Source organism: Nymphaea colorata, chromosome 12 (assembly GCF_008831285.2).
Source record: "Nymphaea colorata isolate Beijing-Zhang1983 chromosome 12, ASM883128v2, whole genome shotgun sequence".
In the NCBI taxonomy this organism is placed as follows: Eukaryota; Viridiplantae; Streptophyta; class Magnoliopsida; order Nymphaeales; family Nymphaeaceae; genus Nymphaea; species Nymphaea colorata.
The window spans coordinates 11,177,972-11,250,060 of NC_045149.1; the positions used below are offsets into that span (position 1 = coordinate 11,177,972).

Consider the following 72,089-nt stretch of genomic DNA (forward strand, 5'->3'; position numbering starts at 1 on the left):
AGACGGTGCAGCATCTCCATCACCAGCATATGAATTTGAGCTGCCATGTTCATCATCTCCTTGGTTTATCACGCCATCAGAGAGTTTTGGTTTTCTTTTCGAAGAAAATTCTTCAGAGGATTGTTTTCCTTCCAAATCCATTTTATAGTCCCGCAACGTGCCTTTCTGAATCAATGAGAGGTCACTTTCCGACCTTGTTCCCCGCTATAATTTCCAAATTCTTGTCTTCAAAACGCCGTCTTTTCTTCTTCAAAGTTGTTTAGTCATGCCACCTCTCCGCATCTCTTCTTTCTTCTCTTATTCGTCGATTTCATAAGCCGCATTTGAAATAACAAAAATTAATAGGCAAATATCAGTACAGCAGACCAACAATGATGTACATATATAAGTATCCCAGAATAGAAACTTATAACTAAAGGCCACTTTAAAACTAAAAACCCCTGCGTTGGCTTATTTAGCAGATTCGTATTGGCTTGGCGACTCAGTCAAGTTTGACCACCTTTACCAGAAACCTTTAGTGACTCAACCACATGAAGCTAACAAAATTTATACTGAAACACCTTGAGGGCTAGATTGGTTCATATCATCTGAAAATTAACCAGAGATTTACCACGTTAAAAGAAAAAGAACTGAATAAAACAAGAAAAAGACTTGTGTCGCGTGCCCTTGCTATACCCTTCTATTGAAAGGCTCAATTTACAAAGTAATACGCCTACGGTTGCATGTGGGTCGGATGCTTGGGACTTGGGAGTTATCAACTCTTTGGCCGTGCCAGACTCTGCTGGACGTCACCCAAATCTTAGCAAATTCAGAACAGATCTTATGAGGGAAGTTAGCCATAGCAACGATTCAGGTGGAAAATTTTAAAGGATAGACTAAATTACAACTTGCTGACCTTCACAAGCTTTTTCAGACTCTATTTTAGATGGTCCTGCAACCTAATAACCCATCCACTGCACCAGAGTCCATTGAATAAATAGTGTACATCTAGAGAATTCATTCACCTATGGACAACTAAAACTTGCAGCATTAATGCATTAGTCAAACTATCAACAGCTACCCCTATATAAAGATATAGATGCAGAAGAAATTAATACTTCGATTGTTTGTGAATATTTTATGGCTCCTTCGTAACCATTCATGCCTTCTGCCTTTCATTCTGGTGGTATCTGCGGGCATGCATGCACTAGTACGGCGTTCGGCTACTGACAGAAGTCAAGTAGCTGGAACAACAGCCATACCATTGAAATTCTCTTGAAAGAGCGCAGAACGGTTCACTTTCTTCATTTTATCTAAGACATGAAACACCACTAGCTGAGTCATGCATTTGTTTGTTAGTACTCCAATATTAGTTCGGTAACAGAGGTGGCAGAACAGGAACTTGTGGTTTATATCGCAGTGTGTTACAGAAAGAGTGGCCTAATCTCTTGAAACGCATTGATGGCTTTGGACTGTGAAAATAAAAGGGATTTAAATGAGCTGCTGCCCTGAATCCAATATTTTCAAACCAGACTGCATGTAGAAGATGCCTGCGTCTACGTAGATTGAGGCCACAAGGCAGAACCTGCTCCCCAGCACAAAGTCCCAAGCACAGATTGTAGTTCCTACTTATATTGACCAAATTCTCCAAAAGGTAAACTGTATCGAAAATAAAAGCTGCCACATAACATTCCTTATTTCCTTTACCAGTCGCTCCACAAAATCCCGGAAGAAAGGGTTATTGATGAATGATATAATACTTAAATATCATATATCAATATATGTTATCCAAGTGAAGATGCATGCCATGTCCGTCCAAAATTTAACAACCAAGTCAGATGCAGTCCAAATTACAGATAAACCAAAACATTGAGAAATTGGCAACCGAACACAATCATCAAGAACATAAGTAGCGTGGAAAAGAACCACATTGTTAGAAGTTCGTTCACCTGAAAGCAGAAATTGGAAACGAAAGACCATCTAGGGATACGAATCCAATGTCCTGAAAAGAGACCCCAAATTCTCCTTTATGGAATCAAAGAAAGTGACGTAACAAGATTGCCAATCAAATAAAGAAAGGAAGTGGTAGCAAGAATCCAGAAAAAAGCGCATCAGGGAAGGCAAGATGACGAATGAATATTTGTAAATTGAATTCAACATGAAGCTCCTTAAGTTTCAAGGCTAAATATTAAAGAACGGCAAGAACGCGAGTTTAATTTGGAGACAGGAGACAAGAGGTGGGGGATGAGGTCGGACCTTTCTTTGGCAGAACAAACAAGCTGAATCCTGGAAGAAGTTGATGCAGGAAAATCGAGAGTCGGCACCAAATGATTTATTTGTCAGTCTTCAAAAGGAAGAGGAAACAAAGAAGCGAAAGACCACTGGAGCTGTTTTCCCGCTGATTGCCATGCGAATCTTGTTGCGGACCCGAGACCCTCCCAAAACATTAATAAGGGATCGATCCGGACCAATCAAATAAACAAGAGTCAAATCCATACCATGTACAGGGCTGGGTTCTGGCTGCCGTGGCTGGCACACTCTAACAATAAATGGGAGCTCGGGAAATTTTGGACCCTTCGGCTCGAAAGAATAAAAAAATATAAATAAATAAATAAATATATATATATATATATATATGTTAAATAAAATAACATTAAAAACTAAGTTAGCGAACCGGGTCAGGCAGGCCCAGTGCTCAAGTTTAAGGTCCAGTATCCGTCGGGTAATTATCCTAGTTCCAACCCAGCTTGCATCACTACCATACCAGTGGAGCTTTGCAAGATTGTTCAGATCCGAAGTCAGTTTAGGGAAAACGATAACTTATCACTTAAGTCTAAACTACTTCCCCCAAAAAGTTCGATGGCAAACATATCAGAACAAATTGACTTCAGAAACTGAAGAAATTTTTAAAATCTGTCATATAAAAGGAAGTTAATCTTTAACTTTTCTATTATGTTGGCTGAGCTTTCCATGATATTATTCCCCTAAACCTTAATGGTTGGGCTCACTCTCTGAGGAAGAGGTTAATAAAGCACCGCCACCTCAAGAAGATCAGAAAGTTTCCTATTTCTCTTGCCTCCAGGGTCATGCACTGCATCAGGACTTAGGTGGATTATGGTGCACCCTTCAATTTGAGTATTATGATCCTACCTTTTACAGTCCAAAAGAGTAACACCTACGAGAATCAAACAGCCGACATGCCTTTTACAAGTCTGCCAGCCTTACCAGAAATACTACATCCCTTGAAGCATGGTTGGGCTCACTCTCAAATAAGAAAGAGAACATTGTGTTAGGATGACACATTTCAAAACTTCTGTTTGACGAAACTTAGTTTCGTGAGTTGTGAATACTCGTGTTTTTAACCAGTTTTATGTAAAAGTATTTGTGGTATGTTACAAGGTTACAACGTGTGGTGTAAAGATGGAAACATTACAAGGTTACAACGTGTGGTGTAAAGATGGAAACATTACAAGGTTACAACGTGTGGTTTAAAGATGGAAATAATACAATGTTATAAGTTGGTACAACAAAGGTAAGAATCCAACGTTACAATGGCATCAATACAGCCAAGGAGTTACGTATATAATTTGGAATTTGAAAATTCTTTCCTTGGCTGAGTTGATCCTCCACCTGATAATCTTTTCTTGCCTTGTTCATCCATTGATTTCTCCTTGACATTTGGATAATCTTTCACACGCTCCCTCAAGCTGAGTGTGGTAGGGACAATGCTCAGCTTGTCTCTAAATTCTTTGAACTTAATGGATCCAAGAGGTTTGGTCAGTCCATCTACTATTTGCTCGGATGATTGAATAAATTTGATTGAAATATCTCCCTTTGACACATGATCTCGCACAAAGTGGAAATCAACTTCAATGTACTTTGTGCGAGTATGAAAGACAAGATCTGCAGGTAAGTATAATGCCCCTATATTGTCGCACCACAAGATTGGAGCTCCAGGGCATGATATTCGCAATCCGGTTAATAGGGATTTCAGCCATAAGAGTTCAGTAGCAGCATAAGCGAGAGATTTATATTCAGCTTATGTACTTGACTGGGCTACGGTTCGTTGCTTCTTGGATTCCCATGAAATAAGATTATCACCCAAGAATGTTATACATCCACCTGTTGATTCTCTGTCTTCAATACTTCTAGCCCAATCGGTATCGGCGAATGTGTTCAAGTGGAGATGATCTGATTTTTGAATGCATAATCCAAACTGACTCCTCCCTTTTAAATATCTGAGAATTCTCTTTATAAGGCTCCAATGGCATTCCAATTGTTGATGCATGTATTGACATGCTCAATTTACTGCAAACGCGACATCCAGACGTGTAAGGGTGATATATTGTAATGCCCCCACCACGCTCTGATAGAGAGTAGGGTCTGAGAATAGAGCGGTAGATCCCAAAACATGGCCGGCTGACATAGGCGTTAGAATGGGCTTGGCATTGGTCATGTTAACATTCGATAAAACAGTGTTAAGATAGGCGTGTTGCCGGAGGACCAAACAGTTAGGTTGCCAAGTCACCTCTATGCCAAGAAAATAAGATAAATCGCCCAAGTCCTTGATTGAAAATGATGCCCGAAGTTTGGCGAGAGTTTGATTTATGAGTGCAGGGGACGATCCGGTGATAATAACATCATCAACATAGACTAATCTATACATCTTGTCACATCCTCTTTGAAGAATAAAGAGAGATGCATTTGATTGAGATACCTGAAATCCAATGCTGCTGAGAAAAGTGCTAAGACATTGATGCCATGCTCGAGAGGCCTGCTTTAGCCCATAGAGTGCCTTGTTTAGTTTGCATACATGAGATGAAAAATTTGGATTTGCAAACCCTTTTGGTTGAGCGATGTAAGCGTCTTCATTAAGAAAACCATTTAGAAACGCATTATCAAAGTCGAGTTGGCGAAGAAACCATGTGTGTTGCACAGCGAGGGTGAGAATGACGCGAATGGTAGTGGGCTTAACAGTGGGACTGAAAGTCTCCAAATAGTCTCCCCCAGCTTCTTGTAAGAATCCTTGAGCAACCAGCCGCACTTTGTTCGGAATGGAACCATCAGCATTTTGTTTGATCTTGTATATCCATTTTGTATCAATAATGTTATACTATGGCCGTTGTGGAACTAGATTCCACGTTTGATTCTTATGCAGCGCATGTTTTTCTTGTTGCATAGCGTTAATCGAGTGCGTAGCTCTGCTTGCCTCCTCGAATGTGGCTGGTTCAAGATCGACACCCATTTTATTTGAGCAAAAAACATCTTCGGTTTGAGAGAACCTGTCATAGAACGAGTGACCACTTGATGTGAGTGAATTGATGAACCTATCACAGAACAAGTGATCATTGAATGTGGGGGAATTGATGACCGATGAGCAACTGTGATGGTGTCCTGGTTTGTTACTACGCTTGTGGACGGCACATGAAGATCTGATCCAGCAGTTACATATGGTTCAATTGCTTCAATTTCAATTTCTAGCTGAGTTTGGACTGCCTCGGTTTGAACCTCACTCGGATGGATAATGATGCTCTCTAGACGTGAGTCACTCACTACATCTTGTCCAAGATCGGATGTATTGCACGCACTATTAGTAGAAGAATGAAGCTGTAATTGATTTACTCATTGTTGTAGATCAGCCTCTTGAAAGGAGATGTCTCTAGAGTTGCGGGAGCCTCTAGAGTGCTAATAAAAAATGACATGATAAGAGATTATCACGTGCCTTGATTTGGGATCTAGACACATATATCCCTTGTGCCGACTTCCATATCCAATAAAAAAACAAGGAGTCGTCTTTGGTTGAAACTTGGTGTCATTGCTCAACGTCAATAAAGGATAGTCTTTGGATCCGAAGAGTCAAAGAAAACTACAATCGGGAACTTGATTGAATATCATTTGAAACAGGGATTTTCGATCTAGTTTGAGAGTGGGCAGTCGATTGATTATATAAATAGCTATTTGAAAAGCTTTGACCAAAAAAGGATGGTGAAGTTGGGCATCATGAAGCATACTTAATCTGGTTTTGACTACATGTTGGTTTTTCCTTTCTACAATTCTGTTTTGTTCGGGTGTATATGGACATGAAAAGCGGTGCATAATTCCCTGATTTTCCAGCTCATTCTCAAAAATTTTATTGCAAAATTCCCCTCCATTGTCTGATTGAATAGTTTTGATGGTTGTTCCTAACTATTTTTTCCACGATAGTTTTAAAATTGACAAAACATTAATATACTTATCCTTTATTTTTCAATGAAAACAGCCCTGTAAAACGGGAATAATTATCAATAATCAATAAAAAATACTTAAAAACCATCTCTCGATTCCATCGGGGCTGGTCCCCAAACATCCATGTGAAGAAGCTCTAGAGGTTTAACAACATGAAAAGAAGACACAGAAACATAAATCTATGTGCCTTTCCGATTAGGCAGTGTTCACACACCTAAATAGGGCGGTTTATTGATATGAGATTGAAAGAATTAAGCAAAGATACTATGCTCCTATTGGCATGTTCGAGTCACCGATGTCATTCCTCATACGACCCTCGAACCTTCTTTATTTGTCAAGCCACACGTCTTCTTGATGTCCCCATTATATCTAGTCTTTACTTGAACCGGGTAAAGACCATCACTAGTTCAGTCCTCGAAGAAGCACCAATCCTATCTTGTGGTCCTTGATTACAAATTTAGATGGAGTAAATTCAAAATTGTAGTTGTTGTCAGATGTAAACCGATCCACAGAAATCAGATTATGTGCTATCTTGGAAACATGCATGTTATTTTTCAAAATAAAATCAGTTCCTTGAATGTCCTGTAAGTCCCCTACGTGAGAAATGGGGAGGAACTTACTGTTTCCAACCATTACGGATTCTGAGCCCAAGTAAGCCTGTTTGATCTCCATATGCTCGTCACTAGCAACAATATTATTGGTTGCTCCTGTATCTGGATACCAATATTCATTACCTGATTCCTGTAATGCTAAGGCTGAGAATGCACGGGGATTAATATCCCAGCACGTCTTGGCTGTGTGACCCTTACGACCACAATATTGACACTCAATGAGTTTCTTAGGCGGTTGAGGAGCTGATGGTTGTTGAGGATTCTGCTAAGAACCAGTTATTTGATGATGCTGGTTACTACTCTGCCATGTCCACCTCGTCCTTGATAAAAACCTCGACCATGCCCATGTCCACGACCTCATATGGTATTGAACACTGTTATAGTGACTTGTTTCTCCATGGGTGATTCAGCAACATCATGTTTCATAAGTTGAAGACATGTTTCTTGATTTAGTAGAAGATCATAGAGTTCACCAAAGCTAGGCATTTTTGCAGTAGACGTGACTAAAGAGGTGACCAGAATCTCATACTTTGATGGAAGTCCATTGAGTACGGTTTGAACCAAATCTTCATTTGGCATATGACAACCAGCAGCATCAAGAGAATCAACTAGCATTTTAACTTTCTGCAAATAAGAGACCATATCCGAGTTAGCTTTCTTGATGAACATTAGCTCCTTCTTTAATAACATGACTCGCAGTGGAGACGGTGAACCATACGATTCTTCCTGTACCATCCAGGCTTCTCACGTTGAGTGAGTCCTAATTATTTGACTGAGAACGGCTTCAGAGACAGTTGCTTTAATCCAACTTGAAACCAGTTGGTCTAATTTCCTCCATATGGTGAACTCAGGATTGGGTTCATCTTTGCCATTTCTTATAATGGTTTATAGTGGAGCTTCACCTGATCCATCAACAAACTTCATCAGATCTTGAGATATCATCACCGATTCAAGTTGACTCCTCCATAGCAAATAGTTATCTCCGTTTAGCTTCATAGAAACGAGAGTTGCAATTGATGAAGACGACGCCATATGCTGGATGGCTTGTAGCTCTGATACCACGAAAGAAATGAGAAACAAAAGAGATAGAAAGTGACGACTCAAGAGGATGAGTATGAGTAACTCTCTTGCATTATCAGCTGCATGAGTATTCCTTGATTTATGTAAAAGTATTTGTGATACGTTACAAGGTTACAACGTGTGGTGTAAAGATAGAAAGAATACAATGTTACAAGGTTGGTACAACAAAGGTAAGAATCCAACATTACAATGGCATCAATACAGCCAAGGAGTTACGCATATAATTTGGAATTTGAAAATTCTTTCCTTGGCTGAGTCGATACTCCACCTGATAATCTTTTCTTGCCTTGTTCATTTGTTGATTTCTCCTTGACATTTAGAGAATCTTTCACACAAATCTGAATCCAAGGGTCAAAATAAGTTAAATCATGGATCCAAAGTTAAACCAAGATGTGAACGCATCTTCATTGAAGATTTTATAGCTACAGTATGGCTTAAAATGATGCCAATACATTGTACAACCATATATAGTCTCAATTTTGTGAATTTTATGATGTATTTTAAAGTAAGGAAAATTCCATTCCGAATTTTCTCTTTCACCGAGTGGTTATCCATGGGATACCCTATCCTTGGCTTCCATGGCGTAAGAGCAATCCATTTTCACACTCAAGTGCCCCTGAGAGCTTCCAGTGTACTGCTCGACCCTCCAAAAAGTTGGGGATTTCCCTGGCCAGGAGATTTCTTTTCCATGTGGTTTTGCTGGTTTTTTCAGGTTCGCATCGAAGCTTTGGGAGAAATCACAAGGGCATATGGATTCCCAAACATTTTTGCACTTGATGCGACTGAGGCCTATTGTGGTCGGTCTGCTCTTCACCTCTTCATATTTTCCTTCTTCCTGGGATAGGGTGTGGATTTTCAACGTCTGATACAACAACAAGGGACATGGGAGATGCTCTCCATGCATGGAGCCTTTGGATCGTAGCAGGGTCATCACATCATCTCAGAGCACCAGCCAGCCATGCCGCGGGCAGTGTTCTAATATCACAAGTTGTAGGGGTGGAGATAGAAATTTTTCATAGGGGGACCGAATTAAAGTTTCTAAACCTTGACTAGAGCCGAAATGTCATTTTTTTGAAAATTTTTATATAGAACAAATGAATTTTATTACATGTAATTTGTTTTTTAAACAAAAAATTGAGGTGGGGTCAGGCCCATGTGGGCCTTACCTTAGCTCTGCTCCTTACCAGTTGGATCCCTGAAACAACTCGAGCTTGAAGAATAGTTCAGTTAAGATTTTGTTTTAGTGTTTTTGTGTGATTGACTGAGTGAATTGAATATCAATATGTTAATTATTTACTCTTCTGTGAACATTCATTTGCTTGATTAATAAAGTATCATTTTAGTATTTGTGGATCTAAAACATTCCTTTAACATGTTCCCTATGGATTTGACCTTTAGTCACCATTCATTGAGAGTTAAGGAAATTTATTTGTTGGTGCAGACTCTTTCTGTTTACTCACGACCAAAAATAAAAGAATGTCGCATATTACTCCACTACTAACCATTGGGCAATGTTAATGATATTATTGACCAACAATAGCCTTTATATACTAATGAGGAAACACAAAAATTAAAATTGTGTCAATAAAGGATCTAGATTTCATTCTAGAGACATACATGGCAATGGATCGACCTCTACACAAGCAGGCACCAAGATGAGAAAGGCAGCAGCTCGAAAACTAAGGAGATTGTTCACTCTTGTGACAAAATGATAAATATTGCCAAATAAAAGAGAAAATATCCCCTGCACATTATGTAACTTGCAACTCATTTTTATGGTGGAAAATAGAGCTCCTAGGTGAATGTTGAAGGGAGGTACATTGAATGTGAGTTCATCTCTGAACCATGCTAAAAACAGTCATTTTCTTTCTCTCTCTTCAAATACTCTTTTATGCTAAAAACAGTCATTTTCTTTCTCTCTCTTCGAATACTCTTTTAAACAATAGTGAAGTCAAGTAAATTAGCTCTTTGAAATTTAACCAAGATTGGTGTTACTGGCCTTTAAATTTTCTCTTGAAGTCAGGGTAATTCCAGCGTACAATAGTTTCATTGAGCTGGTTATTTCCATGAACAAAAAAATGTAGTTGATGTGTGCTATTGATCTTGGACATAACCTGATTTTTATGGAGTTTTCATGTATATGTTGCATTTGTACCAACACTAAGATTGATGCATGCATGTAACTATTTGCAAGAACAAAAGGTTTCTTACTTGCATTGCTTGCTTAATTTTTTTACTTTTTGTGTCATTGTTTTTTTGGAATAATCCTTTGAACCAAGCAAAATTTTCATTTAATTGTTTGTATGGCTTGTGGAAGATAGTTTTTACAACCTTTTCTTTTTGGGTCCCAAAACAGTTTTGATTTTTTTTTTTACTTATATAGTGCATCATGGAGAGTTGGCTACTATTAACTTTAGATATTACAATGGCAAAAGGGACAAAAAGTAACAACCATACGCTAGTAAAATAGCCAACAAAAACTTTCACAATAATAAAGGTTGAGATTTGAGATCTTCAGGGAAGGAACTGCATTATTTGATACCTAGCATTCATTTTCTGTAGAATTATGTTATTGGTTGGCCCCACTCAAGCTTGTCATTAGAAAGCAAAAACAAAACAAAAAAACTTGTATTACAAGAAGTTGTACAATATAAACAATAAGGCACATGTTATCTTGCAAAAAACTCTATGTTTATATGCCATTGTCCTTTTCTTCACATGTATATGAGAACAACATACACTCAATTGTTTCTCATTTTCTAGCTAGGTAAGCTCGAGTTAAGTGGACAAGTACCAAATTATTCCATTAATATAGATTCTCTCCAGGTACCAAAATTATCTTGACCATTCGCTTGACATTCTTTAGTCCAACTCCTCTCTTGGTGATATTATATCTTGTTGTTGGTATTTATAGGCATAGACAAAAATTAAATGAGTTTGGGATGCCGGACACAGCCATTGGTGTGACTAACTGGAGTGCTACTGAATAGTTAGTGCTAAACAGAGGGCAAGTGACCCAAGGTGTAATATCGACGTTTTTTCTTGAGTGTACGGCAACTGCATCAGGGTCCAGACCCGGACCCGTGTTGCCCTCCCTCCTGTTACCTGTAGTGGAAGGGCCCAACGTTAAGGATTTCCTTCCTCTGTCGATGTTTTGAGTTTGATGGAAGAGAAGAACAAACAGAAAAGGGAGCTGGCAGAAACGAAGAGGAAGTTGAAGAAGAAGAGGAACCGAGGGGGAGCAAGAAGGTGGCGTGACGCAGGTAATTGTTTCCCGCCCTTTCTATCTAGTTATGCTTCTCCCTCTCGCTTCTCTGTTACGCTCTTTGCTCTCTCTCACACCTGCTCCCTCATTCTCACCCAAACTCCCTTGTTCTCATTCTCCTTCGCATGACCTCTCTCGCTCTCTCTCTCTTTGTCTGTGTGTGTGTGTGTGTGTGTGTGTGTGTGTGGGCACTCCCTCACTCACCTCACTGACCCTCTTGAGCTCTCCCTCATGTTGTCTCCCTCCTAGTCTCTCTTATCCTCGTTACCATTGTCAAGCACACAGTCCCTCTCTCGCACCTTCCCACACACATACTCTCATATTCCCTCTCTCTATTTGACACTCTCCCTATCAAACACCGAACGACATCTCCCTCTTGCTCACTCTCTTGCAGACCCTCAATGCTCAGCTGACTCTCTTGTTTTCTCATTTTCATTACATATTGGTGCAGTTTGGGTTGGATTGCACATTAGGTATGCATTTTTTCCCCTTTTCTAATGATAAGGGTGTTGGATGCAATGGCAATGGATTGTCATCGGCAGGGCCAAACGTTAGGGGTAGCTGTTGTAGATGACTATATCAATTGGAGCCCCGTAAGATGGGTGAGCATAGTTGAACAAACTTATTTTTGTTGAATTTTTGCCCTAAAAGTGTTGTTAATCATCTTGTTGGCATGATGGATTTACATTTGAAGCATTTAAGGAGCATGGTAAAGATCTTATTACATTAGTGAAGGTTTAAAACTAAGCTAGCAGGGTCTTAATACATGTTATCTTGTATATGAATGCAGTGTAACTTGTGGTGAGAAAGAAACTATGCAAACTTACATGTTAAATGTACGGTTTGGGAAAAGACAGAAGGTGCAAGTTGTTAGAGGTCAGACATGCACTACAGCACGATAGAAATACTCGTTTCTTGTTTATTCGATTGATTTTATGCTCTTGCTAGTGAATGAGATTGTCTTGTCATTGGATGGTTAATGGAGAATCATAATTATAGTGGTGATGCTTCAACAGGGCGTTAACCATCTAGATCCAGTGTCATGAACCATTGTTGACAACATGAGGGTGTGCTTGTAATTAATGGATTGGGGGTACATCATGTTTGAGTTAAGTGAGTGATTGATGTGCTGAATGGGAGACTTGGGGTTCAGATAAGTTTGTCTTGACCTTGTAAGAAAGAAAAAATTGAAAGAAATGTCCTATAGGTAGATTGAAGTTCTCGGCACTTTCTATAATCGATAACCCTCGACTTGATAGTCCTTCTACTACCTAATAGATTTTTAAAGTGAAATGTATGAAGAAATTTATTGCTTTGAGGTTTTACAATTGGACTAGGTACATCGAACAGACCCTGAGCGATAGGATCCAGTGCTTGATCTTGTTTTGGTAGTTGTGGATGTGTGCGACATGTATGATGACATTCCAGGCCAATCTCTGCCTTGGGCTACATTGAGATTGCTTATTGCATTTCCGAAGTGTGGACTATTAGAATCCTTGGATCCCATGAATGTATTTTTGTTTGAATGATGAGTGCGTGTGTGTATTTTTTGACATAAAAATATATATGAAAGATTGTTTGATTGTCTTATAATATTATGTAATTGCATATGCATTATAGAAATTATAACTGTTTAGGACAGCTTAAGTGGAGTATCAACTCAAGTACTTCATCAACCCCGATTGTGTATTAGTGTGCATCCTAACATGATATCTACTTAAGACGGCTACAAGCCAACTATGGATCAAAACTACTCTTTGTGATTCAGCTTTCATATGGATTAACTATTATGTGATCTTTGTTGCATTGTCATGGTGAAATGACATAATTGAATGGGCTAACGGGTAGAGGTACTCATAGAATGTGATTTGACTAGGAAAGAGTATTATTTAAATGTGACCTTCTTATAAAGGCAGTTTGGGAGCTGGTTGCACTCGTGAAGTGAACCAACCTTGTGTGCTAACCAATCCTATTATGGATATGTTTTCATAATGATAAATTAAGAAAGAATAATTGGTTGAAGGCCAGTAGGTTATAATAATATGTTAGGGATACATCCCGCCCTCACCACTAGTCTTGCCTGCTCAGAGCATAGGCAGTGCAAGATCCTATGATTCTGTTATGTGTTGTACTTGGAGCATTGGGCTCTCACCTTCTCAATATGAGTGTCATATGGAAGGTTGAACAAGTCCCCTTGAAATACACACATCTTTAGTGGATTGCTTTAATACTGCAACGTGTACAAATCTGTATTGTTTTCGGCTACCACAAGGGTTGTCTTTCGACTAAAGGTCGCTTGTGGTGTGCACGTGTTTGTATTTGGCACCCACAGGAGTTGTCAAGTAACTAAATCGATGTGACTGAAATGAACATGAATGAAATGAATGTGATTAGTAAGTGTATTGATTGTGACCTTCGAGTAACCCTTACATATTGTAGAGTATAAAAGAGATTACGACGATAGTTTGTGAAAAAACATGTATGCATCATTATATCAAGTAATTTTGTTTTCTTTTATATGTTTGGTTTCCAGATTTGAGCCTTACCTCAGAGGTTAAAGATTATCTGGTTTGTCATCATACTAAGAAGACTCAGTCTTCTGTTGTTATTTTTTTAGGGTTTGGTGGACCCAAGGCAACAGGTTGATTAGGTGACTCAACTCACTTTCTACTAGAGAGATTTTGTGTATATTCGTGTCGGCGAGTCATGTTTTTGTTTCAATGATGTTTTGTTCTTGTTTAGACTAATGTTTTATTTTGGAGGCATTTTTTGTTATGAAAGTCATTGATAAATGTGAAGTCATTTTGTATTGTTTTAGTGTATAAATGAATTATTCGCCCCACTCTTTTTTTTATTTGCATAGCTTCATTTTGATTGTTGTGTTGTCGCACCTTGATATGTTATGTTATTTTGAAAGAAAAAAAAAAATTATGGGTAAAATATTGGGGTGTGACACAAGGCCAAGCAACCCACATATAAAACTAAAAGACCAGATTTGAAAATTTGTCAACATTGGATGCCTACTAGTTTCAAAAATCCTAAGCTACAAAGATTTATATTATCAAATGCAACCATCTATGCTAGAACAAGCCTGTGGAAGGAGGCCTCCAACCTTTATTAAAGGAAGATAATTACAAAATGTGAGCATCCATGCTCTATGAGAACCTTCAATGCATGATAGAGATATAACTAGTTGCCCAGATATGCGACAAATAGAGCATATTTAACATGCATCTACAATGTGATAGACTATCCCTACTAACTTTAATCCTTTACATTAGACCTTCTTTACTTATTCCAATTTAACTTATAATATCAAGGCCTAGTCCAACTATACTTGACCACAATATGAGATCTATTTGTTGGCTGAGCATGATGAGTATTTCATTTTACTTCCCAACAAGAGACATGCAGACCCTACCATTTTCTCCATCCTTAGAGAATACCAGACCAGCTTTCAGTGCCCCAAGGTGATGCCTCTACTATACTTCAACTTGCATATCGATATCCACCTTTTGCAGCATAAAAAATTGATGCAATAGGAGATCAAAGCAAAGTCTGGCCACTTTATAGTCCATGCCCCATCCATTGCATCAACCCCCTTGGGGATAGGGTGAGGTTTATGTGTCTCCAAATCAATTATTGGAATAGCCAGATCTCATTGAATGATGTTTACTCTACCAATTTTTGAGAGACCAGACCTAAAGGCAATTTCCATTGGTCTGATCTAGTATACTAGCATTATCCTAAATTAGTATTTGGTCAAAAGCATGTCAACTGCTGGAACATTGCCAATCTTGTGCATATAGAAAGCTAGTGGGTTAGGCTTGACATTGTCCATACCTAGCCCAATACTACCAATCTAAATGTGTCACTTATAATGGTTTGTTAGGTCATGACATTCAAGAGATATCTCCAATTGACATTCTGAATTTTTATCATTTTCTTATTTCCTAAAATTTTTCCTTTCCCTTTTCATGAAAATTTCTTATAAGGCATCGACAAAATAAGCCAAGGTCAATAAGTGAAACACACTACCATAACTTCTTTACAATGTAACATTTTCAAAAGGTCATCGGTTAAATAACTTTTCTTATGTAAGAACTGATTTAGAACTCTTTTTAGATATTTCTAGCCATAATATTAAGTTGAATGGACCCATGGTGGAGCCAGAAATTCCTGGCTATGGGGCAGTACTAACAGATTAAATTTTAAACTTTGAAGGTCACATGCATATAAATAAATAAAATTTGTATAAATAAATAAAAATTAAGAAGCTAGCCGTATATAAATAAGGTAATTTTTGGGGGTGGGGGTGTAAGCAATGGCCCACATGAGCCGGCACCTTCCTCCGCTACTGAATGGACCAAACAAAAGGTGCCAATTTGTTCACGCTCAGCTCATTCTTTTGGTAAGCTCAAACTCAAACTGAAGCTAACAAACAATTCATTTTCTGCTGTTTACAAGCTACACAATTTGTATTTAAACCTTTCAGCTAAGGTACTGCATTATATTTCAAGATCGCAAGCAAAATAAAATAAACTACACTTATAGCATAGGAGCTCAAAAACTAATAAAAGAATGAAACATTTATCGACATCATATGTCTCATTTAACATGCCTATGAGAAAATCCCTAAACATTAGAGGGTGTTTGATATCCTTTCTTGGATTGCCAAGAATGGGATAACCTGTTTCTTAAATCCCAGGATAGGAGAAACCATGAGGGAGGGAAACTGTTCTTTTGTCTTTTTCACTGCGTAAAAGTTTCCATGGCACCCTTAAAGAGTTGCCCATAATAAGAAACACATCTAACCTTTGGTTATTGATATTGCTCAAACAAATATCGTTTTTGCACCTTTGGTTAATTAACCTTTATATCATATAAGACGGGGTTAATTGTGATAAAAGCTAATCCTGAACAAAAAAATGTTTCAATATTAGTTTATATTATCAATACATGACTAATTATATTGGAATTAGTTATTTGTTATTCAAAATAGTTATATGACAATGTTCTTTTCCATATACATGCAAGAAAGTTATTCAAGGAAGGCCACAGTACTTTACAATATCAGATATAGTTTTTCATGTCATTTTTTAGAAAACCTTATCTTTTTTCATGTTAAATTTTAATGTTTTATCAACATTAGTTTTTTTTTTCATTTTCTAATTATTTTTTTAAGAGCTCTACAAAAAGGGAATTAACCTGAATGAAATAACAACGACATGCTTAAGTCAAAACAATTTCAGTCACACCACTTAGTACACATTGTTTAGGCTTCAACTCAAACAACTATAGAGAAGAATAATGGATAGTATTGTGCAAACAATCAAGTAGTTTTCACCCAAGGCAGACAGATCAAGGACCATATCTTCTGGGCTAATGAGATGGTTAATTCGGAGGAGTTCTTGAACAAGGGTGGGTGTTTTCTCAAACTTGACATTTTAAAGGCATATGACGGAGTTTCATGGACCTTTCTTAAGAATAGTATGTTTGATTGTTTGATTGTCCTTAAATAATATGTAATTGCATATGCATTCTAGAAATTATAATTGTCTAGGACAGCTTATTGACATTGATTGTGCATTAGCAAACATCCTAGCATGATATCTGCTTAGGACAACTATGAGCTAACCACGTATTGGGACTACTTTCTGTGATTCGGCTTTTGTATGAATTAATTATTATGTGATTTTTGTTGCATTGTCATGCTGAAATTACATGATTGAATGGACTAACGGGTAGAGGTACCCATAGAGTGTGATTTGGCTAACCCAAAGTATTAATTAAATGTGTGACCTTCTTCTAAAGGTAGTTTGAAGTCTAATTGCATTCGTAATGTAAACCAACCTTGTGTGCTAACCAATCACATTATGAATGTGTTTCCATAATGATAAATTAAGAAATAATAATTGATTGGAGGCCAGTGGGTTATGACAATATGTTTGGGATATATCCCACCCTCGCCACTAGTCTTGCTTACTCGTAGTGTAGGCGGTGCAAGACCATAAGATATTATTATGTGTTGTGCTTGGAGCATTGGGCTCCTACCTTCCCAACATGAGTGTCCTATGGAACAACTCCCCTTGAAATACACACATCTTTGGTGGATTGCTTTACTGCTGCAGTGTGTACAAATGTGTATTGTTTTGAGCTACCACGTGGGTTGTCTTCTGACTGAAGGTTGTTTGTGGTGTGCATGCACTTGTGTTTTCCACCATAAGAACTGTCAATTAACTAAATCAAATGTGATTGAAATAAACATGAATGAAATGAATGTGACTAGTAAGTGTGTTGATTGTGACCTTTGAGTAACCCTTACATATTGTAGGGTATAAAAGAGATTACAATGATAGTTTATGAAAAAGCATGTATATCATCGTTATACTAAGTAATTATCTTTCCTTTTATATGTTTGTTTCTCAGATTTGTGCCCTTACCTTAAAGGTTAGAGATTTATCTGCATAATACAAAGACTCGGCCTTCTGTTATTATTTTTTAGGTTTTGGTGGGCCCAGAGCAACATGTTGATTAGATAACTCAACTCACATTCTACTGGAGAGACCTTGTGTATATTTGTGCTGGTGCATCATGTTTTAATTTCATAGATGTTTTGTTTTTGTTTAAACTGATGTTTTATTTTGGAGGCATTTTTGTCATGAAAGTCATTGATAAATGTGAAGTCATTTTGTATGAACTATTTTAGTGCATAAATGAATATTTTGCCTCACTGTTATTTTGATTTGTGTATCTCCATTTTGATTGTTGTGATGTTGCACCTCAACGTGTTATGTTGAACGAAAAAAAAATGGGGGGTAAAAAGTTGAGGTGTGAGACAAGGTCAAGCAACCTGTAAATAAAACTAAAGAAATTCATCGACATTGGATGCCTACTAGTTTTAAAAATCCTAATCTACAAAGATTCAGGTGATCAAATGCAACCATCTATGCTAAAACATGCATGCGGAAGGAGGCCTCCAACCTTTCTTAAAGGAAGATAATTACAAATGCGAGCATCCATGCTCTATGAGAACCTTCAATGCATGATAGTTGATATAGCTAGTTGCCTAGATATGTGACAAATAGAGCATATTTAACATGCATCTACAATGTGATCGGCTATCCCTACTAACTTTAGTCCTTTACGTCAGACCTTCTTTACTTATCCCAATTTAACTTATAATATCAAAACCTAATCCAACTATACTTAACCACAATATGAGGTCTATTTGTTGGCTGAGCAGGATGAGTATTTCATTCTACTGCCCAACAAGAGATATGAAGACCTTACCCTTTTCTCTATCCTTAGAGGGTACTACACCAGTTTTTAGTGTCTCAAGGTGAAGCCTCTGCTATATTTCAACTTGCATATCAGTGCCTACCTTTTTGCATCATAGAAAATTGATGCAATAGGAGTTCAAAGCAAAGTCTGGCCACTTAATAGTCCCTACCCCATCCATTGCACCAACCCCCTTGGGGATAGGGTGAGGTTTATGTGCTTAGAAGAATTAGCTATCTCTAAATCAATTATTGGAATAGTCAGATCTCATTGAATGATGTTTGCTCTATCCATTTTTAAGGGACCAGACCTAAGGGAAATTTCCATTGGTCTGATCTAGTATACTAGAAGTATCTTAAATTAGTAAGTTGTTTGGTCAAAAGTATGTCAACTGCTTGAACTTTGCCAATCTTGTGCATATAGAAAGCTAGTGAGTTAGGCTTGACATTGTCCCTATCTAGCCCATTACTACCAATCTAAATGTGTCACTTATAATGGTTTGTTAGGTCATGGCATTTAAGAAATATATCTCCAACTGACATTCTGAAATTTTGTGATTTTCTTATTTCCTAAAATTTTTCCTTTCATTTTTCATGAAAATTTCAATATCAACAAAATAAGCCAAGGTAAAAAAGTGAGACGCACTACCATAACATCTTTACAATGTAAAATTCTCAAAAGGTCATCGGTTAAATAACTTTTCTTGAAGAGTTGTCCATAATAAGAAACACATCTAACTTTTGGTTATTGATATTCCTCAAACAACAAATATCATTTTTGCACCTTTGGTTAATTAACTGCATATCATATAGGATGGGGTTAATTGTGATAAAAACTAAGATATCCTGAACAAAAAAATGTTTCAATATTAGCTTGTTTGTCATCCCCGATATTATCAATACATGACTAATTATATGGGAATTAGTTATTTGATATTTAAAATAGTTATATGACAATGTTCTTTTCCTTATACATGCAAGAATGTTATTCAAGGAAGCCCACGGTACTTTACAAGGTCAGATACAGTTTTTCATGTCATTTTCTAGAAAACCTTATATTTTTTTCATGTTACTTTTTAATGTATTATGAACATTAGCTTTTTTTTTTCAATTCTTAATTATTTTTTTGAGAGCCTTATCTACAAAAAGGGAACTAAACCTAAATGAAATAACAAGGGCATGCTTAAGTCAAAACAACTTCAGTCAGGCCATTTAGTACGCATTGTTTAGGCTTCAACTCAAACAACTATAGAGAAGAATAACGGGTAGAATTATTCAGACAAATCAAGCAGCTTTCACCAAGGCAAACAGATCCAGGATCATATCTTCTGGGCTAATGAGATGGTTAATTCGGAGGAGTTCTTGAACAAGGGTGGGTGTTTTCTCAAACTTGACATTTCAAAGGTATATGACAGAGTTTCATGGACCTTTCTTAAGAATAGTATGTTGCTCCTAGGCTGTCACCCTAGTTGGATTGAGAAGGTCATGGTTTGCTTGCCGTCTGTGTCTGCCCTTGTGAATGGGAAGTTGGGGACTCGGTTCGAAGGTGGGAGAGGGCTGAGACAGGGAGACCCATTGTCCCCCTACTTCTTTATTATGGTTATGGAAATGTTTAACAGAAGAATTCAAAAGAGTATCCGTTGTAAGAGTCTTCATCTCCCTCTGATCCGTAAGGTTACTCAAGAGGTTGGAGCAGCAATGTTTGCATACGATGTTCTTATGACTGCTAAAGCTAACAGGGAGTCCTTTCGAGCTATAAAGGAGATTCTCGACAATTTTGAAGCATTGGCTGGGATGAAAATAAACAAAGCTAAGTCTGGGATATTCCTCATAAACACCATTGGGTGTCGAGCAGTAGGAGGATGCTGGAGTGGCCCCTAGGTACTCTTCCCTCCTCCTACTTAGGCTTCCGTTGTTCATGGGTAATCTTATCGAGGCTCTTTGTGTACCCCTGCTTAGTAAGATGGAACAAGAGCCTGGCAAGTCGGAGGATTAGGCAATATTTGGAAGGGAAGGGAGAGTGGCATGAAGACAATACTGTTTTGCAGCAAGTCCTTGATCGCGTGCGAGTGGAGACAGGAGACGCTGTAGTGGATATTGGGCTTTTTGTACATTATCATATGGAGACTTCTAACGATATGTTTTGTGCAATTCGCTTGTTGATTTTGGTTTGGTTGTTTAATTTTAGAAGAGTTGATCAACTCTTGTGTGAAGATTGATAATTTTGTGTAATACCACTCTTTCCCCTTCTTTTGTACATTATATTTGTGTTTAATAAAGGTAGGAGGCCTATTCCCGAGCATGCTGTTATTGCAACTCAAATAACTATGACACCATTCTATAACTAGTTCAACGGTTAAATATACATTTATAAAGTGCATTTTTAGTGCGTGTCTAAGTCACATGGATACAAGTACATATTTGAATATGAGTGTGACGATTTTAGAAAAATCTGAGTATGGGTACGATAGTATATATATATATATATATATATATATATATATACACATTACATTTTTTAGTATATATTTAAGCCACATACTCACCGGTATTAGTATGAGAATTTTATAAATTCTGAGTTTAGGGTTCAATAGTGTATATGTAAAATATATACATTTTATATATAGTAACCTATAAGAATTTGCAAAATTATAGAAAAACGAGAGGAAAATATAGAATGTAGGTGGAAGTAAAATAAAAAAAAAATAAAAGATCAAAATAAAAGAAAAAATTAAGATTAAAAATATAAAATTTTAAATTTTAAAATATAACCATACATACGTGTGCATGTCACTGTATCTGCACCCGATGAGGACACTTGGCCAATACCCGTGTGACTTAAGGGCATATTCAAAATATTATACTTCTAGTTACTTTCATATGGATAAGCTTACCATACCTTTTTTTTTTTATACATTACAATGACTCATGTTGCTAAGTTACTTGAAATCCTTGATCTCACGGGAAATGGACGACCAAGTAGCTTAACTCGTGACAAAGGAAAGAAAAAAAAAAAGAACCACCGTTCAGGCGAGAGAAAGAGGAACAAAAAGAGAGAGAGAGAGGAGGCATTTTATAAGAGCAGAGGGATGCAATGGTAAATGAGAAGGGGAAAAAGGAAGAGCAAGAGTAGAGGGCACTCGCAACTTTACATCTGCGATGGCGAGGAATGTTGCAAAAGTTGTATCTCACGGGTGAGACTTGATCGAGAAAAGGCAGCGCACACAGAGGAAGATAGAGTGCGAGATAGAGGCCAAAGACGAAAGCAAGTGCACCACTCTCTCAGGGAAAGAGAGAGAGTGAGAGAGGATAGGGGCCGGGGCCAGGACCATTCTCATTCCTTCCATCAGTGGGTTCATCTCATTCCGTCTGTATCGAGAGAGAGAGAGAGAGAGAGAGAGAGTTTGGTGTTATCACTGGGGATTCTGTCTTTTATCATTGTCTTGGATGCTCTGGTTCTTGGCATGCGAGAAGGGGGGACGGGCCCAAAGGAGAATGGGGCGCCCCGATTCTGTAGTGATTTGAGTGACTCTGTGTTGTAGTTCTGGTGTTGGTGAGGCTCGATTTTTGGGCGGAGTAAAGTGGTGCGCAAAGGCGATCGTTTTTCTGAAGTTGGGGGCAGATAGGCGCGAGCAAATGGACTCCGTGGTGCTCGACGACATCATCAATCGGCTCCTCGAGGTGCGTGGAACGCGGCCTGGGAAGCAGGTCCAGCTTTCGGAGAACGAGATCCGGCAGCTATGTGTCGTCTCCAGAGAAATTTTCATGCAGCAGCCCAATCTACTGGAGCTTGAAGCTCCCATCAAAATCTGCGGTGGGTATCTCCTCCCTTGTTTAGGCCCTCGAACCTCCTCCCAATTGGAAAAATAAAAGAAGTGATTTTTTTCATATTGGTGGTCATCCTATCTTTTTTGTTCCTTCTTGAAGTGCCCTGTTTTCATCTTAATGCGTTATATGCTTCGGGGTTGTTTTCTTTCTGTAATCTCGTTTTGTTTTCTTGACCAAATTCGTCGTGTTTCTGGTCATGATCCATGCGACATAGTTTCTTGGTTTTGTTTTTCCATCCAAAGTACAAATTTGGCTTTCCATTTCTGAAACCCGAATTTGGTTTGTATGAGAGTAGTCTATTATTTTGTTAGTTATTCGTCCTTGTTTAATGTGGTATTTGTTATTTGGTTCTAGGGTTTTGCATGTATTTGCATGTATTAATTGTATCCATATGTGAACAAAACTGGTTTTTCAGAATCAGAAATAGAAAGTTTAGGAGTTTGAAGTTTTCTATTTAATGCAGAGGTATGAAGCGTCATAAGTTATTTTTTTACTTTTCTGGTAAGGAAGTTATGGGCATCTCGGAGATTCATATATCAAAGATGATTGCCTCAAATGTCTGGTGCCAGCGTACAAAAGATGGCAGACGCAACTAAAGTTATAGAAACAAAGAACTAAAGATTTGTTCCCGTCTTCTAGAATGTGAATTATATCAGTTGGTCGTCCGGCTGCTGTCTTTCTTTTTAAAAAATATTGTACTTTGGAATTGGTCCCGCCAGAATTTTGTTCTCCACTTTTAATGAACGACTGCTGGTGCTTCTAAATGTTTTGAGATAAGCTTATATTGTCACTTGTCAGTCACGCTTTGGATTAGAAATTCAGGAAGCAATAAGAGATATTAAATTGGAAACACGCCTAGCTTGTAGTCTATTTGGGAACCTTTAGAATGTGGAAAAGCAGAACTGAATTTCTCGGGCCTATCTTGGGGCTCTGACTAAAGAAATGTCAAACAAGATACATAATTGATTAATTTGGTGGGGTTGCGTCTCCTAATTCATGCTTCATACTTATAGTCAGCAGGGGCTGCAAAGATTCATTTATGAAATAGTCATGAATATGCATGGTACTTCGATTTTGCATGACATTAAGGGGGTGTTTGAATTGCATAGATGACACTGTAGAGGGAAGATATATATCCGCCCCGTGCAGGACATTGAACTCCCAAGTCATCCTTTTCTTTGTTGTTGTACACTTTCATCCTACCTGTATACTTTTAAGCAATTTATACGTACTGGCAGTCTGGCAATGGTCATAATTTTTTTGCCTGCCCATTTTTTATCCATGCTGCATTCAAACAAGGTGAGGCATTACCATGGATATTTGTTGTGTGCCAATCACACACGGTGGACATTTTATTGTCCATGGATAAGCGTCCATGGTTTTCAGCCGTGGACAAATGTCCATAGCTTTTCATCCATGGAACCTTGTCTGTGCGTGTCAAACACCCCCTAAAGCAAGATTGTTCAAAAATGATATTGTAGGGAAAAGATACTGGTCCTTTGATCACTTGTAATTTAGGAAAAAATTCAAGCACCTTGTTTTAGCAGCTCATTCTACCTTTGGCAAGGAAGGTGCTAACCATCTGCCTCTTCTGAAAGAGTGGTTTGGATTCTGGAACTTGGCTATGAAATTTTGAACCTTTAACATGGTGGTTACAGAAAAAAATTTATGGCAAGTCATAGATTCTGCAGCATTATGAAATAACAAGTTTTTCTAAAATAATGTCAAAAGGTAAATACTGGTCATCATCCACCTTTTTAAGAATGTAACTTGGCACGTGGTACCTTGTGGACCATCAATCAAACTGTTCTGCAGTTCATAATGTGTCTGTATAATTACTATATATATATATATATATATATATATATATATATATATATATATATATATATATGTATGTATATATAATTTAATATATAATTTCAGTTACTTATTACATTATTATGTGTTTTCAGTTTCTAGATATGTATTTTTTTCTTTCTTATATAACTTGTAATTAGTTCAGCATAGTTGGCACCTGGATATCAATGACATCACTAAATTTTTCTATGCAAGTAGTGCATGTAACTTCATAATTTGTTCACATGAGGATTCCGAAGTCTGAACAGAGGCCTTCGGATGTGGCTTTATTATGAAATGTCAGCATTCTCTCATGAACACAAAATGGTGGAGTTCTTAATGTCATAAGTGGCAGGATAGGGGAGGGGGTCAAATTGCTTCGAAAAAGAGAAAAATAGGAAAGATGCCTTCCTTGATTTTTTTTCCCCTTTTATATTCTTTTGAGCTTTTAGATAGTGATATATTCCTGATTAAGAAAAACCTATATTACTGTCGGACGACTCAGACCTTGCCAATTGATATTTGTGATTATGGCATTATGCTTATCCTGGTCAGTTAAATGGAACTTGATGGAATGTCTATTGCTTTTCTCGTCCATTTTTTTTGTCCTTTTTTTTATATTGGTACTGCATAGTCACAAGTAACGCCTTGGAGTTTTAAATGGCGTGGTTTTTCTCGGGTATAATACGGTGAGCTTGAAAAAAAGTAGAAAAAATACGGTAAATTTTTTAAAATTTAAAAAAACTAAAAATAGGAGAAACATAAAATAAGTGAGAAACTAATAACACAAACATCAAAAGACAATTAGATTTGTTGAAATAGAAAACGAAAAAAAAAACTGTTCGGCATTAAAAAAACTGAAAAAGTGAAAAAATGCTTTAAAAACGTGTTTTTTTCGTTGTTAACGTTTTTTTAAGTTTTAAACGGCCATTTAATTTATCACGCTTTTTTTTTTAAAAAAACGCATTTTCTGTGGCTATATATATACTTCCAACTACTTGGTGTGGGCCAGAAACTTGGAAACACATGTCCAAGACAAGGGCCTTCTAGATATGTTCAGTGCACTATACCAAGAATGAAAATGGCGAAGTTAAAAATCTTGAAGGAGATGAAAGTGAGAGAAAATCTAGAAGATTTCAGTGAAAAGCATGATTAGTGGGGGATGTATATTTTAAAATTCTCTCATGGTTTTCTCTACCATTTAGATGTGTAACTATATCAACATGTTAAAGTTCAATAAGGCAAGTGAAGCCTTAGAGTATCTCAAGAAGAAGTACACCTTAAGAGCTATGTCCCATAAGTTTTAACTTCAAATAGATTGACAAGTTTTCAAGAATAAGAGGTGTATAAGGCTACAAGCGAATAGATTGCAGAGTTGTCGCAATTTGACATGAATTGACTCTTCTTGAGCCCAAGTGGAAAGGAAAGTTGTTGAGATGCGTGCAAAGCAACTAGGAGCGTAGTGGTTTTTTGATTTTATAAATTAGCTTATGTCTGAATTTATACAAACAAAGGCCAACCTTGGATCTTCTTTATCTCCTCCTTTCAGAGACATTCTTCCTAAACGTAATGGGAAGCAGGTGCTCGGATGCATCAAACACAACTGGAAGAGAAGCAGTTCCTTGGTTTTAAATTGTCTTAGGCCTGACTTTGAGCAACAAGGGCTAACCTTGTATCCCTTTCTTCTCCCCATGTCGAGGACATTCTCACTAAACTTAGTGGGAACCAGATGAGAATGAGGAAAGCAAATGCCAATGTGTTGGCCATGATTAAAAGTGCAAACTGAAACGAAGATACCTTTCTGTGTCCACATTGGGCAACAACTTGAAACCTTACAAGTCTCCTCACTTTAACAGGAAGCAAAATGAACACAAAGGGAAATGTAACAACGTTAGTCACTCTTACAACGAACTGGGTCATACTGTTTGTCCACCATGGCAGAAGAAGGTGCCATGTTAACTAGCTTGACCCAACAAGGTGGAGAAATCATCTTCATCTTCAACTGCTGGATCTGTTTCTGTTTCTGTTTTTTATATTTTTAAGCCTTAAATCTCCAACATTTTTCAGTTATTTCTCTTGAAAAACCACATCTTAAAAGTTTTCGAGAAGAATCTTGTTGACAAAAAGATATTGCTGAATATACTCCAAGGTCCGAGCTATGGAAATTATGGCATTGCTGTAGGATTTTTTTTTTATCATTTTATTATCTTCTTGAAGAACCACATTGGCTGGAAATTTTGGTAGAATTCATGCTGTTCCTGTTGCTATGCTGCCTGTGTAGATTCTTTGTTGTTTCTTTTCTCAAGTTGCAATTGATTTTTGTTTCTTGTCTTGATACTGTTATTATTATTTATTTAGTTTTGATGTTTTACATAAGATATACGTAAAACTCTGTCCATGTTAACCAATTTGAAGGCTGTTAGGTACTTTATGGATCACCTTGAACTTGAGTGGGTATTAAAGTGAGTCTGTTTTTTGTTATATGACATTAAATTTAGATGGCTTTGCATGTGAACTGTTGGATTCTTTGTTCCTAATGATGCATTCTTCTTCTCTGTATTAATGTGGTTGTAACTGGAGCAATTAGAGTTGCTCAAGCATGTAGGTTATATGATTATGCTTTATTTATTTTATTATCCTATGAGATTTAAGTGTGGTTATACGTTTGGATGTAGGTGCAGATATAAAAGGCAGAGTAAGAGATTTCAAAAACACGAGTGGGGGGATATGTTTGGCTTTGGATATATATATAGGCTGGTCAACTATAGTTGCTTGCTTCTGTGTTTTAGATGGAAGGAGGGAATTGGACAGAGTTATGAAGGGTTTGGCAAGAGCTGGTCTAAGTAAATTTGAGGCCGTAAGGTATTAGAGACTAACTCTGCAATAAGGGAGAAAATGCAGGTATAGGCGGATAATGAAGTAGAGAAAGTTATGGTTTTCTGAGGTTTTCTGGTCTGAACTAAATGGGGTCAGTCATGCATGACATGGCTGACAATTTGGAGGTTTAAACTTTAAACGAGGAAGTGCATAAGAGAGGGAGAGAAACGAAGGGATCAGTTGTGGTCCTTTTGAATAAAATTATTGGATTGGGTTTGGGTCTGAGTCAAATATGATCCAAAATGTACCTGCCATACCAACAAGGGCTAAGTCACATGGGTATGGGTATGATATGGGTACAGGCACAGGGATTTTAGAAAATTTGGGTGCGGAGTACAGCTATGTAAATGTCTATATTATATATATAATAATCTACAAAAATTTTCAAAATTAAAGAAAAATGAGAGGAAAATATAGAATCTTGGTGGAAGGAAAATACAAAAGAAATGAAAAATCAAAATTAAAAAAGATTAAGTTTGAAAACATAATTTTATATGTTTTAAAATGCAGCCATACCCATGTACTCGTGTCGCCGTACCCACATACTGACACAAGTATGTGAGCAAATCACACGTACCCGTGTGACTTAGAACAAGGGTATTTGTACCCAAGTGGCATAATGGGATTTAGTATGGGACACAAATCCAATCATAATATTGACAAAGGCTTTAGATGATTGGGCATACTATAAAGATGGGGAGGATTGGCTGAAAGAAAGAAATAATAGTTCGTAAATGGGCTAGATAAGCATGGTTGACAATAGTTAGCCTATTGAAGGGGTGTAATGAATGATGAATTGGTTAACAATAGAAACAAATGTAAGTTTTATGTCGCACATGTGTGAGGTGCGGCTGCAGGGGGGAACAACCATGTCTAGGTTGCTTGTTCCAATATATAGTAACTTAGTAAGGAGTTAAAGATAATCATTTCATTAAAAAGGCAATAAATGCTTGTTATGTTGGCTTCCTTCATCTGAAAGAGGGTGGGTTACAAAAGTCTTATGCAAAAGGACATTGATAAAAGTAATAGAATGGTTGTTAAAATAGGCTTTAGGCATTTGAAGGGAACTATAATATTCTTCTATTGGAACATGCAGCAGTTATGAAATCCCTGCTATATTCTGGAGTTTTGAAAACCTTATATTGTTCAGGATGGGATGATTTTATTTGTTATCATGGTTATCTTGTGATTTTCAATCGGTATCCCGAATATCGTTGTCGGGAAAATATCAACAAGGTTTTTCTCAGGTATTTTTTGGCAAAGTTGCTTTTCTCAGAAAAATTTTGGGAAAAATCTCTGCAAATTTTTTATAAATAAAAAATCCTAAAAATAAAATAAATGAGAAACTAATGAAAAAGTGAAGAAATTTTTCTGATATGTCCATTTTACTTGTTTTTCTCGTAAATATCATGATCTGTGGCAATGTTCTCAACATCAGCATCTAGCTGATATCACCAAAGTATAAAATACTGAAGGAGAGGTATAGTAGCCCTCTTATGACATTAAGATGCCAAATGGCATGTATCAAAATCATCCTTAGTGTTGTGAAAAGCATTGTCATTTCTCAGTGAATTTAACAGCACACTATATCAGGAAGGTAACTAAACGATGATGAATCTCTGTCTTGCTCTCTCTCCCTATATATATGTGTGTATGTGTATATAACCCTGTGAGTTGACTCAGTTTGCCAAGGGACTGGGTCAAGAGTCAAATATTGACGTAATGCAAGTAACTCCTAGAGAACTTGGATCAGCTGAATCAGCATGAGGTTTGCCTGACCCAATGCCAATGCTTGTGTGTGTGTAGCATAAACATGTCTGTATTTTTTTTTTTTGTTTACAATATTTTTTAGCATGAACTTAGGTGGTCTGTTATTTTGTTCCTGACCTAAGTGATCTGAGATACACACATTCCTTATATAAATGTGTGTGTGTGTCCCCTAAAACCATTTATATACGGAACTGGTTAGTTCAGTTTTTTGTCGTTTAGTGGCCATAATGTTTCTTCAGGATATACAGAAAAGTGGATTAATCAATGTCACTTAAGCATCCTTGCCTGACCAAAACGGAGCTTGTCGTCTGATTTGACACATGATACTGATACACATACATTTATTGGACAGGAGTGTATTGATCATGTTCATTCTTGTCAATATCTTTGTTCCTTCTACACTGTCCTTTCTTTGTGTCTGTGTGCGCAAATATTTCAATTGCTGTATGGTTCTGCTTTGTAGAGCTCAGCTATATGTTTTTTTGCTTTCTTTTCCCATTTTTCACATCAGATAGCTAACTAGGAGAATAGTAGTCTTCATTCCTTGCAAGTGTCTTTTTATTCACAAGTAGCTTCCTTATAGCTTCTTTTTCATATCCTCCTAAGATTTTGAAACAGGGAGTGCAATTCTTGCTCAAATGTATCTTATTTTATTATGCATCTTCTGGTGTCTTTGTTTGCCTAACTTATGCAAAACGTACTCTATTCAGGTGATATCCATGGTCAATATTCTGACCTATTGAGACTTTTTGAGTATGGTGGATTGCCTCCCCAAGCAAATTACTTGTTTTTAGGGGATTATGTTGATCGAGGAAAGCAAAGCTTGGAGACAATATGTCTCCTCCTTGCATATAAGATCAAGTACCCAGAGAACTTCTTTCTTTTAAGGGGTAACCATGAATGTGCTTCTATTAACCGAATATATGGATTTTATGATGAGTGCAAAAGGAGGTTTAATGTGCGGTTGTGGAAAGTCTTCACAGACTGTTTTAACTGCCTGCCTGTGGCAGCTCTGATTGATGAAAAAATTCTTTGCATGCATGGTGGTCTTTCTCCTGATCTCAATAATCTAGACCAGATTAGAAATTTAAGTCGTCCCACTGATGTTCCAGACACTGGTTTGCTTTGTGATCTCTTATGGTCTGATCCAAGTAAAGATGTTCAGGGATGGGGAATGAATGACAGAGGGGTTTCCTATACCTTTGGTCCTGATAAGGTTTCAGAGTTTCTGCAGAAGCATGATCTAGATCTTATCTGCCGTGCTCACCAGGTTATGATCTATCATTACTTTTTTCTTTTCCTCTTGAGCTATCGTTCCTTTGTATTGATTTCTTTAAGTTACATCTGCGAGCTTATTGTTGATATCAACTGCAGGTTGTAGAGGATGGATATGAATTTTTTGCTGACAGACAGCTAGTAACAATATTCTCCGCACCCAATTATTGTGGTGAATTTGATAATGCTGGCGCTATGATGAGTGTGGATGACACTCTGATGTGCTCTTTTCAAATACTAAAACCTGCAGAGAAAAAACCAAAATTTGCTTACGGGAACTCAAACACTACTACTAAGCCTGGAACACCATCTGCTGGAATGAAGGTATTCTCAATATTGTTGTCTTCAGACTTGGAATCTGTCTGTTAGACTCATGGCATGCTGATTAATAAAGTGCATAAATTTGTGTTTTCTATCGGAGTATCCTTTCTTTCCAGTGTTAAATAGTTTTATATTTTAAGCAACTTTTAAGCTATGTCATGGTTCGGCTTTCCTTATGAACATAATCTAACTGCAATTTGGTTATTTGTCCTAAACCATGTCTAGGTTGGGACTTGTTCAGTTCTTACTAGTTAAAGTGTACTTTTAGGCCAAGTACTTTTACATGCTTTTTATTTGTCCTTCTTTTATTGAATTCTTCTGATAATGTTAAGGATTTTATTTTGGTTATTTGTGTGATTAGGATATCTCATACATAGGTCCTTAAAGAATTATAAGCGAACTGAGGAGACACTGTCTTAGTTAGTTCGAGTGTTTGTGCTGCTTAGTTGAAAACTTGAAAGAAGGGATGATGAACTATGAGAATGTGCTGTGCCCTGCACTTCGTTGAGGGCAGGTCATTGGCCATCGTGTTTACCTGAAACATCTAATATCCTGTGTCTGATTTGGAATACATAGATAATGTTGCATCCACATATTTGGAATAAATAAGTTGGTTTGTAAGAACAAGTTATTTTTTGATATTCAGAATGCATCATGTAGGAAAGATGTACTTTTTCATAATCATGTGGATCAGTGGACTTCTTATAGTTTGTGCTCTTGTACATTTATCACTTTTTATGGAAAGAGCCTGTGATCCAACCATTTGGTGCAACAATCTATTAGGTTCCATTGAGGGGCAGTCATATCACATCGTATCTGGGTATATATTCTAGGCTTTGACAGTATTGGACATTTTGGGAGCATGAATTTGGTTTTCATTGGAAATTTATCTCTTCAAAGCATCATATTAGAATGCTGGCCGGATCATAAAGTATGAAGAACAAACAAACAGTTTTTCATGATATGTATAGCAGCTTGTCAATCCAAACATGCAAGGTACAATGCAAAACAGGCATCTTGCTTGAAATTTCACCAAGCTTTAACATGTCATGCTCCTGAATGGATAATGTGCTTAGAAATCCCTAATTCTTGGACATGTGTGCATCTTTTACAAGCAAATGCAGTAGTAAGTTGATGGAAGTGACCATATCGTCATATCTGAAATTGAGCAATTTTTGAATCTTCAACCTAGTCAAGAGGCTTGAGTTGCTTCTGAAGATGCCTCCACTACTTTGCTGATGAAACATAGATCTTCTGTTTGTCAACGAAATTCAATATGAAGAAACCCAAGAAGATACTTGAGGAGTTCCTTTTATGGAGTCATGGTAGCTGGCAGCAGATGCTAACAGGTTGATGATCCCCAAAATTGTGCAGTACTCATAGGCATCATAATCAGTGATAGCAAGAGGAAAGGCAAGAAAATAGCAGGCCAAGACCCGGGGTTTATGCTGTAGCCTGTCACTCACCTTTATTAGGAATTTAGGATAGCATGGCAGGAGGAGAAAAAAGAGATTTCCTGTACTGTTCCAACTATTGACTGTTATGTTCATTGTTTGAATGGTAATAGCAATTGCCACAAATCTTGTAATTAGTGTGGAATAAAACATTGTTGATTCAATCTTTTCGGATCAATAATTTGATGCATCCTTCGTACACTGCGTGAAAACCTTTTTCCCTCTGTAGCTGCGTCATTGTCTTTGAACTGCATCAGAGTACCATTTGACATTCCAGTTTTCATTATATTCCTCAGTAGCATGTTGGTTTCTGTTGTGCACATGGCTTTGTATGATGAAAATAATTGCCTTAAACAGTTAAGCCATAAAAATTATAGATATTGGTCTGACATAATGAATTGTCTCTGAAATTCGTCAGCTGGTCCAATGAGCTTGATTGAAATCTGGATAACTTTGGGAGATATCCTGTAAGCATGAGCTGTTCAGATATAATGGGGGCTTCAGAATTTTATGTGAAAGTGTTTTCTCATCTTGTATTCTAGTCTCTAGGCTTGACTTCAGAGTTTAGATGCATGAACCAAGAAAAAAACAAAAAATCCTTGATTGTCTCTAGGCTTGACTTCAGAGTTTAGATGCATGAACCAAGAAAAAAACAAAAAATCCTTGATTGTGCTGTAATCTGTCACACGGATACGGGTACGGGTATCCTATGGGTACGGGTATGGGTACGCGGATACGGCAATTTTCAAAATTTTAGGATACGCGGATACGGTGAATTTTATATTCTAAAAAAATAAAAAGGATAATAAAATAAAAAAAACATTAAATTAATAATTCACTCATACAATCTCATAAGTCATAAGAAAGAAAGTCTCAGATTCTCAAACAAAACATTGTTCATGACTAATCTTATAAGTCATAAGAAAGAAAGTCTCAAACAAAACAAAGAATGTCGGGTTAGTAAAGTGGTTTGGATCGGGTCTGACCCAAACCCGATCCAAAACGTATCCTGCCGTGTCCAAGTGTCGGTATCCAGGTGTCAGAGTGTCGACACCGGTACGTGGCCCATTTTGCCGTGTCCGTGTGACATAGCTTTAAACTTAAACTAAATTATTTTTCATCATTTTTATCATCATTAAAACGCTTTTTTATCACTTTTATATAGTTTTATTTATGTTTTCTTATTACTTTCTATTTTTTTCAGTTATACCTAATTTTTTATTTTTAAAGTTTTCTAAGTTTTTTCCAAGGTTTTCCCGAGAAAAACAATTTTGCGAAAAGTACCAGAGAAAAATCTTGTTTTAAAAACCCAAGAACGATATTTGTGACAATGTGGTCTTGCATTCTAAAGGAGCTTGAAGTGATCTTTGAGATGGAGTGATATGCACACAGAAATTTGTTCGTTAAGACAACTTGCCCTCCACTTTCTTGGGATGCAATGGGTACACAACATGTCGGGTTGTCTGCACTGTGGTGATGCATTTGAGAGGATATGCTTAAATAACATAAAGATCGTCTATTTGAAGACTCTTTTCAAAAATATCATGATGTTATTGTGCTATATTGGCCATATTATTTTCTTTGTAGGGATTTTAGAAATCTTGTGATATTTTTCCAGATATTATTTGTGGACTTTAAAATGTTCTGTAACATCTGGATAATTCAAAATTTTGAAGATATTGGTGATTATATATTCCACTAAGTACTGCTCATTATATGCATGTGGACTTCATTTTTTTTTTTTCCTTTTAGATTTTATTTTTTGACTTTTATGGGTCAACCATCTCCTTCATCACATAATTGTGTGTGTAGTACATTTAGTATCTGAAACAGAAATTTCAGTTGCTAAATTATTTCTCTAAGTAATTAGCCATCTCTCCTTGTATAAGATTCATTTTTTTATCCTTTCGATTGCTTTAATGAGCTTCACCCTCAATATAATTTTCTGTGATCCGTAAGCAAGGCTTTCCTGGAGAGTTAGTTCACTGGTATCTTTTTCTTGAGGAAGTCTCATAATGCTAACAAGCGTTGAGAGAAAATCCTGCATAAGTGGCAAGACACAATGGAATGAGTAATGAAAAAAACACAAACTAGTAGGTCATAGAGCCTTTTTTCTAAATGAAAGGAAATAGTTAGAAATGTTTTTTCTAAAAAGAAAATGAAGAGAAAGAAAGTATATAGAGTTAAAATGTATAACTTGTTTTAAAGTCTTGAGAGATATTGTGTTCCCTCTTTATGAAAGGTTGCTCGGAAGTGATGATAATATGATATGATGTTTTTGTAATACTAATATATTGCTGACTAAGCTTTGGTGTCAAAAAGAATGCTTTAGTTACTTTTTCACTCCTTAAGTTCATTTTATGACATAAGGATATGATTAGCCAGCTAAGTAGAAGTCATCATTGTTACTAAATAGAAAATTTGTGTAATTGCCTCATGCACACTCGTTGGGCAAAGGTTGTAACATCTCAAGCATGGTGTCGGCTTGGGAATAATCTTTTATGTTAGAATTTGGACTATATTGATTATCATATGTCCCTAGGGTTGGTTTGGAAACAATCTGATATAATATACATATATATATAGACACACACTCCCTCTCAACATTTACAACCTAGTGTTTTGGTTTGTAGTCTTTTTGGGTTCAAATTGTGGTTGGGTGTGAATGGATTATAATTTATCGTATTGGATGCCCAAGCCAATTTTGGATCTGGTTGTTGCCATTGGTCTCATACTATGTTCAGTTCGGACCTTGGGTTTTGAGGATGCATATTTTTTGAGGAGGTTGGATTGGAACGTAAGTGTGGGAGTGAATAAGCGTACATTTGAGAGCTCGAGGTGTATTGATGGTTATATATTGTTTGGACAACTACTAAATGTCCTGGTTTATTAACCCCTTTTAGGTGCACATTGAAACTGACAGTTTGGGAACTACCATATTGAACACTTGGATTAATTTTGGATTGGGATGTTATTGTGCGAAGAGCAAAAACAGTGATGATAGACAAAACAGAGAGGAAAGAACAGGGGACACAAGAAACAGAGTTATCGCAAATTAGGGCCACAAGAAACAAATTAGGGCTACAACCCATCTGATTGCTATTTATATTGAGCATGATACAAAGAATCGCTAAACACCAATAACAAATTCTGTTACATGAACCTTCTGCGCATTTCCTCACTCAGCATGCTTAATTTTAAAGGTTAACAGTTATTTCAACCTTTAACTTGGCATATTGCTTCATGTTAAGCACAGCAGTTATGGTGTACATCGGAAATGTGGGCACCATGCATTTTAACTTTGTTAATCACTTAAAAATTTTTTGTTAGTTGATCTTTGTCAAAAGGCCTTCTTTGGCTTCAGAAGGTTTGATGACCTAACTCGACTGTTGGTGTAGCAGATCCAATTCACCTTTTAGTCAGCCTCGGTCCTCACGTCGTGAGGGCTACAAACCTCTCCTCTGGAAGAACACACTTTCTCATGTGTCGGTCACCAAGTTTGTACTTGGAACATGGTTCTAGCACCAATTCTAATGCACTGATTCTAATGCACTGACCTGAAACTCAAGTGTCTGGTCTGGTGGATCCTAACCCACCTCTTAGCCGATTCTTGTCCACTACACCAAAAGGCTACAAACCAAGGAACTATTATGCATAGTCACAAATAACGTCTCGCAGTTTTAAACGGCAAGGTTTTTCTTGGGTATAATACGGCAAACTTGAAAAAACGGAAAAAAGAGAAAAATACGGGAAAAACATGGTAAATTTTTAAAAATTTTAAAAAACTAAAAATGGGAGAACAATAAAATAAGTGAGAAACTAATGACACAAACATCAAAAGATAAGTAGATTTGCAACAAATAAAAAATAGAAAATAAAAAAAAAACTGTTTGACGTTGAAAAAAGTGAAAAAACGCATTTTTTCGTTTTTAATGTTTTTTAAAAGTTTTAAATGGCCAGTTATCGTGTTTTTTTCGAAAAAAACGAGTTTTAGTTTGAAGTGTGATCCTTCTTCAGTAATTAAATGTTACATTTTTTATGTTCTGTTCTGAGCTAAGATTGTTTCTATTGCTACATAATCATCATAGCTGAAACATATAGAGTAGTTCTGGCATAACATTGTTTTATGAAATGTACTATCAAGATCAAAGATTCATGTTTGGTATGCACATCCTTCACACATTCTTCTGTATTTTTTGAAGTGATTATTTTCCTCCCTTTCTGCCTTTCTTTCTTACATTATGTATGATTTGTTCTGATAGGCCTAAGCACGTTTCTGTTGCTAAATAATCTAAGCTGAACGATTTATGGAGATGTTCTGGTGCAGAATTGTTTTATCAAATGTACTATTTAGTCTAAGATAGACTAATGTTGCCTTTGCACAGCCTTGTAATTTACAAAGTGATTAGTTTCCTTCCTTTCTGTCTTTCTTTCTTCTGAAAATTGAAATTTCATTTTTATGCGATCTGCAGTCTTTCATTTTGAATTATTCGTTTTATAGATCTGAGCATGTTTCTTCTCTTAAATAATAAAAAAATATAAAAAGGTGCTGTTAAAGTTAGTTTACCAAATGTACTTTGACTATCATGATCTTAAGGTAGACTGATGCTTTCCGTGCACATTCCTTCTGTAAAATTCCAAGTGATTATTTTCCTTCCTTTCTGCTCTTTGTTTTTCTGGACATTGAAGTTCTTTGGTGTGATCTGCAGTCTTTCTTGGGAGCGAAAGTATGAGTGTGAGATTTCGGTGACCTTGTGCACATCAAATGGGCCTCGATCCTGGGCGTTCTCTCAATTCGACTAAATGACAAGACTTGATTTCTGCAGAAGCAGATGCCTTTTGATTTGTTATAAAATATTCAGAAGATATTGCGGTGGAATGTTGGCAATGCATATAGGAGCACTCTGATTTCCATGTACATTAGCTGTTGAATATTGCTGTGTGCTTTGTAGACAGTTTTCTTTTTTTGGTGTTAGACTTGCGATTTTAGCCACGAGGTGTATGTAGGATTTCCACACCAACGATATCATGGTTGATAAAGTTGTGCATCACTCTGACGAGTCTGACCCCATGGATGGTTACTAGGCAATGTGGTAACAGAAAAGATTTTAAAGCTGGATCTGGCCAGCGTCCACATTTACTGCTTTCATGTTACAGGATCACAAAAATGGTTTCAATTTCATATGCGCACTGCAACTTTTGCTTATGATCCACTGCTGCAATCTGTCTCCGTCATTGATCCTTTGATTCAGGAGTTGAATTTAGTATAGTTCCCATACTACTGGCTGGCTTTTTTTGGTTGTCAAATATAAATTTCTCTTGGCTTCTAGGTTAAGACGGCATCCCAATTGGTTCTGAAATTTGGTACAGTTTACGGCCAAAAATGGTTGTGGTTCTGCATGTCTTTGCAAGATTATGACCTCTGTGTTCTTCAAGAGAAGAGACTGACTAATGAAATGGAACATTGTAGATGTCGTCAGCACTCATTTTGTTTTTGATAGAGAGCACAAATGAAGAAGTTAAGCAGCACACTCTGAAAATGGCTGCAGTTCTAGAGGGGTAAGTGGTATGGGATGGCTTCCACTTCGTTGATTTTGATCCGCACGTTGATTTTGCTCCAATGTCTGCCTCACAAAATGATCGACTTTATGGTTTCTCTATTTGGTGTCGAGTGCATTCAGGGTGGGTAAAAGTGCACCATCACTTGCATCACCAAACTTTATGGGGGTCTTCTAGAAAAGCATTTTCACATGAAAGGGACAGTCGAGAACTGTAATCACTCTCAATATGGCTGTAGTTCTGTAGGGTTAAACCGTCATTCTCATCTCACCAAAATTGGTCGTAAGTTTTGGACTTAGATGGTTTATGTGTTATCCCCTATAAAATGGATACTGACAGCTATCAGTCCTTGTTCCATCTGTCGTGCCAACCTTCTCGGGGATTATATTCAGCATATGAACTGCATTGTTGCATAATTCTGTATTTCTTAATCTTCAACTCAAAGTTTTGACTTTTCTTTTACATGTCCATATCAATTTTCTTTACAAACATTCTCGACTGTATGCGAAACCGAGCAAAAAGCACTTTTGCTTTAGGCCACCAAATAAAATTTGTAAAGAAAGCAATCGAAGCATTGGATTCTCAAATGGGGTCTTGATGATGATGGTGATGATGGCAAGAAGGTTCTTGGTGCTACACAATAACTAGCATTATCACCTGGTTGATGCTCAAGGAATATAAGCAAAATAAGGTTATCACGTCTCAGTTTTCTAAGGTCTGTGCTCATCCTCGTGGTCTGTCTACCTCTCGATCTCTGCGTCTTTGCGGCTAAAATGGTCAATGAAAACGAAGAGCAAACCAATGAAGAAACGAGACGTTTGTCTCTGTACCTGCAGGAAAAACCTAGAAACTCTAGGAAATGCCTTCGATTCTCCTGGAAATAAAGAGCGGCTAGCATCCCCTGTGTTCGATGCGTCTCCACTACTGACTTTGCTTTCAAAAATTGCTAACCAAGGCACATTGAATGGCTCTGCTTATTTCGTTTTTCTTACAACTCAAGCAAGGACCTTTCCAAAGCATAAAGCGGCCAAATTAAGTAATGGGGACGCCTTTTTTTCGTCGCGTATGAAGGATTGGGGTGTTTCAAATCCATGAAAGTGATGGGGGAATCTGTCCATGTTCAATCCCAAAGTCGTAACTCAGGTAGCTGGCAAAATGGGGTTGAAGCTAGGAAACTGAACATGGGAACTGTTCATTGGCGTCTTTCAGTGGCTGAGCCAGAAAAATTGGATGGATGGAAGGGCACTCGTTTAAAAATATTCATATCTAGTGGGGCACTTTTATATATATATATATATATATATATAAGAATAAATGTCTATTTAAAAATAAAGAAATTTTAAGAGACTGGTGTGGGCAATTGCCCACATCAGTCAAGAAACTGAAGAAGAGAAAGAAGAAAAAAAAAAAGACAGGAGTTTACGTGGTTTGGAGTTAATGTTTTCCTGTGGCCGCACGGAGTTTTTCACTATCACAGAAGCATCAAAGCAACACAAGAAGCTGCCAAGATCTCAAACATGGGGGTTACCCCAAACACAAAATACAATAAGCTTATTAAGTACTGTTCAAGCTCTACACTCCAACAGTCTTCACACACCTGTCTAGTAGGTTAAGTGGGCTAAAATTCAGTATTCTAATGTGCACAAGGCCAAGGTAGTGAAGAGGGATTAACTTACTAGGCAATAATACTGTATAAAGGCGTTGGGTTGGTTGCTAGCTATAATCTAACATGGTCAAAAAGAGAAAAAAACTGACATGTAGAAGAAAAAGGAAAACCTCTGATGGGTTGTTTGATATATATATACATATATTATGTGTGTGTGGGTGAAAAGGAACACAAGATCCCTGGACTCAAACCTTAAGGAGGCTAAAACTTGAGCAAATGAAAGGTATTCAAACACCCCCGGACCCGAAGGATTCCCTTTAGTCAAATTGTTAAGACATCTGAGCTAAGAGAAATACCTAAGACCTCATAAAAGTATGGGAATGAGCTTGTATTGAGTTTGAGAAAAAGATGGGGGTGTAGAAGCTTTTTGTAAGCTGAGCAAGCAACCTGTTAGTAAATAATTAGTTCGCATACCAATACAACATATCGATTGATATAGTGTTTTAGTAGGGATGTCAACAGATCCGATTCGAATCAGATATACTCTTAACCGTATCTTATTTACATATTCATATTTGAATTTGGATTCAAATATGAATGAAGAAAAGTGATCAGAATCCAAAATCCAATATCTAATTTCACAATCCATATCCAATCCGAATCTGAATTTACGTTCACATCTCAATCTGAATCCAAATTTTGAGCCGAATCTGATCTGATTTCAAAATATGGGTTGAATATTTGTTTAAATCCAAATCCAATTTGTATCTGAATCCGATCAGACATTTATGTATATTCGAATCCAATCGGATATTTAAAAATTATTTTTTTTCAAAACAGAGACATCCGAACAAAATCAAGTATATTGACATCCCTATATTTTAGTCAATATGCATCATTACATTTTGTCCCATATTAACATACTCCTATTGGATTTTTAAAATTTTAAAATAAATTTAGAATGTTTTAAATCGATTTGGAAACAAAAAAATAAAAAATATAAACAAGTATCGACCCTGTATTACATTGACAAGGGCAAAACATATCATCCGATACGCTACAATATGGAGCAACATTATCAACACTGAAAGTGGTTTCATCTTCCAACCCTTGTTGTAAGTGCCTGAGCAAAGGCTGACCACATCCACTCAGATGCACTAAATGATCACTCCCTTATCAAAGAAGACATTAGTGATGAAAGGAAGGCTTGTTTGTTCTCTGGGGACATGAGTGATGCATGTGTAAAGGACGGGAAGTGGACACATCCCTCCTCAAAGTGGCCGATATCTCGTCATAGTGCTCACAAAATGTGCGTACAAGTGGTGGGTCTGGTTTGTGTGTATATTGTCAGTGGCCACTTGAAAGAAGGAGACGCGTCATGCATCGACCAGACCTTTTTGCCAAATCCATTTGCAGAAGAAAGGTCAAGTTGGAAGCTTTCAGTTTCCTACCAAACACAGTCAACCAGATGTTTTCATTTGCCAAATCCTTCTTTTTTTCCGGTGAGTGGGAGGCTAATCGCACTGTCCGAATGAAAGCTGAAGCCTTCTCCTTTTTCCCACCCTCCAGAGTCAAGACTACTTTCGGTGCCTTAGGATGACACGCGTCCACATTTGCCAAACCCCTCTTGATAACAAATTTCAAAGGTTTTAGATTCTTTTTCTGATGTTGGCATGCATGAGGTTATTTCTTTGAGTTGGGTAGCATGGAGCAATTCAAGTGGTGGAGACTCCTCTAAGAGGCCGAAGGCCTCCTCTGCATTCATGGGGTTCAGTGTTACTCTAGAGCCTGGTTGGAGAGCGGAATACCTGTCAACTATAGTGTTAACTATCCACCATTTGTAGTCTAGAGGAGTACCGTCCACAGAAATCAAACTGATGACTAGATTTTAAACAGCCTGTCAGCCCGATGGATCAGTTCAAGCGGAATATAAGTTGGGCAATTATAAGGACATGAATCGTTTGGATTCAGATAAGATCCGCATTTATCATATTCGACTAAATAGGATTCTCCATGAGTAGGTTCAGGCATAGAGTTGAATTTTTGAAATTGAAACAGGGCCCAACAAGGGTAAGAGCACAACTTTTAAAGCTAATTGTGTTGCACACTTATTGAGTTCCTGGTTTTGAATTTGGATTTAGCCACTTAGACTAATTTTCACCTGTCTGTCAGTTCAACCAGCTACGGTATGCCTCTCAGAGTGAATCAATTCAAGTGGAATATGATTTCAGCAATTATAAGGACATGAATAGTTTGGATTCAGATCAGATCCGAATTTACCATATTCAACCTAATGGGATTCTCCTTAACCAAATTCAGGCCTAGAGTTGAGGCTTTGAAAGTGAAACAAGACCCAACAAGGGTAAGATCATAAATTTAAAGCTATTTGGGTTGCATCCTTATTGAGTTCCCGGCTTTGAATGTGGGTCTAGCTTCTTATACTATGCACATTCCGACTGTGGGTCCGATTAGGATTTGAGGTCCACTTTTTTTTTTTTTTTTCAATCGGATCTTACCAACCCATGGACATCCCCAACCATTTTGATCATCAAAATATTGTTTGAATGTACATCAGATCCAACACGCATTTATCAGATTGGCCTTGGTTCAGAATTAGGAATGGATGCAGATAAACATTTAAGAACAGTTTAGGTTCAATCCACATCGAGACCTATTCACAATGCGACGTTTATAGATAGAGTGCATGCTCTTTAACAAATTTAACAGATTGGAACTGGTAAATATTGCAATATTGTGGGGTTGGATTTGTTCAAGTACATACGTATATATGAATCTAATTCTACATTTAGATTTCGTTTTAGATCAGTTACAATCTGTCTGACTATGGATTCAGCAACAAAAGTTGGATTCAAGTGATATTAAAAATTTTTGAATTTTGACTTGGAAACATACATATTTGGCTGAGGGGCAGTCACTATATATTTAAGAGGCATTTTATATATAAATATGTAAAAATTAGGGTTGTGCAATTTGTAAAGAAGAGATTTTCATTGGACCGTGTGGGCAATTGCCTACACATACCCACTTGTGGCTCTGCTCCTCAGTCTTATCAAGTTCTAATCTCGAATTTGCGAAGCCGAACGTGACTAACAATCTATATACAAATGCACAGATGTCAAATTAATTGAAGATGATTCAGATTCATTTTAGTGGATCCAATTTGGCTTTGGATGTGGAACTCACTATGAGGAATCACACCCATCATATTATGTGGATGGCCTGGGTTAATCTGAGGTGATCAAGTCTATATATTTGCACCACCAATTTCTGGGTCCCTTTCTTCTTAATCAGCTGATAATATAGAAGTAAGGGCAGTCTTGATCAAATTTAGTTTCCTTTCTGACAATTTTTTAAAAGACATGTCCATTATACAAATCCACGATGTTGTTCCTGCAAGTATTATCAAAATCAGTGTGAATCGGTTTGAAGCTGCCGATTTGAAACGAATCGGCACTATTTCTATTCAATTCAAGGTGCGATTCCAGACTTGTAGAAATCAGTGGATTTTCATAATAATAGCTGATATCAGGCGAAAATTAATCGGGCGATTCAACTCGAATCGCCTGATTGTGCCTTGCTACAATTGCAAATTTCTGCAAATGTTGTTCCTACCAGTGTTATCAGAATGATTGTGAATCGGTTTGAATCTGCCAATTTGAATCGAGTCGGCATTATTGCGATTCGTTTCATGGGGTGATTTCCAAAATGGTAGAAAATCAGCGGATTGTCATAGGAATAGCTGAAATAAGGTGAAAATCGGGCAATTCAACTTGAATCACTTGATTTTGGCTCTCTAAAATTGCAAATTTCTGCACCTCTTGAAGCGACGAGGCTACTAAGGACACAAGTCGTGCTGGTGCAGGCCATAATTGTTACTCAAGGGGACATTTGGTACCAGAGATGTAAGTGCCTTACGAATTCTTGAGACACTGATCAAGTGTCCATGGCACCAAACAACCCCTAAAGTGTGAGTTCACAAGGGTCTTCTAACATGCAACTTATGTATCCAATGGTGACATGATTCTGAATTTCTTTCTCAAAAGAGTGGTGTTACAGTTGCTATAGCTGTCCCTAAATCAATATAAGAGAGAACATGTTTTTTTCCAAAAAAACATAAGAACATTTGAAAAGAAATCAGTCGAAAAAACGAGAGAAAAAAAAAGTAAAAAAAAAAAAGCCAAAAAAAAGGGTTTTCACGTTTTCTTATTTTGTTTTTTCTGCATTTTTTGTATTTTCGTCAGTTTCTAGGATTTTCCTTTTTTTCAACTTATTTAAAATTTGCCAAGAGATTTAGCAATTCCCAAGAAAACAATTTTGTTGCAAACAAAACTCTAAAAACAATATTTGTGACAATGACTAGTTGTCATTGCGTAATTGCAGGTTCCTTTTCATGAAACCTCTCATTCTTGAGTGAATATACCATTCACACAACGAGAGAGAGAGAGTGTGAACATTCCGGTCCGTTAAATTGTACCTCTAAACCCAAGACCAACATCTATCAATGCCAGCAAAAATGTAGTAGCCTGACCAATTTCACTACCCATCATTTTGGGGGAGATATATATATATATTACTATTTTGAGATAAGAGATGGATTTAGAGTGCAAGCATTCATATTTTTTTCCTTTTCCCAGCACTTAGGCTCACCGTGGGTCTAAGGTCCGTGGTGATCTGAGAATTGAGATATCTCATATCTATGGATTTAAGGTCGGATCCCTCCCTCCCTCTTGAATCCAACCTTAAATTCATGGTTTTTAACAATCTACGTTACAAAGACTCTTAGTTTGTTTAAACTGAAGATTTTGAGGAGCACATCTTTTAATGTAGCCTCGAATTTAAGATCCAAGGCTATCAAACACAACCTTAATGTAGACCTTAATGTAGAAGACATTTTTGTAAGCACACTTTTGGATAGGGATTCTTCATTGCCTTTCACCGTTTTCTTCCCAATAAGCAGCACAAGCACAGGTGCATGTAGCATAGTTTTCTTTCTGAAACGAATGATGGTTATCAGTCACTTAAATCTATATTAGATCATGGTGCACGCGTGAACTAAGTGTGGCCAGCTCGAGCTTGACTCAAACTTGCTCAATTAAACTCAAGCTTATAAATAAGTCGAGTTCAAATTACATTACCTGGGAGCTCGACTCGATTAAACTCGAGTAAACTCGAGTAGCACATTGTTATTTAATAATTCCGTTACCAACATGAGATTGGTGCACCTGGTTATGGGTCGATTCGGAGCTAAGTTCAAGGTCCCACTTTTCATTGTTGTGTTACTTGACCACCGCAGCGTAGCCATGTATTTTGTGAAAGAGTTTCATGATATGTGGAGTTTTCTTAATTCATTTAGTTCTTTATTTTCTACTACAAATTAGTTAATTACATTATGTTAATTTATTATTACTATTCTTAGCATTTCCCAAGACCTTCACAAACTAGCACGTCCCAACCTGTTTAAGAGTTTGCTTTAGGAAGTCTTTACGACAATGGCGGCACCACTGTGGCTTGTGTGGGCAGTTGCCCACACACCATCTTCACAAAGTATGGTTACTTTTACATTAATGCTTTGATATATTTGATTGCTTACATATATATATATATACCTCTAAAAGCACTAAATTTATTGAGTTAGTGCCATTTTAGCCAAAATTTCTGGCTCTCTCTCTCTCTCTCTCTCTCTCTCTATATATATATATATATATATATATATATATATATATATATATATATATATATATATATATATATATATATATATAGGGTCTTAATTTATTTATAAACTCCCTGGTCTCTCTCTCTCTCTCTCTCTCTCTATATATATATATATATATATATATATATATATATATATATATATATATATATATATATATATATATATATAGGGTCTTAATTTATTTATAAACTCCCTGGTTTCTCTTTCGGAGCCCAACAGCGGACACATCTCTTGGAGGTATCACTTGGAGACACCTCTTGGATGAACCTCTTGAAAGCAATTCATGGACATACCTCCTAGAGGCAGGCAGCCGATGGAGACACCTTTTACAGGTAACTCAGGGCCATATTCCAACAGAAAACTGTTTTTTGACATCTCAAACTTGACGAGGATAAACATTATGATATTTCATTAATATTTTCCAAAGAACTTTTTGAAATGACAATTTACAAACATTTTAGAATATAAGCAAGTAAAACGTACTGCGACATATGAGACTATAAAACAACGTGATGGCACTTTCAATTCTATGTTAGAGTATATAAAAATAAGATACGCACACATATACAGATGCCTTTTATATACACATATCAAAAACATTATTTTATTTTCCAAGAATCCAATAAGACCACAAAATTTTGGTTTTACTTCGTTAAATTTAACCCATAAAAGATAGCTTTTCTGTCATTTCACTTTAAAATGTACTTGAAACTTGGTCTATTGACCCGTTCGAGTTTGAATTTTTTTCCTTTTCAGGGTGAGTAGTTTTTTCTACCGCCTCTAAGAGGGTACGAAATCGAATAAGGTCCATGTCCCTTTATATGGTGAAAGGGATTGACCACGATTTGAGCCCATATTGTGAACAAGATTTGGATAATGTAATTTGGATCCAATTACAATAGATGGATCCTTACAGGATAAGGTCAAAACTTCAAACAAACTAAAACTAAGCTCCAACAGCAGTTTGATCACAAATCATCTTCACAACTGCTCTAGGACGCGAGAGAATCCAAGACTGAGAAGATAATACAGATGGCAAGCGAAATGTGGCAGATACACTTGCAAAGGATTAATTCCTTCCATGGATAATATCAAATTACGATTTGGTGGTATAATAGCTAGACAAAAGCATATATGAGCAGATACATGTTAGAGAAGTCGGATTAGTGTGCCTATCACCAAGACTACTTCATCAGTGCAGACAATATTATGATATTGAGAAATTGAAATCTGCCGCCAGATCTTCTTTTTTTATTATTTTGGCCATGGTTTTTGTTTGACCATGATTTTTTCAAAACATTTAGCAATGTTTTTTTTTTTGTTGATTTTAGGGATGAAAAAAAAAAATCTACCAGGCAATAGAGGTATCTGGCAGAATTCAATTTCTTTTATTAAATTACATATGATTATTCTCAAGGAGTTAAGTTTTTTTTATTATTTACCTTTCCAGATGAAGCCCAAGCTCCTACCCAACTCCTTCTCCCTTCTACCATACACTTATCATCTCATGGCAGACCAAGTTGTAAACGATTGCAGTTGCATGATCAAACATTGGGCTCCTCGGGCTTAGAGTATAGAAGAAACTGGTTATGCTAAATACAAATTTACAAAGGTTACATGGTAAGGCTCGATGATGAGTTTCTAACTTGCATATTACTGCCATTATTTTGATGAACTTTACAGGTCGCGTCTGATTGGTAGAAGAACAGCACATGCAGAACAAGGTGCTCCCGTCCATCTATTCTATGGGGATCACTAGTAGAACCCACGGAACGCCATATCAAAAACATTCTTTCAAAAATGAATCGTTGTGGTTTGTGTGCATGTCCATTGTTTGCATGAGGGGACAACTTGCAAAAATCCTATCATTGTTAGGATGCTGAACTGTTATACAGCTTAATGGGGATGACATCCGAGAAGCCGAAGCTTTCCCCTATTACCTCATCTTGAGTTACCCTTGCTTCATGGAGAAGAGTAGCATTCATGTGAATCGAAGCGATGACATACTCTTTACATGCCAGCAGGCTCAAGCAGCTATGCAATGCTCCTTGGAGTTTGTCCAACTTAAAGATATTAGCTACGTTCAGAGGCAGAGGCAGAGGCAGGTTTGAACTACGTGTGGGCAATTGCCCACATGGATCCAAAAAGAAACTTTCATTTTTGTATTGATATCTAAGTAACTTTTCTCTTTTACACAATTAGTGTTCCTTAAAAAATTGAATTTTTATATATTAAGAGCCCCTTAGTTAATTTTTTCTTGCTCTGCCGCTCTGGTTACGTTCCAAGAAGCTTTGGTGTATGTGTAACTTAAAGAAAGCTCAATAACAATGTATGTTGAAAACATGATTAGTGCATATTTTAGATGTAGATGAAAATATGGTTTTACAGATTATGCGTAAAAAAAACTTTTATTTTCCGTATAAAAGGAGCCGAGAGCTGTAAAAGTTGAGGAACGGCAAGCATGGACACAGGCTGTGCTCCCTCCTTCGGATCCGGTGGTGGCATATTCCAGTACTCTAATTAAAGGATCATTAAAATATCTTAAATTCCTGCTCTTCTTTTACAAAAAGTTAATTACCTCTTGTCTCCGGTTAATTTCCAGCAGGTTTGAGACGTGTAAAAGGTCGACGTACATTGGCTTTTGATATAGGCTGTATATGGTCACAGGAATCCAGTTCCTTTTAACCAACCCGCCCCACAAACCCCGGTTTCCTCTTCTGACCAGAGGAACCAGAAGCGGCAAAGAGCATATGCCTTCCGAGATCCCCTCTTCCCACCCCTTAAATACCGACCCTTCCTCCCCCCACCCTCCCCACTCCAACTCTCCTCCAATTCTCTTGGGTGAGACTCTTTTTCTTTATCCTCCCTAATATCTATATATATATATATAGATTGAAATATTTGGTTTATATGTTTGTAGATTGAAATATTTGGTTTCATCTGGTTTATGTCTCTCTCTCTCTCTCTCTTCCTTCATTGGCTTATCTCTATCTGTATGATGAAGTATTTGGTCACATTTGGTTTATGTTTTAGTAGCTGATTGATAACGATAAGAACGTAACACAAGGAAGGTTTTTGTGGTTATCTGATTGAGTTGAACGCAAAAATCCAGGATCCCCAAGAGGACGTCTCGAAGCAGTTAGGGTTACAGGAGAAGGCAATATAAGAAGAGGGGGCGCAGGAGGAGGAAGGGGAAGAGAGAAGGGAAGTCTCCTGTGGGGACGACAATGGCGAGGGAGCAGCTGCAGGTGCTCAACGCGCTGGACGTCGCCAAGACGCAATGGTACCACTTCACGGCGATAATCGTCGCGGGGATGGGCTTCTTCACCGACGCTTACGATTTGTTCTGCATCTCGCTCGTCACCAAACTGCTCGGGCGGATCTATTACTACGAGCCGGGCTCCGGCAAGCCCGGCAGCCTCCCGCCTAACGTCTCCGCGGCCGTCAATGGCGTCGCCTTCTGCGGCACTCTCGCTGGGCAGGTCTTCTTCGGGTGGCTCGGCGACAAGCTCGGACGGAAGCGCGTCTATGGCCTGACTCTCATGCTCATGGTCGTCTGCTCCGTTGCATCGGGGCTCTCCTTGGGGAAGTCTCCCACCGCCGTGATGGCCACCCTCTGTTTCTTCCGTTTCTGGCTGGGCTTCGGCATCGGCGGCGACTACCCGCTCTCCGCCACCATCATGTCCGAGTACGCCAACAAGAAGACGAGGGGGGCCTTCATTGCCGCCGTGTTCGCCATGCAGGGATTCGGCATCCTCGCCGGCGGGATGATCGCCATCGCCATTTCGTCCTCCTTCCGAGCCGCCTATCCCGCGCCTAGCTTTGAGGTCGACCCCGTGCTTTCCGTCCCTCCCCAGGCCGACTACGTCTGGCGTTTGATCCTGATGTTCGGCGCCCTCCCCGCCGCGCTTACTTACTACTGGCGCGCGCGCATGCCGGAGACGGCGAGATTCACGGCGCTTGTTGCTCGCGACGCGAAGCGCGCAGCGGCGGACATGTCCAGGGTGCTCAACGTCGAGATCGAGGCGGAGCAGGCCAAGGCCGAGGAGCTCGCCACGGACAGGTCGAACCGGTTCGGGCTGTTCAGCTCGGAGTTTGCGAGCCGGTACGGGATGCGGCTCCTTGGGACGACGAGCACCTGGTTCCTCCTGGACATAGCGTTCTACAGCCAGAACTTGTTCCAGAAGGACATCTTCTCGGCGGTGGGGTGGATCCCGAAGGCGAAGACGATGGGAGCGATCGAGGAGGTGTTCCACATCTCCCGAGCCCAGACGCTTATCGCCCTCTGCTCCACCGTCCCGGGCTACTGGTTCACCGTGGCTTTCATCGACCGGATCGGGCGGTTCTACATCCAGATCGGCGGCTTCGGGTTCATGACCGTCTTCATGCTGGCGCTCGCCATCCCTTACGACCACTGGCTCGTCCCCGACAACCGGATCGGCTTCGTGGTGCTGTACGCGCTCACCTTCTTCTTCTCGAACTTCGGACCAAACGCGACGACGTTCGTGGTGCCGGCGGAGATATTCCCGGCGAGGCTGCGGTCGACGTGCCACGGGATATCGGCGGCCGCGGGGAAGGCCGGGGCGATGGTGGGCGCTTTCGGTTTCCTCTACGCGGCGCAGAGCCCCGACCCAGCCAAGGTTGACAAGGGTTACCGGCCGGGAATCGGGGTGAGGAACTCGCTGTTCGTGCTGGCCGGCTGCAACCTGCTTGGGTTCTTGTTCACCTTCCTGGTGCCGGAGTCGAAGGGAAGGTCTCTCGAGGAGGTCTCCGGCGAGACGGAGGAGATTGCGGAGGCCGATAGAAATCCTGTGTGAAGAGGGGAAGTGGACGCTTATTTCTGGTTGGTGGTGATTCTGGGGTCACGTCCATTGCATTCCTTGGTGATTCTGGGGACGTCCATTGTTCGGTTCCTTCCCTTGCCGAAAAACGAAGCAGAAAACTCTCTGAGTCATGTATCTCTCTCTTTTTGTTCTTCTTTCTATGCTTTGAATCTTTCTTTGTCGATTGTGAAGTGCGTGGAAGACGATCTGGAAGACTTGGGGTATCAGTTGAAAAGTGGTCATAGATCCTTCTTCTACTGAAGTTTTTTCATCATTTTTCTCTCTCAAGTGTTCTCATCTCTTTAGTCTCTGTAATCTGCGGGGTTCCTCATAGACTAGAAAAAAGAAATACAAACATAGAAAGAATGTGACATACTTTTAACGAGATTGTGTTTGCCTTCCTTCCTCTCTCTACTTTTGCTTCAAATGTTATCTTGAACGACGACTTTAATATCTCGCAGGCAACCGTTTTCTTCTTTCCAGTTTCTTCCTGTGATCTGGTTTGATTTGATAATTCTGCCACCAGGGACAGTGTGCTTCATTCGTGAAGATGTTAGAACAATCAAGAAGCAGACTTTAGGATCAATGAAATTGTGATTCGTTATCAATTTCCTGACTGTCATTCGGAATTGCTCCATCGCCATACTTTAAACGTCAATATTTTCAAGCTTTTTGTTTTTTCAATGCTATTAGCACGTCTGCCATTTATACGTTTAAACGCGACACTTCGAGTTCCTATTGCAATGATTCCAATAATTGAGGTTTTTTTAGATGCATTATAGGCGAGTCAAAAGGGTCACTCATTCTCAAGGCGTTAGCTTGAGGAGTAGCTCATATAAATATGCAAATGGTTAGGGTGAATAAGTAATTTTGCCAGTCTGTGTGGGCAACTGCCCACACCAACCCAAATGCAGGCCTTAGGTCAGCCAAGAACTTTTAATTGTAAAGGACAGAGCTATATTTTCCAAAAAAAGGGGCGAATTTTACTTTTGACAAATTTTATATGGGTTAAATTAAAATTCTAATACCTCCTTCTATCTTTTCCATTTTGGCAGAAAGAAGACCGAAAAAGATGAGCAAATAATATAAAAATATTTTCTTCCAACGTACAAAATTTGCGGGGATGAAAAAGTTAAATAATTTATATTTATTAAGTTTTGACCACTTGTAAAATATTTCCGTGCGGAAGTACAAGCTGCTATTATGGCATTGACGGCGGATTTGACCAAGTTGAAGTGAAAGATGGCTTTTGGCAACCGTGAGAATGAAGGAGGATGCATATGGAACATAGCCAACAAGTTGAGGACGAGCATGGAAAAATTTCACGTACTCATCCATCAATAAACCTAATAGCATGGAATGTCATGAACAAGAATCGCCATCGTTAAATGAATGCATGCAAGAAAACTTGGATTCAAAAATAAATAGAGAAGAGAGAAGTAGATATGTGGGTCAACGGAAGTTAAGGACCTCTATTCACGAGAAATGAGCCTTTTAATTTCCTTCTTTATCATTTTAATTCAATTCTGCCATAAATTGAACATTAATTATAAGGATAGAGATGATCTTGTTTTACCGAAAAGATTTTAATGGAATTGATTTTTATCCGTATATTGCAGATTTTGATAGCCCTTCAAGCAATCGAAGGCAAACAGAATAGATCCTTAATCTAACATTCAAAAAAATAAAATAAAAACTATTGAAGAAGCCCAAAATTATAGAATCAAGCAAAAGTTGGGTTATTTCCAATTAGAAAACCCATTCCAATACAAAGAGAAAAGACAAACATTTATGTGGTTCTACCTACAAAGCCTATGGAAAAAGAACCGTCCTCCCTTTCTTTCCTGCTTTTATATAATTTGAACAAATTCAAGATGTTGGTCATATTAAAAATTTTATTTACAATTAAACTGATACCGATCTTCAAAATAGAGATAAAGATAATATCTCCATAAAAGATATATAAGAGAAATCCCGAGAGAAAAAAATTTCACCGATTCCAATGCATCGATGTGATCTTGCTCCAAGAAGAAAGGAAATTATGGAGAAAAGGACAAAAAGGAACTTTCCTTATTCCGTTATAGTTTTCAAAACAGTAGCCATGCGGTTGTAGGCTTGCCAAAATCATTGAATAGATTTAGACCGTAGATCGAATATGCTCTTTCACAGCCCGAATATTACCCTTCTTTTGCTTTTGCATTCTGTATCCATGGTGCTGAAGCAAATCTGGAACGTAGAAGGCGTCGAGGGCAGGAAGGCGGTTGATATCAAACAGGTGAATGATTCAAATTTCGTGGTCGTCACACTTCGATGTTATAAATGATGCTAAGCGCAAGTTAGAGAAGGTTTCAGCCTCCCATACCATTGGCGTTCACACACATACATAAAATAATATGTTTCTCTGATAGTTGCATGCGTAAGTTAAATCTCTCTTTGTTTTATTCTTAGATAGGTAAGTTGGATCGGTGTTGTTACTAGTAGATAAGCTGCAGGGGGAGAGTTTTTAGGTGAGCAGCGCTCAGAAAAAGAGGCTCGAAGACTCCTAGTTCTTCCTACCTTCGAAGTTGTGCGCTGCGTCATGGCTTGGGTGTGCAGTGGGCCGCCTTTAAGCAGCCCAAAAAAGCCGCACCAATGACAATCAAAGCAAGAACATGCTGTCAACGTGTACCCTGCCTTTTAGTTATGCTACAACCCTAAAACATAAGGAGAGAATTTAATTTTGGCGGTTTTTAACCATTGTCACAAATAACTTTTTTCAGAGTTTCAAACAGCAAGGTTTTTCTCGAGTATAATACGGTGAACTTAAAAAAAATAAGAAAAAATGTCATTTTTTAAAAATTAAAAAAAACTAAAAAAAAAGAAGAAAATAAAATAAGTGAGAAAATAATAACACAAATATCAAAAGATAATGTAAAAAACTGTTTGATATTAAAAAATGAAAAAAAGTAAAAAATACGTTAAGAACACGTAAAAAAGACGTGTTTTTTTCATTTTAATTGTTTAAAAAAAACGTGTTTTTTTTAGTTTTAAATGGCATTTCATTTTCTCATGCGTTTTTCATTTTTTTTTTCAGAAGTAACGCGTTTTTTGTTACTATAGTTTGTATTAATGTTGTTAAAAATGACTCTCATTGGCCCGTATCAGCCGATATATACAGGCCTTGATGAAAGTTTATTATGGGGCATTGCGGGTCCAACTTTATGGAATTTTTGTGAATATATTCTAAAGATCATATTATAAAGGGAAGAAATAAAAAATTATTATTTTAACGGCAATTGATATCATGGGCCTATGCTTAATGGCTGATACTAGCCGATACGCTGTATCATTTAGTTGAGGCTAATCCGATACGCCACGCAAAACAAATTCTTTGCCATCATCTTTCACTAGAGAACTGCCCATCCAAAAGGATAGACACTAATTTTCAAGTTGTGTTAATTGATCCTATCAAGGGCGCAAAATTAACAAATTTGCAAGGACTCAACTTGGTAGCAGCCCAAATTTGACTGACATTGGATTTGGATTGTGTGGATTTGAATCCAAATTCAAGTCGTGGAGCAATTATGGTACACATCTTATGCAACAAACTAATAGAAAAAAAATCCTGCAGAGCAGATATTAACCTAAATTCAAGTAAATACGATTTAAAATATTAACTGAATGTGATTCGAATCTACCTAAAGTCTCAATTGCCAAGCTTAAACTGATTTGGGTCCATTTTTTACTTTTTTTTTTTTGGGTACTTGCGATAACAACTATATTTAGGTGAAATATTTTTTTGGAAAATATTTGCTTTGATTGCAAGCCATAAACCATATAATCTGATGAGGCAACTCTTCTAAACTGCAAATATTTGTATGAACTAGTATAGTAAGACCACCCAAATTTCGAAGCAGCCCTAAACACCAAGAAGAGCGGGAGAAAAAGAGAAACAGTATTATCCAATGAGGCAATTGCATGAGGCGCCTCTGGATTACAACTTAATTTGGAAGAATTTGGTGCAACATTTAATTGCACTTTCTTAAAATTAACGTTCATTTTATTATTTCATCAAAATGATAAATTATCTAATCAAATTAAGGAAAATAAAAGGAAAACAAGTGAAGGACGGTGTGGTTCTCTTTTAAGGTTTCGCCCCCTTATAATTATGACGTCTGCAGGCAAGCACCAATGGGTTAATTGCATGCCCCTTTTAGTAAAATCTTTATGTTCCATTAGATGTCGTTTGATGGCATTGGAACACCACGGAACAGAATAGATGCGTTCTGTTTTAGTAAAATCAAAACAAACGTTGGACAAAGAATGCTCAAGACACGATGGACAAAGAACAGGTTGTACAAAAGGCTAAAGAGTTCCACTGCGTTCCGTGGTTTATCACGGAACAGCCTCCCACGACCCCGAGCTCTCCTTGCCCTCGACCTATCTCCTACTCTCCTCCTCCTTCGTCTCCACCCTCCGAGCATTTCTTCTCCTCCATCTCCGTTGGAGGGCGACCACCGCAGCATCCCTTGAGGCTGTTCGTATTTGCTTTTGGATTTTCGCGTTTAGTACTCTCTCACCTCCTTCGAAACCCTTCTACTGGGGTTTCCTCTTGAGGGTTGAAATGGCCGACTCTTCACCAGCAGCTCCTCATTTTTCTCTTCTCCCCTCCTTAGCAGGAACGACTGCTCTCCGTAGTAGCGACTCTTTCGTATCTCTGTCGAGGTTAGGCGCAGGCTGCTTCTCTCTATCTCTCTCGCTGTTGTTTTGCTTTTCCCTGACCGCAGCTCTACTCCTTTTTCATGCCATTTTCCCGTTGCCGTTTATCATTTGTAGTCTACCAGCAGACCAACCGTAGCTTCCGTTGCAGCTTCTCGTCGAGGTAAGGGCGTCCACTTTTTCGCCCTTTTCCCAATCGTTGTTTATCATCTTCTCTTCTGTTTATTTTTTCTAGCATAAGTTGGATTGGCGTCAGATATGAACCTGGATTTTGGGCCTTCCATTTGGCTCTTCTCCGCCTAGTTTCATGTCTTAGTAATGTGATTTGCTTTGAGCTATACTGTACTAATGATGTGGATGAGATTTGGTTGGTAGCAAATGCTTATGGTTGTGGACTCCATGTGTTTTACAGGCACTAGTTTCTTAGAAGTGGTCTTCACTCTCTCTCTTTGCTCGTTTTTTCCGGCCCCTGTTTTCCCTCCCCCCATTTTCAATACGCATTTTTAGCATGCATTTCCAACATATGGCTTTGAACAGTTGAACATTTTAGATTATTTGTATTTTGTAGTTTTACTTAATTGATACTGGTGATTATATAAATGTTTGAACATTTTAGAGTAATGATGTTTTTGTTATATATATGTCCACTATTGAAAGAGTGGATTTTTTATAGATCGTGTTATCGAATGGATTGATTATAACATGTTATGAATTTTATACTTGTCTTAGAACAAACAGATTGGACATGACAAAAACAAACATAGGATAGAATAGACATATACGAAACAAACATCGTACAAGTAAAACGTCGTGTTATGTTCCTAAAGTAATCAAATGGTGGACAAAAAACATCATTGTCTATAAGGACATGACAACAGTGTAATAGACATGACATCCTGTCTATCATGTCTTAATGGACAGCAATCAAACAACCTCTAAGTAGACATGACATCCTGTCTATCATGTCTTAATGGACAACAATCAAACAACCTCTAAGTATATAGTTAGCAGTTATTAACAACCCGACCCACTCCTGGGCTCGGGCCCCTGGTTCAACGGATCCCAACCCGCCCCCTAGCAGTTTCGGTTTCAATCCTAAAACGGCTAGGAACCAAAACAATCATCTCATTAAAGCCTCCATTTATAAGTCCTTGAAGATCCCTCACAATTTTCGATACGGGACTAAACTTTTAGGGTGTTACAATCTACCCCCTTAAAGCACACGCGTCCGTGCGTGTGGGACCCCAAGTCCGGGTGTTGAAACCGGCTCTACCACTATAACGACCCGACCCACTCATCTATCCCCATCACGATGTAGTTTCCCAAGATTACTCGGGCTACTTCTGTAGAAATTGCAGCCTTGAGAACAAGGTTTACAGCGAGGTTTTCCATTTAATGGTTTTTTTTTTTGCAACTTTTCAAGTATCCAATATATTGTACATTAGTTACGAGGTTGATTACACACGAGGAGCCCCTTAGAAGGAAACCCCAAAAACTGACATACTCGTCAACTTCCTCCTCTTCCTCTTCTGCTGTTTTCTACAGGGACGAGGTCTACATGGAACTAATGCCGCTGGTGATCTTACAGGCGACGACTTGCAACTTCCACTACATCGTAAGTTTCCCCAACAGCAGTGACCCGAGTTTCGTGGGGCTATCCTATATAACTGGACTCAGATCCACCCATATTCAACCACTAATTTAAGCTTTCATAGACCCTACGAAACCCCACCTATCTAACTAGAAGCCAGTGTTATTCGATAGATTGATGCATGAATTGACATGCTCGGTTGACGATGAAAGCCGTGTCCAGTCTTCATAGAGGGATATATTGTAGTGTACCCACAAAATTCTTTAACGAGCTGAAAATTAAAGAATTCATTGCTCAACATGTTTGAACTTTTTATATCATCGTTTAACCATGGATTAACGTTTGAACTTTTTATATCATCGTTTAACCATGGATTAATGGTTTGACATTCTTTGATTTCACCATATTATTCGAATGTATTTTAGCTGATTTATATCACTAACCCATTTAGCCATCCCATTCCCCCAAATCCAAAATCCATAATTTGAGAACTTGTGAAAGTCTGTTCGTGAACCTAATAATCCAAGCTACCAATTTGGTGCGTTGGCCAATTAATTGATAAATCAACTGAACCCGGTTGTGGATCGACGGGTCAGAAATATCAGTTACAAAAAGGAAAAATATGGAGATTAATTTAAAGTACTTTTTATAGAATTTAAAAATAGTTAAAGACGACCGGTGGCTCTTGGATTGACTTTATACCGAACTGAGTGGCTCTACCACTGATTGACTCGCCGATCATTATAACAGAGTATCGAGAGGAAACGAGAACGATAGAAGCTTCATTTATCTTTCCCTCGAATCACAGTTTGGCAATGTGCATGTAAGCCCACTAAAAGAAAAAGTATTCCAGTATTGGTATAAACTAATAATATAAGTTCGAATGAACACAAGGGGAGGCATTTCATCTTACCGCCCAACTCGACTAAAAGACGAAACCCTCACCATTCTTTCCACTTTCACTGGGGATCAAGTCCGCTTTAAGTATTTTAGGTTAATCAGGGGTGAAGCCACAGGGGGGCCTCCATGGGCCTTGGCCCCACCCCAATTTTTTTTTTAAAAAATGACAACTAAGTTTTAGAAAATTTTATTTGTTTTATATAAAAATTTTGAAAATGATATTTTGATCCGTGTCAAAATTTAAAAACTTTAATTCACCCCCCCTTCAGAAAAATTTCTGGCTCTGCCCCTGATATTAATCATGATCGCGTTAATTCCTTATTGATATGGTTAGTTCATGAGAATGTCAGCTTTGATGATAAAATAGCAGTCTTGAAATCATAAAGGTTAATTTGTAATACACGATTATATATATGATATTATACGTGGCCTAAGTATGAAACTGTTAGAATTAAATCCATTTTATGTGCCGATGGCCATACAATATTGCACGCCATATATTTGGATAGGCCCATTTAAAAGTGATATGATGGGACTTGGCTTGTATATATTATCTCAACTAGTATCTATTTATTTTGTTATAGAAATAAGAGACAGTCCATATCCAGTTTACAATGGGTAAAACCATCATCTAGACCCTCATAAATCTATAAATAAGGATTCTGGTCTCTAAAGTTTTGAATGGGGGTTTAAAAAAAGAGTTTCAGTGTAGGGATTTTACAAGCAAGAACTATTTTTTTTGCATTCTCTAAGGACATGAGAACATTTTGTCCTCCAGAGTTTTTGATGAGCATCAACCATTAAGGAGAACATGATGTTTGTGGAACAGCATGTTACGAATCACAAACACCCTCTAAGGCTCTAAGGATGAAAGTCCTTTTTTTTGGGTGATATTTTGTCTATTATATATCATTCTCGCTTAGCAAACTATAGAAGCCTTTGGAAGATCCATCAGCTTCCTTTATTTGAGTTACGGATTTTAGGTGTAATTTTGCCGACTCTTCATAGTGAGAAGCATGAGCAATTTCTTTTGTTTTGGCATCTATCAGGATTATGCATACATTTGGTGTTAGAGCCTATCGATCTACGCTTATCATTTAGTTTGATGTTGCATTGGGTTTCTGATGGACAGACAGAAACCGTTTGATCGGAAAAGAGAGGCTACCACTTGGTGACAGGAACAAAACTTGGACCTTTAACACAAAGTAGCAAAATAACTTTTTTGTATAAGCTAAACTTATAGCAAATATGATCTTAAGCGTGATCTAATTGAAAATATTTATGAAGATAGACAATTTTGTGGGTTTAAATGCGTTTTCCCAACCGTCACACATTGACAATTTTTATAGCACGAAAATTTTGGTGGTAGAGAACTCAATATTTTTCGTCAAAACAATATGATTTAAATGATGTTTCTACTAAATTAGTAACCATAAAAAGCTTAACATGCTATTTTTTTTTCAAACTACTTTTTTGCAATAATTTAAATATTATTGTTTTTATCCATGATAATTTTTGTGTGTCTGTGTGTGGCGATGGCTTTATACTGTTTCTGGGCATTGTGTGGGCAATTACCCATACAGACTAACAAAAAAGAAAATGCTTATTTTCATAACGATGCTTCAACATATTTTTTCTTATTTAATATTGATGCCCCTCAAAAATTTAAAATTTTATAATTAGTGCCCATTAGCTAGAATTGTCTAGCTCCGTCCTTGGGCCGAATGCCTCCCCCCTACAATGTGGACGGCGTTGGCAGAGAGAGGAGGGTTTTGTGGGTTGGGTTGTGGTCGGGGAAGGGTTGTGACTATGTAGAGTGTGTGATAGAAGACCTTAATTAGTTATATGATTATTCTAAATTTAGATGCAGCTCCTCAATTCCATATGAATGGCACTGTAGCTAAGAATATTCAAGTGTGTGTGTGTATATATATATATATATATATATATATATATATAGTGATTCAATTTTGTCAGGTGTCGGATATGAAAGGCAACGTAGCTAGGAATAAAAGGTTGCTTATTGTAGGATAGTGACTAAAACTTAAAATTTTGTCACTAAAAGAAAGTCATTGCATTGGATTAGTGTTGGTTTATGGTGCTGTAATAGTTTTTAATGTCGGTTGCTCTAGCGACGATTCATGCTTCTTTTAATGACAAACTTATAGACATTTTAACAATCTGGCATTTATTCGACCTTCGACAATATTGCATTTTCCACTCTCTTTCTCTCTCTCCCTCTCTCTTTATATATATATATATGTATGCCCATGTGCAGATGTTACTAGATGGCTACAAATTAAAAAATCTATCGCCAGAATTACCATGATTGATTGATTGCTAAAAACCCTTTGAACTACTGCTGCATCACAAACTGTTGTTAATCTTGTGATATTAATTTTTTAGTGACAGACTTTTAATTTTTAACCATCCAATCCAGCCCCATCTGACAAATGACAGCATGGAACTTCCCCATATGCATGTGCCTGTTAAAGCCTATCACAATCTTTATAATTCACCCCCTTCTTTCTTGGATCAACACTTTGGTTTCCAACCAAAAGTTGATAGCCTTAGCAGCATCCTCCGACCACTCTTGGTTCAAAAATACTTCTGAACATGTACCCCATATTTGCCTCTGTGCCTTACCTACCTTGCTTTTATATACATGTACCCCATATTTGGGCCACTACCTGGATTTTTATTCACTACATGAAACACCATGGCCAATAGACCTTTTGGTGTGTGTATATATATATATATGTGTGTGTGTGTGTGTGTGTGCATGTGTAAGAGAAAGCATTCACAAATTGAGATTTCATTAAAAAACTATCCAATAATATGTCCACTTATACAAAATATATACAAAACCAAAAAAATTGATAATATCCAAAGACCTGAAAATTCATGCGGTGCATCAAAGTGAAGCATCGATCTCATTAGACAAATATAATATTCTTCACCTCTCATTACTCCTTGTGCATTTTCTAATGTGTGACAAACGTAAACAGTTGAGGTTATTAGATATTTTCAGTGCAAGATTAATATTGTATGCAATCTGATTGTACAGGTGTGCAAATGTCTCAGTTGGAAGGATCATCACCCAACATGTGTTGGTTCTGAGAAACAATGCTGTCCAATAGTGACTCACAGGCATATTCAGAACCTAAAGTTAAAAAAAAAAAAAAAAAAAAGAGTAGGTCTTCATGCTTGTAAATTTTATTGGATTACAAACACAGTATCAACTGTAGCCTTACCCACAAATGGATTCATGCCATATTTTTTTAGAAACTGACAAAATTCTAAATATTTTCAAGACATTCAAACATTCTGGGATATCATGAACACACTATGATTTTATTAAGATATGTGTAGCATCTCCTTTTGAATAGCTATCCCACCTTGATTGAATGTAACTTGAAACAAAGTCTACGCCCCAGATTACAAATTTAAAATCTGTTCTAGAATTAGTTCTAATTTTTTTCAATAAGAAGGATCAGGCATGGAATTTCAAGGCTAAAAAAGGTGTCAACATAAAATACAAGTGTTAAGTAGCAAAAATTATGTAGTCAAATGTAAGAATTCTACGAACAAAAGAAGCATTAGATGTGTGCTTGTGCACTAAACAAGGAAATAAGTATCAATTGTGGTGGCTTATTGACAATGAGAATATGTGCGTCATCACAAACAAATTGATTGATGTATTTTCTGGCTTATGCTCAGAGGTTCTACCTCTTCAGTAGAACAGTTCACCAAATAACTCCATTCTTATGACTTGTTAGAGCTGTTAAAAACAACAAATTTTCAGTATAAAATCATAGCACCAAATAGCTTCTCCTCCTGCATTCGTTGTAATAGATGAGACTTGAGTCCAGATTTGTCAGGCTTGAGGACACACGAGCAGCCTAAGCTTATATTGTCTTTTGTATCCAATGGCCATCAAAATAGTGTTGGTGTTGTGGTTAGTGCTCAGCTGAGTGTAATGTTTATAATTTTTTGACATTTATAATCTCCTAGTTTGCAGTCCTAATCATATAAACGTGATCTCCATATCCAAAAAAATATTAATAGCATGAATAATGTCATTTAATACGCAACGTTCAGCAATTGATTTCTAAATACTGACAAATGCCAGTGTATGTGTTGGGCAAACCATCTTTTTTCCCCATATATGTGAAACTTTATGTTGGTTTTTGTGGCATTCCACAATCGACAATTATACAGTACTTACATGTTATTTCTTTGTGATGAATCATAAGCATACAATTTTTATGTTAATCACATAAGAAACTCAAGGGAAGTGGAACTCTCTGCAAGGCTAAGGCCTCAGCATCAATAATTTGCAGTATGCACACAACTAAATCATTAGGTATGAGTACCAGTAAGGAGCATTTTCAAGAAACATGTGTATCAAGACACTGCCATATTGTATAAACTAAATCGTGACTCTGGGTGTATTTGTGTCAAGGGAATAGCTCATCAGAGCTGTCCGATCTTTTGATCGGATGGCTGTAGCGCTGCCTCATTTTATTTTGTCATATTTTTTAATCCACCTCTCTTCCCAACTCCCTCCCTCCCTTGGCCGCTGGCATCATGGAATGGCGCCAGCGGGGACCCTGTGTGCATGGTAGCTGGAGGGAGGGAGGGGGCGTCGTGGGAGAAGATGGGTGGATTTCTCCACCCATCACCGCTGCCAGCCCCGTCACCTCGCCGGCAGTGGAGATGGTCCACCCTTTTCTCCTTTTTCTGCTCTCACTCCCCCACCTATCGGTGGCTCTACCGTATCGGCCAAGCCAGGGGACGTTGCCAAGTAGAGCCGCCGGCGAGTGAGAGCGGCGAAGGGGGAGAGGCACCATGGGAGAGGCTGGGGTGCACTACTGTGGGAGAACAACAACAAATATCACTTTTAGGGACAGTCAGAAACCATTCCTAAAAACACTAATGGTCGTTCCTAAAAGTGGTTAGCAACAATCAAGCGACCATTCCTAAAACATTCCTAAATTGGCCTTCCTAATTACTTTTAGGACTGGTCTTAACCGTTCTTAATGATGACACATTATGATCAGTTTTTTATATGCATTCCTAAAAGTTAAATTTGTAATTATACTTTAATATACATGTAGGAACGGTCAGGGTGACCATTCTTAATACTTCATATATGATAACTTTTAGGAATGGTACTTCTCTCTATATATATATATATATATATACACACACACACACACAAGAGAGAGAGAGGATAACAACTGAACAAGAGAAAAAATTCAAACTTTTTGAAGAAAGAAATAAGAGGCAATAACTAAATTTTCCAAAAGAAGCACTATACTTTGCTTTGGGGTTCTCCTTCGTAGATGACCGGTAATTGAATCATTGTGGACGCCAACACAATGCCGACCACCAAAGTCTGCTTTGCCTCTCCCTCTCATGTGCACCAAAGTCTCTCGAACAAGCGCATGATGATTTCTCTCCTCAATCTTTTCAGTTTCAAGGTGCCATGCAAGTTTTAACGTGGTGCATGAAGGCGTTCATACCCAATGGCTCGTACCTTAGGCTGGCACATGGGCAATAGGCATAATTGTTGCAGTGTGATCTCAAAATGTTTGGCATCAAGCGTCAGCCGTTGAGGAAGCAACACCGTAACATTGATCAGTAGGCAATAGCTAGCAACAGATCAACACGAGACTTGTCTGGAGATTGAAGATTAGAGAGAGCATAGATTAAGAGAGATCGATTGAAGAGGGAGACAAAATGAGATGGACAGAGAGGTCAAAGACTAAGAATGAGGGTTTTGACTCTTGAAGGAGAGGTAAGCTTCGAGATTTATCGAAGAGGGACCGAGGGAGATGTTAGGGTTGTACATTGTGTGTGTGTGTGTGTGTGTGAGAGAGAGAGAGAGAGAGAGAGAGAGAGAGGGAGGGAGCCTACAAAATGGGAATTCATTAAAGAGAAAAACAGTGACGAGGCGTCACCAAATAAGCAGAAACAAAAAACAGAGCATGAATAAAAAACAAGAGGATGAGAAACTAAGTAAGCTAATTTGAGGTAGAAGTCATCCTACGACCAATGGGAAGGACAAGGTAGACATCAACCTTCACGATACATCCCACAAAGGAGATGCTCTCTGTTGTGGAACATGGGATTGATGCTCTTTTCTCAAACCCACCACTAACACGAAATATGTCAAAACTGCCAAGTAAAATGTTACCCACTATTGATTGAAGGAGGAGGTGAAAAGAGAAGAAACTGCCTCGGGGAGTGAAAAGATGGGAGAATATGGGGAGTGGGGAGGGAAGGCCAGGTTGTGTCAAGCATATGACAAAAGAAAGGATAGTATAGGTGGTTTCTTGACCCTACAACAGTGAAACAAATAGGACACTAGTTGGCTAGATGGATCCAAGATGCTAGAGATGATCTAATGTGTTGAAGTGTACAATGGGGGAGCCACGGAATGGTCAGCTCAAAAGTAGCATGGTAACACAAGGCAAAGGTAAAAGAGGTAGTAGACGGAATTGTACAAAAAGGGGCAAGGTTTGGGGGCAGGTGGATTAAGGTTGGTAGGTAGAAAAAATGTTCTTCCACATTTCCACATGTGCGATGCAAAACGGACTGGGCTGAGGGTATGCCATGTGTGAGGGGTAGGGAGTGCCTATTTGGACTCACGAAAAGAGAAAAGAGGCTTGTTAGAGGTGGCCAGTGTCATAACCAAGGGCAAAGAAAGACAGTACAGGTACGATTGAGGTCAGAGATACTGGAGCCCCCTAGAGCCAAGGACGAGTAAAAACCTCCCACCTTATGAGACAATCCAAGGGGCGGAGGAAACACCGAGTGAGATGATTGAGACTGGCGAAAGTGGCAACTGGTGGCTTGTAAAAACAAGGGCATGGAGTGGGATGGAAGCGAGACGACATCGGCCCGATGTGATTCTACCAGCAAGGGAGAGGACCTTAGGCTGCCAACCTTGCAGGCATGAAAGCATCCGCTGCTCGACATTCACCCAGAAGGAGGGAAGCAGTGGAAAAGGAGAGAACGAAAGACCAAGATAATCAAATGGCAACGGAGAGACTCTACAACCAAGACATGCTTCAACAAAAGGTGTTGTTGCTTGATCAACATGGAGAAGCAAAAGCTGACACTTAGCGGAATTAATGGAAAGCCCAGAAGCTCACTCAAAAAACCGAAGCAAGAGTCAAACTCTAGCAATTTGCTAACATGAGGTAGTGCTGAAGACAATAAAATCATCTGCATACTGAACGATAGGAAAACCAAATAGGCTAGGGAGCGGCAACACATATAAAAAGTTAGAACCTAGTGAGGACTTAAAGAGGGCAGCGAAAGCTTCCGCAACTAGGTTAAAAGGAAAAGGGGAAAGAGGACAGCCCTTATGAAGCCCACAACACAAAGTATGTACCTTTAAGATATGCATACACAATGTAGACTTGTCATTTTTATGCTTTATATAATACCAAGAAATCAAGCTATGCATACACAGTAATACCCAATTTAAAAACATCCAAATTTTGGGCAGTTTTGGGCTCCAAAACTATACTGATTTCGCCTTGGGCACATTGACCACACCCGGTCCTTCTTTGACCATACCCAAGGGGTACCCAAGGCTGTACTAATATCATATTGGTTCAGTGTGGGTACTTCTCATATGTGACATAGGCATATACCTGTTATAGTAGATGGATATTCAGTACTAAATAAACGTAATCCAAAATGCAGTACACAAAATATTCTTAAAAACAACATACATCCTAGAGCTAGTACTAAAAAGGTAGTCATTGTCAGCTTCATTATTTGTAAAATAGATCTGATCTTGAATCCATTGTCATTATCAATGGCATGAACCAGTAAAAAGATGGTTGAACACAAGTAGTATTCATAGACACCACTTACCTTATTCTATGGCTATCTTTCTCCAAAACATTGTTATCATCGTCAATGGAAGCCTTTCATGAATGATATAAAAGTTTCAAATATTTGTGCAACTTAAATTAGGTAATCAAAAGGTGATTTAATATATTGAGTTGGAGAATGAAACTGCAAATCAAATTTGCAGGATAGACTTCAAATACTTGTGACCATTTGTAGAGGGCCTAAGTGGTCCAGCTCCAAGATCTCAGTGTATCACATTTTGCAGAAGTAGATGCCCCTGTACTCTAGCCTAGATTCTGTTTACATATTCAAATAATAAAACCAAGTTATATTTAATATTATACCCGTCTTTTAATAGTCACAAAAGAATAGATAGATATGTGAGTTCATAAAATGCTCATGATTATGTTATGATGCTACAGGTAAAAGACAAATGCAAACTCAGAAATCAAGAAGTACAGGTTGTACTAGAAATCGAGCATTCCAAAATATGTAGTAGCTTAATCTTACATTTTAGTAAGCTTTGTACCTTATTATGATAATGACAAGATACTTTTAAAACATCATTCATATAATTTCCCATAGGTTTTAACCATGTCATAAGTGTGTTACAGTAATCACTTTTTTTTTTCCTTATCAAACTAGAACTAGAGAATCCAGTTGGCATCGCAAAAATCCACCTTAATTATTATATGAAAGAACACAAGATGGATTTTGATCACCAATATGGAGAAAAGATGGCAATCACAAAAAAAAAATTCACTCATAACCAAAGGCTGTCTATAGATCCTGCAAGTGAACTGAAATCACTAACAAAAAAGAATAAGAAAAAAAAAACACTAAATAGCATATATCAAAGATGCTGAATATTGAGGTTGAGTTTGAATTGATGGAATAGAAACAAATATTTACAGCATACCAAAATGCGAAGTAACAGAGTAACAAAAATGGGCATGGCAGAAGCTGAATTTGAAGAAAAAAGCATCTTCCATTTCTTGCCAGTTTGTTCCTTGATTTGCTATTGAATGGGGGAAGAGAACTTTTTCTAACGCTAAAAGGGGCTATAAAATTATCATCTAATATTTGAGCCATATGTCTAGAAGGATGGTCGTGTCGCCTTCAAAAGGCCCACCATTCATCAATGTATGAGCTTGTTACACATTATGGCAACCAGAGTTTTTGAACATCAAGTATCTCTATAGGACCTCAAGCAAGGAATGAACAAGTAGCAAATATTCTAATTAATTAACTAACTAATTACAGAAAAATACAAAAAAAAGAATAGCAAAAGATATTATTTTTAAACGGTCAACATGAGAATATCATGAATAAAATTGGCCTGTTGCCCAATGCTTAAGCACTTGTATATAATAAAAGCAATTGACAACAATTCATATATTAATTTCAGGCCCTATGTCCCATGGGAAGAAATCTATGCTAAAGGCTATGCTAAAGGATGAAGTTAATCTCATTCATGCTCATAAATCTGATTTTTTCTTACCTAAAAGTAATCACCTCCAGAAATTCAGTATCAATTTAAAAAGGAAAAGCAAAAGTGAATACCTAAAGAATGAACTAACTATGGCTAAAATACCATGAATGGCCAAATAAAAGCAATAAGTAATTGTTTTTTAATATATCTCAAGCTGAATTATGAATTTGAATGAATCCAATTAAGAAAGGACGAGTAAAAATTTCTAGGTGAGAAAGTATAATGGAAGAAAGAGATAAGGTATGCCCTTGTTCACATATCGCTTTAATGTAGAAAATAAGTTGAGTTCAATTTCCTACATGCAAGCTGAGCACCTCTAACCCATTATTGAGATCTACACTAAAAAACTTCTAGCTATTACTTGTTATCAAAACAAAACAAAAGGATAGAAAATACTGATATTTTGACCAGAAATAGGCACGAATAGCAATGGTTGCACAGAAATACTCTAAGTTCCAAATAAAATATGATTTTTTAATTTATAGGCATCAAATGGCTTTAAACTAAACATGTCATCCTGACAATGAAGTCATCTTCTAAGTTCCATGTAGAATATAATTTTTTACTAGACACCAGACGACTTTAAACCAAATTAATTTGCTATGCCCTTACTAGTTATTCAACGAATTCATCTTATATTTTTTAAACTGAAGCACTTGGTCCATAATATGTCTTAAGAAGTAAGAATTTATCATGGTATATTCTACACCGTTGTGGAGCTTCAGTAATAGTACATATTCAATTCAATAATTGGATCCACGTCTGTTTCCTATGTTTATTACTTCAATGGTTATCTATGCATACATTCAAAACAAGATAATGGAAAATGAGTCACATTGGGATCTAACTTAAAGCTGTGGGAAACTTGGTTAGGATTTCCTTCATCCACATATTAGAGAGATGTTAGTAGTTTAATATTTAATGTTGAATGTCCTCAAATTAAGGCAGAAACAATGATATTCAAACGCGAAAACATGGGTAGAATTCATATCAAAGAAATATGAAAATAACAATGAAAAGTAGAAAAGTTTTGATGCACACAGAAAAGGAAAAACTAGACAAAAGTGAAAAATGAAATAGCATGCTGCCACTTGTGGCCAACGGTGGGATTCCCTCAATCAAAGTTCTCTTTTCCACTCTCCCTGATGAAGCTGTGAAACCAGAATCAAAAGAATCTGACTTTTCGCACTTCCTTGCCGAAAATATATTTGGATTGATGTTAATGCCTAACTACTAGACAAGTCTCTAATGAATTTCTCTTAATATTTTTTTCCATCCAAAGTCCCTTTTCACTCCTTAAATCATCAAGATCCTAAAGGAAAACCAAACAATCATCAAACTCAAATAAAAAGACAAAGCAAAGCTTAGAACCTTTTACTTCTTGCACAATCTGCAACACGAACAAAATCTGAAAAAAAAAAAAAGAATACAGAGAACTTGCCAATTCGATCATTCATGGTATCCCGTCATTCTGCTCTCCAAATCTGCCAACTCTCTGTTTTTGAAGCCATTCGAGTTCTAAAACTTTAGACTCCACCACGTCACAAAGATCCTCAACGATCAACCTCCTTTCACTTCCACACTAGAGCTTCAAAACTGATTTCCTTGAAGCCGTGAATAAGCCAGTACCATAACTACCACATTCTCCACAGGTTTGCCGTCTCATTGAGCAACAACACTTCATCTCAAGCCAATCCCGGGTTCCTCCTTCATCACCTTGCAAGCTGAACAAAGTCTCTCCCCCCCCCCCAACAGGAAAATCTACTGGCATGGAATGTCTCATGGTAAAGTATTTGCATGTTCCCTTCCTTTTTGAATATGAAGATATTGGTTCATGCATAATAGTATGGTTCGTGCCAAATTGGGGAATAGCTTGGCCAGGCAAACCAAATCATTAGGTTATATATATATACATATGAACTTATCTGCTATAAGGATGGATCATAGAGGATAAACATAAATGTTGTAGTGAGCCCTTTTTAATATAAGACGTATCAGAAGAGAAAATTTTTTGAAATTGTTTGTTGAAGCTTTTAGGTATGAAAATCACTACCTCTGGTCAAATTTGCAGAAAGATCAGACGGCCCTCATCAGCTTTCCATTTGACAGATAAAGGCTGGAGTCATGGTTCAGTTTATATATATATGTATATATATATATATATACCTCAAAATGTTCATACTTTATCCTATTTGTCAGCCACATATTAAAGAGTGTGCTGCCCAAAAAACAAAAGTGAAAGTCATTTTCACATGCAACTGTGATGCTTTTCATGTAATATGATGTTGTCAAAAAGAAAGAGATAGATAGACATGAATTAAGGACACAATTGTTTGTGTGGTTCTTTCCAAGGACCTACATCCAGGGGTAGGAATATAGTGCAATTGCTGTCTTCAGTTTTCCCATATTTTTTTCCAACATCCTTAAAATAATATATATATCATTATATGGACCTACATCCAGGGGTAGGAATTTACAAATGCAGGAAGCCATTGACACCCTTAACATAACAAGAAGTGAATATTTGGAAAGAGCCCTCCTACATCCACAAGGAAATCTCGACCAGAACAGCAAAAAATTGATGCCCGTTGAACATGCTGCAGTAAATTTTTTGATGCCATTCGACACGTTCCCTTAAGTATGGGGCACATATTCAAACAACCACACTCTCTTTTAATGTCATCAATTATTTGAGAGGATGACCTTTTGTAAATCTTTCTGCTAGTTGCTTTGCACTCTTATGACATATCAAGTTCTCTCGTTTGAACTTTTTAATGAACATAATGACAGTCAATTTCTATATATTTTATCTGTTCATAAAAAAATAGAGTTCAGTGCTATGCATACTGATGTTTGTTGTTGAAATGCATAGGAATGAATGATCGAATTAATAGAAAGTATATCTTGAACCGATGTTTTACCCTAATCAGTTCATTTGCAGTGGAGTTCACTGCTATGGGTACCACTGTTTGGTTGACAGTTGACCTAGATGCTCTATTGCTTTTTGCTCTTCTAGGATACAAGTTTGTCTCCAACATAGGCACAGTAATCAGTCATAGACTTTCTATTTGGACTGCTAGCCCAGCCTACATCTGAATAGCCTCGGTTATCTGCATTTACATTTGCCTTGTACCGCAAGTCTTGACCTGGACTTTTCTTCAAATACTTCAAAATCCTGTCAAGAGCCTTTACATGAATTGCTTTGGGAGAATGCAAATGTTAACTTACTAAGTTGACTATATATTGATATCTGGCCTAGTGACAGTGTGTTATATCAACTTAGACTTCTTTAGAGTTGTTGTTCTTGCCTTTATCAAGTTGGATCTTGGGCTCTATAGGTGCGTTTGCACGTCTTGATCCCATTTTCCCAGTTTCTTTCAATAAGTTAAAATACACTTGCATTGAGATAAAAATAAGCTCTTTTGTTTGGCAATTTCAACATTGAAAAATATTCTAGCCTTACCAAGTACTTTATTTTGAATAATTTATGTAAACAAAATTTAGTCTGAGTCATATCCTGATCATCATTACCTATAATAATTATGTCATCTAGATAAGTTAAAACCATAAAAGCCTTACCATTGGTTCTTATAATAAACATAGAATTGTTACAGTAACATTTGATGAAAGTTCAGAGCACCATTCCGTTTATACTACTATGCCTCTCAGATTAACTCATCCAATAAATGGACTTCCTGAGTTTGCATACAAGGTTAGGGGTTCCTGCCATAGTGTCATGGTAATTGTTGCATACAGATTTCTTCCTTTTAAGTCCCTTATAAAAAGGCATTCTTGACATCTAGTGGAAATAGAGGCCAATCAAAATTATAGAAAATAAATAAAAGGATTCTAATGATATTCATTTTGGCTACTAGGACAAAGGTCTCTTCTAGTACCTATATTAGCATTTGCGTTGATCTCAATCAGTTTTGGGTTCTCACCATTAAGCTCAGAGCATTTATGTCTCTCTCTCTTCTTTAACCAGGTCCTCTTTAAAGAGGACTCAATTTTCAAGGAGCAATAACTAGACTGGTCAAATTCACCTAACCTACTTAACCCAAGTAGGTTTGACCCGGGTGCACCCAAAAGTGGTGCCAATTCCAGCTAGGTTCGGTCAGCATGGACTCAACACAGTCAAAACGTAAGTTTGTCTCATGATCCAATTAATAGACGAAAATAGACTTTGACCGAACCAAACTCACTTTGACTAAACTCAGTCAAAGTACAATTTAGCTCAATTAAGAGCTTTCTTGACTTAAATTTATCAAATTACCTCAAACAAAGTCAAACTACTCGCAAATGAGCTTTGACTTTGGTCAATTTGGACAATTTTGCCCTTTTGTGGTCAAATTGATATTAAAAAGCCTAAATTGGTTTATGAAAGGCAAATAAACATTTGAATTTGTCAAATGCATGAATCAAATACCAAATTTAAATTGAATTTCTCAAGTGAAAGTTTGATTCAGTTGAAATCCATTTTCAAAAGTTTTGGACGAAAATACCCTTTTCGAACCAAATTTGATAAAATTTTTGAATTTTATTAAAATTTAAATTGAATTATCATAATTCAATGGCATTTAGAGCTTAGTAACTAGGTTTTAACCTTACAAGCTCGATTTCAAGCAAAAAATAAATAAATAGTACAAAATAAGGGCAAAACCCTGTACAAGGGCATTTTCGTCCAAAATTTTGGTCAAGTTGGTCACCTAGGTCTGAACCCATGTTGACCAAACCTAGCCCAGCCTACCTAGCTCGTGGAAATGGGCTGAGAAATGGTCAATTAGAGCCTTTAAAGCCTATTTAACTCATTTTACAAGTCTCCAAGGTCTTAAACAAGTTCCTAATGTGAGTTAAGAAGGTGGTTGAACCCACCTCCTCCTCTATATAAACCTCCCCTTGGCCACCAAGGAGGAGGACGAATTTTTGGAGTATTCCATCAAGTGTTGCAGCCAAGGAGCTTGGAGAGAGAAGCCAAGGAGGAGCAAGAAGATTCGTCCAAGCTTTCTTCTCCCCTTTCTCTCATTTTCTTCTTCATTCTCTCTATCGAGTTTGCTAAGTTAGGGTGCTTAAGTGAACCCTTAGGATTTTCGTGGAGAGAAGCTCTCTCATTCTCAATTCTAAATTCCAGCAAGCTAGCTATTTCTTATTCTAGTTTTGCTAAGCTTGAATCCACGGTTGGGTTCTTGTTTAGGATTGCTCGATTTAGAAAACAAGTGAAGATGAAGGACAAGCATCAAGACCGACCGCAAGGTAGGTGATTTTAACTCACTTCTCTTCTACTTTAGCTTATTGTTGATTTATTTTAATTCCAGCAATTCGTGGGAGGGTTTATTTACATTTGCTTATGGCGAGGAATGATGTCCAGCTAAGGGAAACCTACGCTTCAATGTACATGTTAATGAATAATGCATGCATATGTTGTTTTTCTTAAATATGAACCCATGTATCAAATTTTGAAATGGGCCGCAAAGCCACGTCCCTTTCAAAGGAAGCAACTTAATACCATTTTGAACTCCCTACCATGAGATAATCCCACGGTGAGAGAGTGATTTTGCTGCATCACGTATGATGAAAATGCCTATAAGGGATGGATACGTTTTTATGAATGTGATCCACCCTTGCATGGCGAAATGATGGACGAAGAAGCTTGAGCATTGTTTTATTTTCTTTCGTATTCACAGTCATTTCGATTCATGTCTTTCAATTTAATTAATCAAGGGTAGTAGGGTAGATTTGAAACAAGTTTTCAATCTTCCTACATAAAAGAACCCAGCCATGAATCATCATGATTCATGAGTCATGCGGTCCCTTGATAAAATTTCATTTTGCAGAGTAAGGTATGTATATATATATATATACGTTATTATATATATACATACATGTGTCCAATCTCTTGTTGAAAATCATTTTTCTTCTCTTAAAATCAGGTTGAAATACGTTTCCAAACTGGTTTTTAAGAAGGATGATCATTTTGATTGATTTTCACAATGCAAGGCTATAA

At 37.6% G+C, this 72,089-nt stretch overlaps 3 protein-coding genes across 3 annotated transcripts in view; 2 read left to right on the forward strand and 1 right to left on the reverse strand.

Annotated features, from left to right (window-relative positions):
• Window positions 1-141, reverse strand: part of LOC116265255 (splicing factor-like protein 1) — a 1,869-nt gene extending 1,728 nt beyond the window's left edge. The window contains exon 1 of the mRNA XM_031645812.1: window positions 1-141. This exon is cut by the window's left edge and continues 1,728 nt beyond it. Within this exon, the coding sequence (XP_031501672.1) occupies window positions 1-141 (141 nt within the window).
• A 21,393-nt stretch (window positions 142-21,534) lies between these two features.
• Window positions 21,535-37,010, forward strand: LOC116265593 (serine/threonine-protein phosphatase PP1). Its single transcript, XM_031646313.2, has 4 exons — window positions 21,535-22,254; window positions 29,465-30,024; window positions 30,129-30,353; window positions 36,514-37,010. Exons 1-4 carry the CDS (start codon window positions 22,077-22,079, stop codon window positions 36,535-36,537), a joined length of 987 nt encoding a protein of 328 aa, XP_031502173.1. The 5' UTR covers window positions 21,535-22,076; the 3' UTR covers window positions 36,538-37,010.
• Window positions 37,011-47,520: 10,510 nt separating this feature from the next.
• Window positions 47,521-49,911, forward strand: LOC116266412 (inorganic phosphate transporter 1-4-like). The gene is made up of 2 exons (XM_031647621.2): window positions 47,521-47,550; window positions 47,822-49,911. Exon 2 carries the CDS (start codon window positions 47,937-47,939, stop codon window positions 49,524-49,526), a length of 1,590 nt encoding a protein of 529 aa, XP_031503481.1. The 5' UTR covers window positions 47,521-47,550; window positions 47,822-47,936; the 3' UTR covers window positions 49,527-49,911.
• Window positions 49,912-72,089: the final 22,178 nt, after the last annotated feature.

Coding starts and splice junctions, on each gene's coding strand:
- LOC116265593 (XM_031646313.2), top strand. CDS start 22,077: ATGGACTCCGTGGTGCTCGACGACATCATCAATCGGCTCCTCGAGGTG. Junction 22,255..29,464: donor AGCTCCCATCAAAATCTGCG/GTGGGTATCTCC, acceptor TACTCTATTCAG/GTGATATCCATGGTCAATAT. Junction 30,025..30,128: donor TTATCTGCCGTGCTCACCAG/GTTATGATCTAT, acceptor TATCAACTGCAG/GTTGTAGAGGATGGATATGA.
- LOC116266412 (XM_031647621.2), top strand. CDS start 47,937: ATGGCGAGGGAGCAGCTGCAGGTGCTCAACGCGCTGGACGTCGCCAAG.